The sequence below is a fragment of the Lactuca virosa genome, chromosome 4, assembly GCF_052849685.1.
Source record: "Lactuca virosa cultivar CGN04683 chromosome 4, Lactuca_virosa_CGN04683_v6, whole genome shotgun sequence".
Classification (NCBI taxonomy): domain Eukaryota; kingdom Viridiplantae; phylum Streptophyta; class Magnoliopsida; order Asterales; family Asteraceae; genus Lactuca; species Lactuca virosa.
The window spans coordinates 451285522-451357610 of NC_136429.1; positions in this window are offsets into that span (position 1 = coordinate 451285522).

Below are 72089 nucleotides of genomic sequence, written 5' to 3' on the forward strand. Positions count from 1 at the left end.
GCCCTGCCTGGCGCTCCCTTGCCAGCCTTGCTGGGAACTCCCTTGCCAGCCCTGCTGGGGACTCTCCTGCCGGCCCGGCCAGGCGCTCCCTCACCTGGCGCTCCTCTGCCATCCTTTCCTGGTGCGTGCCCGCTAGCCTTGCCTGGGGCGCGCCCACCAGCCCCGCCCGGCGCCTCCGGGCGGCCTTGCCCAGCTTCTTGCTATTTGGGCCTGAATTGGGCTGGCCCAAGGCCTGACCTAATTGTCCCATATATAATGAATTGTATCTCCTCTATGGAGAGGGATCTTCTTCCCCTTGGCTCAGCCGCCGCCCTATACTCCGGCCGGGTGGCTCAGCCGCCACCCGCCGCCGTCAACCACCATACACCACCACTAGCACCAAGATGGTTCTCTCCAGCTATGGAGGACCATCTCAGATCTTCTAGCTGATCTAACTTGACCGTCGGAGTCCGCTCCCGGGGCACAGTCCCTGGGGCGGCTCTAACGACTTTGCACTGTGATGTCAGATCTCCGCCGCAGCAGAAGACCAGAAGCATCGTCGGAGGTCGATGTCTCATCAGTTACAGGTAGGTGTGGAAGGTTGTATTGGGCCCGTATTACTGGAAGCATAGGACTTGTACCTGAGACAAGAGTAGACCTGACAACTCTAAGGAGGCCTTTGTGTTTGTAATGTTTCCCTCAGGTCATATCTGATTGTTGTTATGTTGTATTTCAGTTTGAGGATGGTGATGATTACTCGTGGAGCTTCAGGTTCGGGTTCTAGTTCGGGCTCAGTTCAGGTGCTGAACCAATTGATGAGAGGATGTGCAAGTTTATATCGACTGAGGTTACTCGTGGTATTTTGGATGCTACCCCTGTACTGTTCGGTACCATCAAGGAGGGGATTATGGATTTGATGGAAAAGAGACTCAGGAGTTTCCGAGCTGAGATTGTTGCGGGTCATATTGGAGCTCGAACTCCCTCATTTCAAGAGTTCAAGGCTTGCGGGGATCCTGAGTTATTTGGGGTTAAGGACCCCATCGCTAGCTGTCACTGGATCACTGGCATGGAGAATGCTCAGCGTACGAGCTTTTGCTCTGAGGGGGCAAAGGTGGGATTTGCGTCCTGCCTACTAAAGGACAGAGCGCGGGACTGGTGGGAGGAGGTTACCCGAGCTATAGGGACGACATCGATGGCAGTGATGACATGGGAGGACTTTGTTTAGAGGTTTTAGAAGGAGTTTGCACCAGCTATCGAGGTGCAGCAGCTGGCGAGGGAGTTCCAGGACCTTTGCCAGACTATAGAGAGTGTGGCGGAGATTACTGCCAAATTCAGGGAGAGGGCATTGTTGGTTCTGCAGTACGGTGCGGATGAGGAGATAAGGAAGACGATATATCACGCCATGTTGAGGGAGGATATCTGGGAATTCGTGATCTTTTTGGGGCGCAAGACCCTAAATGATATGATCAAGAAGGCCCTCAAGTGGGAAATTGAGTTGGAGCTCCGGACGAAGCGGAAGCCAGAGCAGATTCAGACAACAATGTACCAGACTAAGAGGCCCAAGACCTCTGATGCTCACACCAGAGGCCAACAGGGTTGGGTCCTTTGTGCCAAGTGTGGCAAGCCGCACAGCGGAGCTTGTCGATCAGCAGGTTAAGGATGTTTTAGTTGTAGCCAGTTAGGCCACATGAGCATGGATTTCTCCAAGAGGGCTCTTATTTACTTTCATTGCAATCAGACAAGCCATAAAAAGGCCGATTACCCGAGGTTGTCTGGGGGAGCAGTGGCGGCGCTTACGCTAGCCACCTTGAGGATTACTGACGGCTTCCAGGGCTTTTCAGCTAACCACCGATGAGGTCCGTGAAGTGTCGGGTGTGGGTAGTGGTATGTGTTTTATCTCTATCTTTTATTTCCTTCTTTTTTTATGCTTATGCTTATTGTGATCTTCTATAGGGACCTTTTTAGTCAATGGTTTGTCTGCTCATGTTCTATTTGATTCGTAGGCTACCCGATCCTTCGTATCTCTTGCGCTCAGTAAGAAGTTTCGAAATGCTCCGGGGACCTTGGATTCCCCTATAGAGGTGGAGATTGCGGATGATCGTACCGTGAGTGCTTTGAGGATTTTCCGTGGGTGTGTCCTAAACATGTGTAGCGAAAGATTCTCTATTGATTTCGTGTCGATCCCCAATGGGGATGTGATCGATTGCGAGAGGAAGTTGGTAAGAGTTCAAAGCCCAAGTGGGGGAGAACTGACTATATCTGGTGATAAAGTTTAGCATGGGCCAGTTCTCTATCCGGCTGCGAGGGCCAGGAGATATTTGCAGCAGGGTTGTTTTGGGTTCCTAGCCTATGTTTATGACACATGGGTTGAGGGCACGACTGAGTTGAGAAGGGTACCCATTGTGTGGGATTTCCCTTATGTTTTCCCCAAGGATTTACTAGGAGTGCCTCCCGAGAGGCAGGTTGAGTTTCGAATTGAATTGGTACCCGATGCACCTCCGATAGCCAAGGCGCTGTATCGCCTGGAACCACTTGAGATGTAGGATTTCTGTACACAGCTACAGGAGCTCCAGACAAGGGTTTTATTCACCAAAGTAGTTATCCATAGGGAGCACCGATTCTATTTGTGAAGAAGAAAGACGGTTCGCACAGAATGTGCATGACTATCGGGAGTTGAATAAGTTAATGGTGAAGAACCGTTATCCACTTCCGAGGATTGACAATTTGTTTGATCAGCTTCAGGGTGTATCTTGTTTTTTCAAGATTGATTTGCGATCGGGGTACCACCAGATGAGGGTCAGGGATGAGTATGTGCAGAAGACATCCTTCAATACTCCTTATGGTCATTACGAGTTCGTGGTGATGCCATTTGGGCTCACCAATGCACCAGCAGCGTTCATGGACCTCATGAACCGGGTATGCAGGCCGATGTTGGATCGTTCTGTGATTTTATTCATCGATGATATTCTGGTATACAACAAGACCAATGAGCACCATTATCAGCATTTACGAGAGGTGTTGGAGACCCTGAGGAGGGAAAGGATTTATGTCAAATTCTACAAATGCGAGTTTTGGTTGAGCGGGGTGCGGTTTCTGGGGCACATCATCAACTAGAAGGGAATCTTGGTTGACCCGACCAAGATTAGTTGTGATGAGTTGGGAGGTTCCGATGACCGCATCTGAGATTCATGGTTTCTTAGGTCTTGCGGGGTATTATCGAAGATTTATTGTAACATCCCGAGATTGTGCAGGTATTTCCGAATCCTCTATTTTATTATTATTTTGTCAATTGTTGTCTTTGGGGTTGGAAGAGTGAAGCCATTAGAAGACTAAGGGATAAAGTTGCAACTTTGAGATCAAGAGAGTACGCTAAGTGTACATAAGGTACAATGAGCGTACTAGGCGCACCCTAGTACGCTAGGCGTACACTTGTGTATGCTGAGCGTACTCACATTAGGTGAAACCCTAATATTTAGGGTTTGAGTGCTATATAAACGTCCTTATGAGCTCAAAACCATTCATCACCTCAGCCTCCATATATTTGAACCATTTCCCCAAACCCTAACCTCTTTCTTGAGTGTGTGAGCTAAAAGAGTGTGCTTTGAGTAGTTGGGGAAGAAGGTGTTACATCAAGAAGTTGGAGAAGGAGGACAAGCTTGTAGATCTGAAGTTTCTTTGTGCTCTAGAAGCTCCAAAAGGTAAAAAGCTCCAACCTTTATGTATGTATGATGTAGATCTAGCCTTAGTAGCTTTATGAAACAATTTCTTATCCCAAAAGTCCCAAGTTGGTGCTTGTTATGGTTTGAACGTAATAAGTTGTCCTTTCAGACCCTAGAAAGGGTCCTAAGTGATAAAAATGATGTCCCAGTGGCTTAAAATGTCCCATAAATATAGTAGGAAGGTCTTAATAGGTTAAGACCATGTATTAAGAACTTTCTGGATGACCAAAGTCTTAAAGTTCGAGACTTTATGGTTCGAAGACACATTTGGTTGATGGATCTGAAATTTGGGCTTAAGTGCTTAAGCTATTAAGCACTTATAAGAGTTTTGGTGAAACTCGCGTACGCCCCGCATAATTTCTGTACGCCCAGCGTACTGAGTCAACCACCCTGATGGTGGTCAACGCAAAACGAAAGTACACCCCGCATACCAGAGAAGTACGCCCCGCGTACGCCCTCTGTTGGGCTTTTGACAAATTGGGCTTCGGGATTGGGCCGCCTTTGGACTATTTGGACTTGGGCCTAGCTGGACGTTCTGAATAATTGGGTTTTGGGCCAGTTTTGATAATGGATCCTAGGTTAAGGCCCAATTATGGAGTTGGGCCCAATTGGGAAAATTAGGCCATTAATGGGCTTTGGATATATGGACTTTTAAGATCATGGATTTGGCATTGGGCCTTAGCCCAAATTAGAGAAAAGGCAATAGTTGACAATTACTCTATGAGGACCCTTAGTTAAGACGGATACCCCATGTGTTGACCTAGTAATTGTTATATTGGATAGTTCGGGATTTTCGGTGAGACAGCGATCGAAGACTTTCAGTCCGGTTCGGCACTACTTGTGAGGTGAGTTATCCTCACTATACTAAGGGGTCTAAGGCACCAAGGCCGGCACATTGGATTGATATCCTAGTATTTGTTGATATGCTGAGTATGAGTTAGATATGCATGTTAGTTTGATATATGCTAGTATGGTAGATTTGTAGGACTACTTGTGATACTATATGATTATCTGTATGAACATTATTTGTAACATGTCGACATGTTAAGTGGGTAGGGTTGAGGTTGCACTGCTCCGTGCGGTGACCAACAAACCCTGGATTATGCAAGATATGATCTGAGGGCCAGGGAGGGCATGCCAGACTCATACTGAGGACTCCTAAGCATTCTAGATGCGGGCTGAGGGCCAGGAGAGCATACCAGACTCGCACTAAATGCTAATCATTTTGTTACAGTCCAAGGACTGAGGGAGCAAGCCAGATATGAGTTGTGGGCCTGTAAGGCAAGCCAGACTCATACTGTGGGCTCAGGGGTAATCGAGTCTGTAGAGCTGTGGACCCATTACATCCTGTTATTATATGTAATATTTGTTATGTATCGGTATTTTGGGGGAAATCAATAAGCATCGGGCTTACAGTTTCAGTTTTGGTTTCAGGTACTTCGGATGATTGCGGGAAGGCGAAGGCATGATCGTACAGCTCCTCACAATTTATGTTTTTGATTTTTGTGATACTCTGACATGAAACTATTTTGAAAATACTTTGTAATAAATAATGGTTTTTAATTGGTTGAAAAAGTTTTAAATTGGCTTGAATTTTATGGATGTTACAAGTTGGTATCAGAGCCTTGGTTTGAGTGAATTGGAGGAACACTCATGTGAATCCAGTCTCAAACCACGGAAAAGATTTTCAAAATAACTAAAGGAGGATGCAGAGTGTACGATCAGCTGGAGCCAGTAAGTAGACCCCAAAATACCATGCAGTTATTTTATATTGAGATATGTTAGAACAACATGCTAGTACTAGGCTAGGGATCTTCAGGAATTGCATGATAGAATTGTCTGATTATATGATGCCTGATAGCCTAGGGTTTTTCTTATATGAAATTGACATCGTTACTGTAGTTGCTCTGTGTATGCATCATAGGTTGTACATAATTAAGATCTTATAGCCTGAGAATATTTGGTTTGACTTTATTTCCTGTTCCTTGTCTGGTTGTGGGCTTAGACTAGGACCGAGTATTCTAATGTCTGTAGAGTCCAGCGTTATGTATCGCTATCATACACTAGTGCTGCAGGGTTGGTGGAAGTTTCATGGATGGTTGAGTAATGCGGGGTCAGTATACCAGTTATGAGATAGTTAGCTTTCCTCTAGGAGTGAGGGTTGAGCGATCACCATGCATATGTATATTGTTAGGGCGTTGTGATGATACTTGAGACAAATATGGGTAGGTGTGGAAGGTAGTATGGGCCAGTACTACTGAAAGCACAAGACCCATACGCGTAGCAAGAAAGTCACAACCCCTAGGGTTTAGTTGGGAGTTGGTTCCCTGTTATTTATGCGGATTATCTGATATCTTCCTGGTGTATTTTCAGTATGGTGGTTACGAGGCGTTTTGTGACTGGATCTGGATCGGGATCAGGGCAGGGCGATCAGGACGCCCTGACAGCGCCCGAGACTATCGGCCAGGGTGGGCCAGTATTGACAGAGGATCATGTCAGGGAGATAATCCGCGAGGAGGTGGTCGAGATTGTCCGGGCACAGATACCCGGAGATGTTTGGGTCGATTAAGACCACCATGATGGAATATTTTGATGACAGATATGTTGGGTTTTAAGCATTCTAACACTCCTAAGTGTACATGCAACCCTAAATACCTTGGATCTATGTTTTCTCTATTATACATGCAAATATGATTATCCAAGGTATTATCCTAACTAGCATACCAAAACATTGATACTAGGATAATAAAATAGATAGAATACATACCTTGTTGTTGTTGCTTGACTCCATGAAGCTTGAGAGCCTAGTGCCCCAAGTGTGACACCTCAAATGGTTCACACAACATCATAAACTCTTGGAATAACCATGAGAAGAAGACATATATGTTCAAATCGGCTAGCCCTCAAAATATGTATCACTAGTGCCCATTTCTTGAACTAAAGGGGTTCTTATATAGTGTGGCTATTAGGGTTACACCATGTAACTCATGACTTTACCCATTCCTTATGCTCCATGGGTTTTAACCTCCACGGAGTATCCATGGATCACCACATGGGTTAAACCCAACATAAAGGAATCTTGGATCATAAGCCCACATATATAAGAATGAATGATTTACACAATCAATCCCCATATATTTAATTAGTCTCTTTTTGATCACTAAATTAAGTCCAAATTAATTCTTGATCAATACTAATTAAATAATATGATTTCATATTAATATATTAGAACTTATAATATATTAATATGTCACAAAATGTCTTTTCCTCATAAACGGTCTATCCAAATGTTCCGATGCCATGCAACCCAAATGGACCATGCCGAGTCGGGTCAAGTACATACCAATTATAGTTATGGACTTAGACACTAATCCAACAGTCTCCCACTTGGATAAGTCTAAAACTATTATTGCGTATGACTTCAGGAACCAACTGGCAATCGTAGCTCTCAAAAGCCGCTGTCGAACTCTGACCTTGTAGATGAACTCTGACCTTTGTCAATGACTTGTCCATTAGATAAGGGATCATATATTCCTCCATTCTAGATATCATATGGACTGAGACATGGATTATAATCATTCTCTCTGTCCATTTGTTGTTTCCCGATTTCCGATTTATGACGATTGACTAATTGAACAAATCAAATCAGTCCAGGCCCGGCCGAGCACTTACATTTGTCATCACCAAATCATCGAGAGGCCCACAGATATCGCTTTTATCCTGAAGGTAAAAGGAATGGATAAACTTCGACTCATATGGCTTGTTCTACTACTTGTTGAATCATACACAAAGGCACGTTTTATAACACCGAGTTACCGAATGCGTTTTCATGCAATCAATGTACAACCAACTCATAGTAACAACTCATATCTCTAGGTTTGAAGAATATAAGATATTATCGTCTCATGATCACTCGTGATAAAATCCATGAAGTGATTCCAATGAGCGCGGGTTGAATCCAATACTCAGAACTTATGAGCACTCATGAGTGTTGTAGCCCCTTGTCCAACATCTTAGACCTCTACAAGCCAACCCATGACAGTCTTGATTCATATCTACTTCCAACATATGACCGACTGTGGATAGTTTGAATAACTTAGTCAATCAGGAAGAACGACCTAGTTATTCTGGAAGTCAAAACATGCAAAATGAAACACAATAATAATAGAATCTAATATGGTATCAAAACCTATGAACATAAATAAAACACCTTTTATTTATCACCATATGATTACACATTATTCATTGTATACTGTTTCAGCTATCAACTTTATTCTTGAATTTAAAACAATAGTTGTCCCATGCTCCAAGCATGTACACTATGTTTTCTAAACACTAGTCATGCCATACACCAAGTATGCATACTATGTTTATCTATGATCTTCACTTTGTGAATTAGATCAATTGAACATAACTCCAATGATCCTCTTTCACAGTCCCAAATCCTTACTGCAAATGCAAGAATTCCAAATTCATGCCATTTACTGAAATCTGTTAGATTCTAAACTTATATGCATTGATCCTCCTGTAATGATTATGCACAGAGTCAGAAAGACTTGACAACAACCATTACAGAGCATTCCAAAGGAGATCAGCTCCTTGGAAATATCCTTCTTGCATTAAGTTTCCTAATCTTACACAGATTGAATAATTTCCAACTTTGAAACATTTTCATATTCCATTTTGACTATCACTTCTGAACAAGAGTTGCCTCCTTACAGATTATGTCAATATGGTCCTTCCAGAATTATCACTATACTTCCAACTGTCCTTGAGCAACCAATCTTTGGTAAACCTTAGATTGTCCTCGACAATTGCTTAATCCTTTTAGTCATATCCAGTTCTAGACCTTTTCCCTTCTTAATGCCCCAGGCATTTGGAAAATTTTAGAAAGGATAAATATAGCACATGTAATCGATCCTATATCCGAAGCATATGGGACTCGAGTCATGATGTCTCACATAAAGACTAAACCAGTATTTTGCTATAACATTTCCATTTCTATTTGCCAAGTTCTCATAATTCAGATTATGAAAAGGGATGCCGTAATCATAATCGAATTTTAGAACGCAAATAATGGACCCATATATAGAATTTCCTTATGTTGAGTCATTCCAACATGAAATTCATATATATATCCTTGACTAAATACGACTTAAAACCTCAATCTAAGCTTTTAGAATTGAAATGAAGTATAATTTTCTCTCCCTTAATTATAGCAAAACAACTTTTTCAACCCCTGCAGCCTCACGAATTGAAACTTTTGTTTTCTTTAATTAACATTGCTAACTTGCAACGTTTATCATAATTATCATGCTCCCACTAACATGATGATTATTAGCATAACACTTATGCTCCCACTAGCTTTGACATGTAATCAGAAATCAGCTGGACTTCTAGAAATCAATACTTTATTGACTTTCTTACCAAAGTTCAGATTTCTGATACTAGATTGCTTTGATAAAACTTTATCAATATCATACACCTTATCTTAGATAGCTCACAGGTGTGTCTAAACAATTTTAAGAACTATGAAAAGGGATGCCGTAATCATAGTCTCGATTGTTTAGACCTTTACCACTTCTCACAAGTCCATGTTAGTGTGCTGGTTAACCACACACGCTCCACTAACGACTTTGAGAATGCAAATATCACAATTGCTATCTAGCTAAAATCTACTTAGTGAAAGTGTTTCCTCACCATCATTTTCATGAATCGGAGAGAAACCTTATGACACTTAGATTTTATGGTGTATGAGTTCCTATCCATGTGAATTTTCAAAACCATAGTCACAAGACAAGGATAATGACAAATTCAAACTCATATAGACTGACTCAATCTTAATTTCTTGCCATGTGGCAGCTCAAGGGCCTGCCATTGCTTCCAAGTAGCTGTGCAACCAATTGAGAACTCTCAGAACTCCTATGCAAAGCCAACTTGAATAGGCACAGACATGTCGACACGATAGGTTATAAACCTCAAGTCGTGTGCTAGTGAAGAACTTCAGGTTTTATTCTTGATTAGTTCTTGAGACTTTCAAGACCTTTAAGACTCCCACTGTCCTCTTGACATATAAGACTCTCTTGTCAAATATTTAAGAGATAGTGTGGATTCTAATCAAGACAAACACTTCACACAATTGGCCTTAGTTGGTCTTTGTTTTATCCAAAAACATCACAACTTACCAATTTCAAATGTACAAGAGTAGAAAACTTTTACTCTTACATTTGACAAGTGTTTTAAACCTTCTTTAAGACATGTCACCCAAGTTACAATCTTAGAGTATAACTCTAAGAATTGTTTTTGGAACGAAGTATAAATCATCTTCTTGATTTAACCACTTCAACAATTCATAGCTCCTCTTCTTAGCTACCAGAATGCACTTAGAGGATGAATTGTGATAAGGTCTCTTAATCATTAAGATGATTATATAACATGATACTAAAGTACTCTCCCATCTTTTCAGATTTGAGAAACTTTTATCTTTCTGCCTAAGTTGATTCTTCTTATTCGCTCTGCCATACATTGAAACCTTTTCCAATGTCTCAGAATTACACTTAAGCTTGTAAGTATAACCATATTTACTGAATTTTAGTAAATAATGACGAATAGTCTTAACGATTATTTGTGGTGGGCTTGATCAGTGCACAAGAATGTGTACTCGATCCTTTACTTGACTCACACATCCATGTGAACAAGTAGTTAGTCTTAATTTTTCCAATGCTTGAAAGTTCTTATTCATCATGCTATACAACTTGCATGATTCCAAGTTTCTATCCAACTGAAACTTAGGTGATGAGAATCTTTCCTTATTTGGTAAATTTAGACACTACCACAAATGAAAGAATCAAATTCATATTTCCACTCTTGCTCTTAATGGAATCTTATAAGCAACAAAAGTTTTCACAAATGCCATTGTAAGGATATTTTAAAATAAATAAAATCAAAAAAAAAATTCTTTTATTTTAAAACTTTGCGGAAAAACTATCCTTACAATGCAAAAGCACATGAAAACTTTGTTGTTATTTATTCCTAAGCAATATATCATAACTCTTAAGAAGTAGCTCAAGAATCCGATCTTCAAACTATGCAATAGAAATCCATCTATGCCATCAGATTCAGCATATTCTTTCTTTAAGTTTCTTCACTTTTTCTTTGATTCTTAAAACATCAACATGTGACCCAGTCACATCATGTATCAAGAATCTAAGAATAGAAACTTAGCAGAGTTAGATAGTGGACTTTACCCGAAGTAGAGTCAAACTTATTGACTTTAATATCCTTAGGTAAATTTGGCAGCTTCGCAACCAATGCCCCTTTCTTTGGCAATAGACCCTTGATAATGGGACTATCTCAGACTTAGCCGTTCTCTTTACCATTTGGTCAACCGAGTTGACTATGGCCGATCCCTTTCCATTGGGAAGAGAGAGCTTTACTGGATATCCAATGTCATCATTGTCAATGTCCATAAAGTTTTAGGAAGTTGATCTTAGCAAATAGATAAGATCATTAAGGGTCTTGTCATAGTCTGTTTCATAGGAGTCCCAAAGGAACTCACTATGTAACTTAGAAAATAGTTGAGTCACCAACTTTCTCAAGACTTTGACACCCAACTCTCCCGGCTTGTCAATATCTGACTACATCTCCAAGATGTGATCACATATAGACCTTTGCTTGAGTGACCTTAAACTTTTCAGGAACTTGTGTGTTAGGGAGAATAATTGGAGGAGGTGAAAGAAGTATGATTTCCATGGGACATCATCTTCATTTAGGAAAGCTTGTTTCAAGAGATTTGGGAAGATCATCTTTTGGGAGATATTCAAGAGAGTTGATTTAAAGTCCTTAATATAACACCCAATATGAAATATTAAGGCTAGGACCCAACAACCTATTTATAACTGGAAGAGGGATGCCGTAATCCAAGTTATAAAATAGTTGAAGGTAGGTCAATGACGATTTACCAATTTCCACCATGAAAAACGAAATATAATTAAGTTTTAATTGGATTTGAAACTCCTAGATCTTTTGAGATACATTGAACTTTCAATGGCATGTTTGAATCTCGATTGTGCCCTCTCAAGTTTGTGACTGGGATGCCGAGGATCACAAACAAGGTGTGAATAACCATGCAAATTGACTTGGTACCCTTAACTTTATCACCTAATCGATGTGCCGGTTAACCACACACGCTCCACCGATCTATAATAGAGTCAAGTTACCCTTTGCCACTCTTACTAGTCCTTATTAGTGTGTCGGTTAACCACACACGCTCCACTAATGACTTGGTAAGGTACAAAGTGTAATTTCATGGGTTAGCACCTTTTCACATTTCCTAAGTAACTAAGATTGGGAATGTATAAGTATTTAGTTACTTAGTATTTATCATTAATACTTTTAATGAAGGGAGAATTATAGTCCTTTCCTACCCGTTCGGCTAACGACCCTCCACTAGTCAAGGAAGCGGTGGGTGAGAGTGGACACCCATTAAACTGCCATTTTATAGGCAGTAACCTTATACCCCCCTTATAGACCGGCTTCGTGAATGAGGCCTACTAACGGTAAGATTGACTTTATCTTATACATATCTATATAATTAAAATTATAATAATAGTATAAGGGTTTGAATTTTAACTTTTAAAATTCTAAGGGCTAACTTGGAATTAAAGTATTCATAAGTGAAACTTTTCAAATTCCAAAACTTGAGGGCAAGTTTTGAAACTATTCAAAACTAATTAATTCCATAACTTATGTGTTTAAATTAGTTTTAATTAAAAAACTCTTCAAGTTCCATAACTTGAGGACAAGTTATGGAAGACTTTAAACTAATAAAAGAATGTAACTTTTCTTTATTTTGTAACTTATGGAATTAATTAAGGTTACACATTTTATTACTTAATGAAGTGACTCTTGAACCTCCATAACTTGAGGACAAGACTCTTCATTTTTGTAACCATTGCCAACTTTTATGAGTTTTATGAAACTTAAATGTGACTTTTCATATAACTTGATGACAAGTTACAAAAACACATTTTAGAATCAAATCTTAGATTAAAATGGATTGAAAACACATAATCAATTAACTATTCTATTAATCTAAGCAACTCATAAGAACAAGATAATTCAAATCAAACTTTTTCAGGTAATTAGCCTAATCACTAAACTAATACAAAACATGAATCTATTGACAATTATCTTTGAAATTGGATTAGTATGAACATTACTACATCAAAAACAAGTTTATAAGTTCAAAAACATCTTAGGGTAATGTTTCTAGTCCATTTCTAGCCAAAAAACTCGAAAATATGCTGTCTGGGGCTCCTACTCGTCGAGTGTATCAACCTACTCGCCGAGTAGGATGATTTTCTTCATGGACTCAGCGAGTTCATCAGTGGACTCGGCGAGTCCAATGCCCAGAATGCCCGAAATTCGACTTTTTCAGCATTTTTCAGCAATTTGCATCAAGTATAATTGAAAACAAGCCTAGGCTCTGACACCACTGTTGGGTTTTGAGCATTCTAACACTCCTAAGTGTACATGCAACCCTAAATACCTTGGATCTATGTTTTCTCTATTATACATGCAAATATGATTATCCAAGGTATTATCCTAACTAGCATACCAAAACATTGATACTAGGATAATAAAATAGATAGAATACATACCTTGTTGTTGTTGCTTGACTCCATGAAGCTTGAGAGCCTAGTGCCCCAAGTGTGACACCTCAAATGGTTCACACAACATCATGAACTCTTGGAATAACCATGAGAAGAAGACATATATGTTCAAATCGGCTAGCCCTCAAAATATGTATCACTAGTGCCCATTTCTTGAACTAAAGGGGTTCTTATATAGTGTGGCTATTAGGGTTACACCATGTAACTCATGACTTTACCCATTCCTTATGCTCCATGGGTTTTAACCTCCATGGAGTATCCATGGATCACCACATGGGTTAAACCCAACATAAAGGAATCTTGGATCATAAGCCCACATATATAAGAATGAATGATTTACACAATCAATCCCCATATATTTAATTAGTCTCTTTTTGATCACTAAATTAAGTCCAAATTAATTCTTGATCAATACTAATTAAATAATATGATTTCATATTAATATATTAGAACTTATAATATATTAATATGTCACAAAATGTCTTTTCCTCATAAACGGTCTATCCAAATGTTCCGATGCCATGCAACCCAAATGGACCATGCCGAGTCGGGTCAAGTACATACCAATTATAGTTATGGACTTAGACACTAATCCAACAAGATATGCAGCACTAGCAGAGACGGCTGCCGCAACAGCTACAACAGTTTTAACAGCGGCAGGGGAGGAGCCATTCAGGGCTTTCAATGTCGGGACTTCGATAACACGAAGCCCCCGAATTTCGATGGGACTCAGGATCCGATCATAGCCATAAGGTGGCTGTCTGACGGGGAGGGATGTTTCTTCACGTGCTCATGTCTTGCTGACCAGAAGGTCAGATGTGCCCTAAACTTGCTGAGGTACGGGGCAAAGGACTAGTGGAGGTTGATGACTGGGTCGTATACGGATGATCAGTGAGCTACAGTTACTTGGGAGCAGTTCAGGGATATGTTCCGCACTCGCTACATTCCACGGGTTGAGCGCGAGTGGCTGTCGCAGAAGTTTTTGGATATGAGACAGGGCACAGAGACGGTGACGGAGATTACCCACATGTTCACTGAGAGGGCGATGTTTTGCCTGGATTTTGCTTCTAAGCAGGCTCAGATAACATGTTATCTGAGCATGCTCAAGGCTGACATCCGTCAGTTTGTTGCTACCCAACGATGTGATACACTGCTGGAGTTATAGGAGGCCGCTAGGGGGCGTGAGCTGGAGATTGAGTTACAGTTATGGGAGCAGAGACCGCTGATTCTAGGACTGGAGGTCAGTGTGGCCACACTTGTGGAAAGTGCAGAAAGAGTCATTTTGGGGTTTGTTGATCAGGTAGAAGGTGCCACAAGTTTAGCAAGGAGGGGCATTATGTGATGGATTGTCAACCAGCCAGCCCCGGTTTCGAGTGTGAGGATATGTTACCACCGTGATCATATTGGCCATTTGAAGGCCAACTGTCCGTTGCTCGCCGCCAAGCCGGCACAGGCTCCCACGCCAGCTACAATGAGGATTACTGACGGGAGTCAGGGTAGAGCAGAGCCTCCGAAGGCTCGGGGACGCGCCTTCCAGCTTACAACCGAGGAGGCCTGGACAGCACCGGACGTGGTTGCTGGTATGTTTCTATCTTTTATCTTGTTAATTATATTGTTTTATGCTTATATGTTTGTACCTGTGAGTAGGTACGTTCTTAGTGAACTCCTTACCTGCTTTGGTATTATTTGACTCGGGGCCGAGTCGGTCGTTTGTCTCTCAGTCTTTTAGTAGGGAGTTTGTTTTAGTGTCCGTTGTGAGTCCCTATCGCCAACGAACATAGGGTTTCTGCCTCTTCAGTTTATCAGGGATGCGTGTTGGAGATCTTCGTCGTATCTTTTCCGGTAGACTTAATTCCGATTCCCATGGGGGATGTGTGTGTGATCGTGGGTATGGACTGGATTAGTCGCTTCGGTGCCATGATCGACTGTGAGGGTCAGCGAGTGGTAGTTCGAACCCCAAGTGGGGGAGAACTGGTTATCTTCGGCGAGGGCACCAGATTGGGTTCAGGTTTCTGCTCAAACGCCAGGGCTCAACAGTATATTCAGCACTGGTGTGCGGGTTATCTAGAGTACGTGGTGGATACGCACGTCAGGGATTAGGTTTCAGCATCATAGGTTCCAGTGGTCAGGGAGTTTGCTGACGTGTTCCCAGAGGAGTTACCCGGAGTTCCTCCGGAGAGGCAGGTCAAGTTTAGGATCAACCTAGTGCCAGGTGCGTCCCCTATCGGAAGGGCTTCGTACCTGTTGGCACCACCCGAGATGCAGGAGCTGTCGTCACAGCTGCAGGAACTATTGGGCAAGTATTTCAATCGTCCGAGCAGTTCTCTGTGGGAAGCGCCAATTCTCTTCGTTAGGAAGAAGGATGGTTCACACCGGATGTGCATCGACTACTGGGAGTTGAACAAGTTGACGGTGAAGAACCGTTATCCACTCCCGAGGATAGATGATCTTTTCGATCAGTTGCAGGGAGCATCTTGGTTCAGCAAGATAGACCTCAGGTCCGGGTACCATCAGGTCAGCGTTAGGGAGGAGGATGTGGAGAAGACCACGTTCCGGACTCGTTACGGGCATTACGAGTTCTGCGTGATGCCGTTTAGGCTCACCAACGTGCCAATAGTATTTATGGACATGATGAATCAGGTCTGTAGACCGATGCTCGATCGCTCGGTCATTGTATTCATAGACGATATCTTGGTGTACTCTAAGACCCGAGAGTAGCATGAGGAGCATCTACGGGAGCTATTGGGAGTTTTGAGACGAGAACGGCTTTATGCCAAGTTCTCGAAGTGCGAGTTTTGGTTACGAGAGGTTCAGTTCGTTGGACACCTCGTTAACCGGGAGGGGATTTTTTGGTCGATCCGGCCAAAATCGAGGCGGTTATGAAGTGGGAAGTTCGGAAATCTCCCTCGGATATTAGGAGCTTCTTGGGATTGGCAGGGTACTATCAGAGATTCATACAGGATATCTCCAAGATTGCAGTACCCCTCACTCATCTGAAGAGGAAGGTGGTGGATTTCTAGTGGGGCCCCGAGCAGCAGAGGGCGTTTGAGATCCTCAGACAGCGACTATGCGAGGCTCCGGTCTTGACTCTCCCGGAGGGAGTTGAGGATTTTGTAGTGTTATGTGCTGCATCCATCACGAAACTGGGGGGGCTCCTCATGCAGAGAGGACATGTTATAGCCTACGCGTTGCGGCAGCTGAAGCCGCACGAGACGAGATACCCTACTCATGATTTGGAGTTGGGAGCGGTGGTGTTCGCTCTCAAGATTTGGAGACATTACCTCTATGGGGCCGTTGTACCATATACACGGATCACAATATCCTAAGACACATCATGGATAAGCCGAACCTGAACATGAGACATCACAAGTGGCTGGATGTAGTCAAGGACTACGACTGTGAGATCCTTTACCACCAGGTAAAGCGAACGTGGTTGTGGACGCTATGAGCCGCAAGTCAGCTGGGTCTTCTACCCAGTGACATGCATGAGGATATCAATGGATTCTCCACTAGTGAGTTTGATCAGGGAAGCTCAAGTCGAGGGTATGCGACAGGAGAATTGGAAGCTTGAGAGGATTAGGGATGAGAACAGCCGGTTTGTGTAGGATAATCAGTGACTGTTGACCTGCTTCGGTCAGGTCTGGGGTCCGATGTCTGGTGGGGTCAGACAGATTGTTCTTGAGGAGGCTCATAACTCTCGCTTCTCTATTCACCCGGGCGCCACCAAGATGTACCGGGATTTGCGTTTGAGCTACTGGTGGCCATGCATGAAGAGGGAGATTATATGGTACGTTGAGAGGTGCTTGACCTTCCGGATGGTCAAGGCCGATCATCAGAGGCTGCATGGCCAGTTGCAGCCTCTGGAGATTCCCATGTAGAAATGGGAGCAGATAACGATGGATTTTATCACCAAGCTGACGAGGACAACGAAGGGCTTCGACGCTATTTGGGTCATCGTGGATCGATTGACCAAGAGCGCCCACTTCTTAGCGATACGAGAGAGTTCATCGGCCAAGAAGCTGGGCGACGTGTATATCCGCGAGATCATTGTTCGCCATGGGGTGCCGGTCTCTATTGTCTCAGATCAAGACATTCGGTTCGCCTCCCATTTCTGGCAGAAGTTCCATGAGGAACTGGGCACACGTCTGCACTTCAGCACAACCTATCATCCGCAGACAGACGGCCAGAGTGAGTGGACCATACAGACTCTCAAGGATGTGCTGAGAGCCTGCGTTATTGACTTCGGTGGGAGATGGGACTCCTACCTACCCCTTGTAGAGCTCTCCTACAACAACAGCTTTCATTCCAGTATTGGTGCTCCACCATATGAGCTGTTGTATAGAAAGAGATGTCACACCCCAGTTTGTTGGGGTGAGATCGGTCACAGGGTGATGGGACGGACGGAGGTAGCTTTGCAGACTACCGAGAGGATTCAGCAGATCAAGCAGCGACTGCAGACCGCTCAGAGTCAGCAGAGGAGTTCCATTGACAGGCGCCGATCTGAGCCGGAGTTTCAGGTGGGTGACATGGTACTCCTGAAGGTCTCACCCTGGAAGGGTGTGATTCGCTTCAGGAAGAGGGGGAAGTTGGGTCCCCGATACATTGAACCATTTCGGATTATTGCCAGGGTTGGCAAGGTGGCATATAGACTAGATCTTCCGGAGGAGCTCCGTCAGATTCATAGCACTTTCCACGTTTAGCAGTTGCGGAAGTGCGTATCGGACGAGGATACGGTAGTGTCGTTGGATGATATTCAGGTTGACGAGCCCCTGAACTATGTGGAGCAGTCGGTGGCTATTTTGGAGAGGAAGGTAAAGGTTCTGCGCAACATGGAGATACCTCTGGTAAAGGTGTAGTGGCGGCATCGGAAGGGATCTGAGTGGACTTGAGAGTCAGAGTCCGAGATGCGGGAGCATTACCCGGACCTATTTGCTACAACAGACTTCGAGGATGAAGTCCAGGTCAAGTGGGGGAGAGTTGTAACATCCCGATATTTTGTAGGTATTTCCGAATCCTCTCTCTTATTATTATTTTGTCATTTGTTGTCCCTGGGGTTGGAAGAGTGAAGCCATTAGAATACTGAGGGCTAAAGTTGCAATATTGGGATGAAGAGACTACGCTAAGCGTACATAAGTTATGATGAGCGTACTAGGCGTGCCCTAGTACGATAGGCGTACACTTGTGTACGTTGAGCGTACTCACGTCTGGTGGAAACCCTAATATTTAGGGTTTGAGTGCTATATAAACGTCCTTATGAGCTCAAAACCCTCCATCACCTCAGCCTCCATAGATTGGAACCATTTTCCCCAAACCCTAACCTATTTCTTGAGTGTGTGAGCTAAAAGAGTGTGCTTTGAGTAGTTAGAGAATAAGGTGTTGCATCAACAAGTTTGAGAAGGAGGACAACCTTGTAGATCTGAAGTTTCTTTGTGCTCTAGAAGCTCCAGAAGGTAAAATGCTCCAACCTTTATGTGTGTATGATGTAGATCTAGCCTTAGTAGCTTTATGAAACCATTTCTTGTCCCAAAAGTCCCAAGTTGGTGCTTGTTATGGTTTGAACGTAATAAGTTGTCCTTTCAGACCCTAGAAAGGGTCCTAAGTGATAAAAATGATGTCCCAATGGCTTAAAATGTCCCATGCATATAATAGGAAGGTCATAATGGGTTAAGACCATGTATTAAGAACTTTATGGACGACCAAAGTCTTAAAGTTTGAGACTTTATGGTTCAAAGACATATTTGGTCGATGGATCTGGAATATGGGCTGAAGTGTTTAAGCCATTAAGCACTTATTAGAGTTTTGGTAAAACTCGCATACGTCCCGCGTAATTTATGTACGCTTAGCGTACTGAGTCAACCACCCCGATGGTGGTCAACGCAAAATGGAAGTACGCCCTGCGTACTAGAGGATTACACCCTGTGAACGCCCTCTATTGGGTTTTAACAAATTGGGCTTCGGAATTGGGCCGCATTTGGACTAGTTGGAATTGGGCCTAGTTGGACATTCTAAATAATTAGGTTTTGGGCCAGTTTTGATAATGGATCCTAGGATATGGCCTAATTAGGGAGTTGGGCCCAATTGGGAAAATTGGGCCATTAATGGGCTTTGGATATATGGACTTTTAAGATCATGGATTTGGCATTGGGCCTTAGCCTAAATTAGAGAAAAGGCAATAGTGGACAATTACTCTATGAGGACCCTTATTCAAGATTGATACCCCATGTGTTGACCTAGTAATTGTTATTTTGGATAGTTCGGGATTTTCGGTGAGACAACGATCAGAGACTTTCAGTCCAGTTCGACACTACTTGCGAGGTGAGTTATCCTCACTATACTATGGGGTATAAGGCACCAAGGCCGGCCCATTGGATTGATATCCTAGTAGTTATTGATATGTTGAGTATGAGTTAGATATGCATGTAGTTTGATATGCTAGTCTGGTAGATTTGTAGGACTACTTGTGATACTATATGATTATTGTTGGATTAGTGTCTAAGTCCATAACTTTATTTGGTATGTACTTGACCCGATTGGCATGGTCCATTTGGGTTACATGGCATCATGCATTTGGATAGACTAAAATGAGAGAAATAACACTTAAGGTTTACTAATATATTATAAGGTCTAATTGTTGGATAAGGTGTCTAAGTCCATAACTTATTTGGTATATACTTGACCCGACCCGGCATGGTCCATTTGGGTTGCACTTCACCCAAACTATTTATATGGATAACATTATGAGAAGAGTATATTTGCGGCCTATTAATATATTATAAATTATAATATATTAATATGAAATTGTATTATTTAATTAGTATTCATGTTAAATTAATTATGAATTAATTTAGTGATCATAAGGTAACTAATTAAATAATGGGCTATTGTACTTATATAGTGTGGGCTAACACTCATTAGGAAATGGGCTAAGCTTGAATGGGAGTCCAAGGATGATCCATGGAGCTTTTAACCCATGGATCCTTGGAATAGGAAAAGACATGGGTTATTAGGGTTTGCATGGTTCATAACCCTAATCATCTACACTATATAAAGAGGCTTATGGTGCTTGAAAAGAGACTATGTGTGTGTGAATAAGGTGTGGCCGATTTCTAGAGTATTAGAGTGCTCTCTCATAAGTTTTTCAAGTTTGTGGTGATTTGTGATTTCCATTTGAGGCATTCACATTATTGGTGCTTGGCTCTCAAACTCCCAAGGAATCAACTCACTAACAAAGGTATGTAATTCTTCTAGTATCTTTTATGTTTAAAAGTACCCCATGTATGCTAGATAGGTTATGAACCTTGGAAAATTATTTTGCATGTATTTTAGACAAACATAGATCCAAGGTTTCTAGGGTTGCATGAACACCTTAGGAGTGTTAGTTTGCTCAAAACCCAACGGTGGTGTCAGAGCCTAGGCTTGTTTGTTTGATACTTGATGCAAACATGTTGAAAAAAGCTCAAGTTTTCTGCATTCTGCAGCATGAACTCGCCGAGTCCATGGGGGGACTCGTCGAGTCCATGAGTAAATTCATCCTACTCGTCGAGTAGGTTCGTGCACTCGACGAGTAGAAGCCTCAGAATGCAGATTTTCGAGTTTTGCTGCTGGAAATGGACTAGAAACATTACCCTAAACTGTTTTGGTGTTATAAAACCTGTTTTAGATGGTGTAATGTTTATGCTAATCCATTTACAATGGCTTATATCAAAATTGCATGATGATATGTGTTCATATGTTCTTGGAATTTTTGATATGATGTTCATGTTCTTCTGAATTATTGATAGATCATTGGAATTATTTGCTAAATTGTTTACTGATAATTCTTGATCATTTATGTGTTTTAATGGAGAAAGGTCACTTTCATTTATGCACACTTAAAACACATAAGTTACATGAAAATGAAGAGTCTTCATTTTATGAACCTTTAATTCATAAGTTATGAAATGAAAAGTTTTGAATAGTTTCAAAACTTGTCCTTAAGTTTTGGAATTTGTAAAGTTACACACACTTTAATATACTTTAATTCCAAACCCTTAGAGTTTTAAAAGTTAAAATTCAACCCTTATACTATTTATAACATTAATGGTTAATTATTATATATATGTATAAGATTAAGTCGTTTTACCGTTAGTAGGCCTCATTCACGAAGCCGGTCTATAAGGGGGGTATAAGGTTGTTGCCTATAAAATGGCAAATTAATGGGTGTCCATTCTCACCCACCGCTTCCTTGATCGGTGGAGGGTCGTTAGCCGAACGGGTAGGACAATGACTTTAAATTCTCATTAAAAGTATAATGAATATTATAAAGTAACTAAACCTTTAATAAATTCCCAATCTTAGTTACTTTAGGAAAATGTGAATATGGTGCTAACCCATGAAATTCACACTTTGTACCTTACCAAGTCGTTGGTGGAGCGTGTGTGGTTAACCGACACACTAACTTGGACTAGTAAGGATCACGAAGGGTGACTTAATGTTTATCATAGATCGGTGGAGCGTGTGTGGTTAACCGGCACATTGATTAGGTGATAATATTAAGGGTACCAAGTGAATTTGCATGGTTATTCACACCTTGTTTTGTGATCCTCGGCATCCCAGTCACAAAACTTGAAGGGCACAATCGAGATTGAAACATGCCATTGAAAAGTTCAATGAATCTCAAAAGAATCTAGGAATTTCAAAACCAATTAAACCTAATAATTCATTTCGTTTTCATGGTGGAAATTGGTGAATCGTCATTCACCTACCTTCAAATATGTTATAGCTTAGATTACGGCATCCCTCTTCTAAGTTATAATATATTGTGTTGGATCCTAGCCTTAATATTACATTTGGGTGTATTATTAAGGATTCGATATATCTAATCTAAACATGTTTTCTTCTTTTCAGATGTCTTCCAACAACAATGCTTCGGGCTCTAACCCTACTGGCTCCTTTTCCCTCATGAACCTTTGTGGGAGGGTCATCTTTGATGGTTCCAACTTCATGGATTGGATCTGGAACATCAGGATGGTCACTCGTTACGAGGACAAGGAATATGTCCTCGATAAGGAGCTAAAGGAGCTTGATGAGTCCACTGCTACTCCTGAGGAGGTCGCTGAGTATCAGGCACATGAAAGAGATGCCACCAAGGTGGCATGCATCATGATGGCCACCATGACAGCTGAACTCCAAAAGTCCTATGAGGACTATTACCCTTTTGAGATGCATCAGGATCTGATGGAAAGATACCACCAGAGTGCTCGTCAAGAGCGGTATGAAATAATCTCCTCCATGATCACTACCCGTATGAAGGATAGCAAACCAATCACAAGCCACATGCAGAAAATGCAAAGGTATGTGGACCGTCTAATGAAACTGAATGTGAACTTCCCTGAGGAGTTGGCAATTGATATCATTTTGCACTCCTTGCCCTCGTGGTATGATCAATTTCGTATGACATACCACATGAACAAGGAGGAAGTCACACTCAGTAAGCTTCATGGACTTCTGAAGACTGCCGAAAGTGGTCTTAAGAGTAAGTCGGTTGCTACTCCTACTCCTACTACTACCCCTGTTTTGGCTATCGGGCAAGGCAAAGGGAAGAAGAGGAAGCACCCTTCGAAGGGTACCAAGGGAAAGTCCCTTGAAGGCTCCTCATCTGGAACCAAAGGTGGTTCTATCACTCCTTCTGCCATCCCTAAGGATGCTGAATGCTTCTACTGTCAAAATAAAGGGCACTGGAAGCGAAACTGCCCAAAGTACTTGCAGGATGTCAAGGATGGGAAAGTGAAACCATCCCATGCAAGTATTTACACTATATTGTCTAATAACTCACCATATTCTAATTCTTGGGTTCTTGATACAGGTTGTGGTATTCACATCTGTTGTGACTTGCAGGGCCTAAGAAGAAGTGAGGATGTGGAGCACGGAAAGATAAACTTAATCATGGGGAACAAGAAGGTTACACCTGTTGCCAATATTAGAGTTTATACTTTGTTGCTAGATAGTGGGTTAAAGTTAGATTTGAATAAATGTGTGTACTCGTCTGAAATGGCAAGGAATATTATTTCCTTTCATGCTTTGTACAAACAAGGTTTTACCTTTTCTTTTGATAATGAAGTTGGTAGTATTAATGCTTTCTTTAATAATGTTCTTTATTTTAAAGCATTACCTTGTGATGGTGTGTATGAAGCTGTATCGGTTGTAGATAATTTAGGAAATAATGTATTATGTATTGATTCTTCTACTAGCTTGGATAAAGCATCTTTGTGGCATTGTCGTCTTGGACATGTAAGCAAGAAACGCATAGGCCAGCTCCAAAAGGATGGAGTTTTGGAGTCGTTCGACCTCAAGTCGGATGATAGTTGTGAGTCTTGTCTACTTGGAAAAATGACAAAATCACCCTTCATTGGTACTTGTGCAAGGGGTGAGGGTTTGTTGGACCTTATACATACTGATGTATGTGGACCATTCAAAACCGCCACAAGGGATGCTAATCGCTATTATGTGACTTTTATTGATGATTTTAGTAGATATGGTTATGTCCACTTAATCAAACATAAGTCAGAAACTTTTGAAAGGTTTAAAGAGTTTAAACAGGAAGTAGAAAATCAATTGGGCAGGAACATTAAGATGCTTCGATCCGATCGAGGTGGTGAGTATCTTAGTACTGAGTTCCTCGACTATCTTAAGGAGTGTGGGATTGTCTCACAATTGACACCTCCCATGACACCACAGTTGAATGGTGTAGCTGAGAGGCGTAATCGAACTTTGTTGGACATGGTTCGCTCTATGATGATTCGAGCTTCGCTACCAATCTCTTTTTGGGGGTATGCCTTAGAGACTGCCGCCCACATCCTTAATCTAGTCCCTACAAAGAAGGTTGCTAAAACACCTCATGAAATGTGGACTGGGAAAGTTCCCAATTTGGACCATATCAAGATTTGGGGTTGCGAGGCTTTGGTGAGGCGCGAGACTCATGACAAGCTCGAACCTCGAAGTGAAAGGTGTATTTTCATCGGCTACCCACAAAAATCCTTTGGTTACCTCTTCTACAGACCCAATGAGAATGTGGTCTTTGTGGCTAGGAGAGGGGTCTTTCGAGAGAGAGAATTTATAAACCAAGGAAACAGTGGGAGGCAAATTGACCTTGAAGAAATTCAAGACTCAATTGGTGAAGGAACCTCAGACACTAGCAATCAACCTGAGGAGGAAAATCCTGTTGATCCAGCTGACGAGTCTATACTTCCGAGGCGTTCCACAAGGGTTAGGAACACACCTGAGTTTTATTATGGATTTCATATTACTACGGAAGGTGATACATTTATCAGTGACAGTACACTGGTAAATCTGGATGAACCTAATAGTGTTAAGGAAGACATGGCAGGCCCAGAGTCTGCTAAATGGAAGGAGGCTATGGACAGCGAGATACAGTCCATGTATGACAATCAAGTTTGGAACTTGGTTGACAATGTACCAGGCCGTAAGACAGTCAGGTGCAAATGGATCTTCAAGAAGAAGACCGACGTGGATGGGAAGGTGCACACTTATAAGGCTCGACTGGTTGCGAAGGGTTTTACTCAGACTCAGGGTATTGATTATGATGAAACCTTTTCACCAGTAGCAAAGATTAAGTCTGTTATGGTTATGCTAGCCATTGCTGCATTTCATGATTATGAAATATGGCAAATGGATGTCAAAACCGCTTTCCTTAACGGAAAGTTGGCTGAAGATGTTTACATGAATCAGCCAGAGCGTTTTGTCAGTGCAGAGTACCCCAATAGAGTGTGCAAGCTTGAGAAATCCATTTATGGATTGAAACAAGCATCTCGAAGTTGGAATCTTTGTTTCGATGAGAAGGTCAAAGAGTTTGGTTTCTCAAGAAGTGAAGATGAGTCCTGCGTGTATGTCAGAGCTAGTGGGAGTATAGTTAGCTTTTTGGCACTGTATGTGGATGACATACGACTCATAGGAAATGACATCCCAACCTTGCAGGAGGTTAAGTCTGGCTTGGGAAGTGCTTTGCTATGAAGGACCTTGGAGAAGCTGCCTATATCCTAGGGATAAGGATATTAATAGAAATGAGTAAAAGACTAATTGGACTTAATCAGAGTATCTACTTGGATAAGGTGTTGAAAAGGTTCAACATGCAGAATTCCATGAAAGGAGAATTACCGATCCAAAGCAATGCCAAACTGAGCAAGGCTCAGAGCCCGAGTACAAAAGATGAGATAGCTGAGATGAGTCGATTACTTTATGCTTCCGTTGTTGGCTCGATCATGTATGCTATGACTTGTACCCGTCCTGATGTGGCCTTCGCTTTGAGCATGGTCAGCAGATATCAGGGGAACCCTGGCAAGGCTCATTGGACTGCGGTAAAGAATATTCTCAAGTACCTGCGGAGAACTAAGGATTGGATCCTTACCCTTGGTGGGAGTGATGACTTGAGAGTAGTAGGGTATAGTGATGCTAGCTTTCAGACTGATAGGGATAACTTCCGCTCTCAGTCGGGCTGGGTCTTTACCTTAAATGGAGGGGCAATCACTTGGAAGAGTTCCAAACAGGAGACTGTAGCTTATTCGACTGATGAATCAGAGTACATAGCAGCGAGTGAAGCGGCAAAGGAGGCGATATGGCTGAGGAACTTCATCGGAGACCTTGGAGTTGTACCAGCTATTAAGGAGCCTATGCAGATTTTCTGTGACAGCAATAGTGCGGTTGCCTTAGCCAAGGAACCAAGAGATCATGGCAGATCCCGACACATTGACAGAAAATATCACTTCATAAGACACAAGATAGAAGAGGCACTCCTCGTGGCAAAGAGGGTATCGTCAGATGAGAACCCTGCGGATCCCCTTACGAAGGGACTGACGAGGGTGAAGCATTTGCAGCATGCGAGACGCATCGGGCTGAGGGACGATATTAGTTTTACAGATTAGATAGTTATTACTGAAACTTGTAAAATGTAATCGACGTTTGATGATGAATAAAAGTTGTGATTTATTTATGAGTAAGGTGTTGCTATCATTGTCAATTATTTACTATTGTTTCAGTTTTGCATGTTTTGACTTCCAAAAATAATAAGTTTATTCAAACTCTCCACAGTCGGTCATATGTCGGAAGTAGGTATGAATCAAGACTGTCATGAATTGGGATTGTAGATGACTAAAGGTTTTTAGCCATAGCAATGGTTGCTACAACATTCATGAGTACTCATAAGTTATGAGTATTGGAATAAACCCACGCTCACTTGTATCACTTCATGGAATTTATCTCGAGTGATCGTGAGACGGTAATATCATATAAGTCTTCAAACCTAGAGATATGAGTTGTTACCTATGAGTTGGTTGTGTATTGATTGCACGTAAATGCATCAGTAACTTGATGTTATAAAACGTGCCTTTGTGTGCAATTCAATAAGTAGTAGAACAAGCATATGAGTCGAAGTTTATCTGTTCCTTCTAGAAATAGAAGCGATATCTGGGCCCCTCGATGATTTTGTTTTGACCTATGTACCGGGCCTGGTCAGAACTAAATTGATGTGTTCGATTAAGTTCTTTGTCAAACAAATCGGAAATCGGGAAACAAACTGCTAGACAATAAGTAAGACATTGTTCCATGTATTTGTCCAGCTGATATCATGAGAGCAGAGGATTATATGATCACTTATCTAAAATGGCGCTTCATAGTTCAACAGAGTTTTCGAGAGCTACGATTGCCGGTTGGTTCCTGAAGCTATATAGGCAAATACAATTATCAGACTTATCCAAGTGGGAGACTGTTGGATAAGGTGTCTAAGTCCATAACTTATTTGGTATATACTTGACCCGACCTGGCATGGTCCATTTGGGTTGCACTTCATCCGAACTATTTATATGGATAACATTATGAGAAGAGTATATTTGCGGCCTATTAATATATGATAAGTTATAATATATTAATATGAAATTGTATTATTTAATTAGTATTGATCTTAAGTTAATTATGAATTAATTTAGTGATCATAAGGTGACTAATTAAATAATGGGCTATTGTACTTATATAGTGTGGGCTAACAATCATTAGGAAATGAGCTAAGCTTGAATGGGAGTCCATGGATGATCCATGGAGCTTTTAACCCATGGATCCTTGGAATAGGAAAAGACATGGGTTATTAGGGTTTGCATGGTTCATAACCCTAATCATCTACACTATATAAAGAGGCTTATGGTGCTTGAAAAGAGACTATGTGTGTGTGCATAAGGTGTGGCCGATTTCTAGAGTATTAGAGTGCTCTCTCATAAGTTTTCCAAGTTTGTGGTGATTTGTGATTTTCATTTGAGGCATTCACATTATTGGTGCTTGGCTCTCAAACTCCCAAGGAATCAACTCACTAACAAAGGTATGTAATTCTTCTAGTATCTTTTATGTTTAAAAGTACCCCATGTATGCTAGATAGGTTATGAACCTTGGAAAATTATTTTGCATGTATTTTAGACAAACATAGATCCAAGGTTTCTAGGGTTGCATGAACACCTTAGGAGTGTTAGTTTGCTCAAAACCCAACACTAATATATTAATAAGATTATTTCATTAGTATTGATCAAGAATTAATTTGGAATTAATTAAGTGATCAAAAGGAGACTAATTAAATATATAGGTTGATTGTGTAAATCATCCATACTTGTATAGTGGGCTAATGCTCCATGGATTATCAAGTTGGGCTAAAACCCATTGGATGCTCCATGGATGCTCCATGTGTTTTTGTACCCATGGATCATGGAAATGAAAGGCCATGACAATTAGGGTTTACATGGTGTAACCCTATATGTGACACACCATATAAGCATCTTATTCTTCCCAAAATCGACCACCATGAGGCCATTATGATGGAATAAGTTATTCTAAGTGTATTTGGTGTTGTGTGAACCATTTGAGGTGTCACACTTGGGGCACTAGGCTCTTAAGCTCCATAAAATCAAGCTACATCAAAAGGTATGTCTTCTAACTTATATTATTCCATATGAATCAAGGTTTTGTATGCTAGTTAGGATAATACCTTGGAATATTCATATTTGCATGTATAATAGAGAAAACATAGATCCAAGGTATTTAGGATTGCATGTACACTTAGGAGTGTTAGAATGCTCAAAAGCCAACAGTGGTATCAGAGCCTAGGCTTGTTTTCTTGTTATACTTGCAAAATTGGCTGAAAAATCGAAATTTGTTGTTGTCTGTTCAGCAGACTCGCGGAGTCCATGAAGGGACACGATGAGTCCAAGGCTAAATTCATCCAACTCGCCGAGTTGGTTCATGCACTCGACGAGTTGGACCCCCAGACAGCATATCTTCGACTGTTTTGGCTGGAATTGGACTAGGAACATTACCCTAAGCTATTTTTCAACTTATAAATCTGTTTTTGATGTGGTAATGTTCATGCTAATCTAATTTCAAAGATAATTGTCAATAGATTCATGTTTTGTATTAGTTTAATGGTTAGCCTAATTACATGAAAAAGTTTGATTGAATTAACTTGTTCTTATGACTTGCTTAGATTAATAGAAAAGTTATGTGAAATTGTTGTTTTCAATCCAAATTAATCTAAGAGTTGGTTCTAAAATGTGTTTTTGTAACTTGTCCTCAAGTTATATGAAAAGTCACATTTAAGATTCATAAAACTCATAAATATTTCCATAGGTTATAAATAAAGAAAAGTCATATTCTTTTAATACTTTAAAGTCTTCCATAACTTGTCCTCAAGTCATGGAACTTGAAGATTTTTTTGAATTAAAACTACTTTAAACACATAAGTTATGGAATTGAATAGTTTTGAATAGTTTCAAAAAACTTGCTCCCAAGTTTTGGAATTTGTAAAGTTTTTCCTTATGAATACTTTAATTCCAAATTAAGCCCTTAGAATTTTAAAAGTTAAAATTCAACCCTTATACTTTATAGTATTATAAGTTAATAATATATATATGTATAATACCAAGTCAATCTTACCGTTAGTAGGCCTCATTCACGAAGCCGGTCTATAAGGGGGGTATAAGGTTACTGCCTATAAAATGGCAGTTTAATGGGTGTCCACTCTCACCCACCGCTTCCTTGACTGGTGGAGGGTCGTTAGCCGAACGGGTAGGACAAGGACTAGAATTCTCCCTTCATTAAAAGTATTAATGATAAATATAAAGTAACTAAAACATTTATAAATTCCCAATCTTAGTTACTTTAGGAAAATGTGAATTTGGTGCTAACCCATGAAATTACACTTTGCACTTTGCTTAAGTCGGTTAGTGGAGCGCGCGTGGTTAACCGGCACACTAGCTTGATTTAACAAGGTAGGCAAAGGGTAACTTAATGTTTATCGTAGTATCGATGGAGCGCATGTGGTTAACCGGCACATCGGTTGAGGGGTCAATATTAAGGGTACCAAGTATATTTGCATGGTTATTCACACCTTGTTTTGTGATCCTCGGCATCCCAGTCACAAAACCTGAGAGGGCACAATCGAGAATGAAAAATGCCATTGAAAAGTTCAATGAATCTCAAAAGATCTAGGAGTTTCAAATCCTATTAAAACCTAATATATTATTTCATTTTTCATGGTGGAAATTGGTGAATCGTCATTCGCCTACCTTCAAATATTCTATAGCTTGGATTACGGCATCCCTCTTCCAAGTTATAAAATATTGTGTTGGGTCCTAACCTTAATATTTCATATTGGGTGTTATATTAAGGACTTTAAATCAACTATCTTGAATATCTCCCAAAACATGTCTAGTTCAGACATCTATGATCTTCCCAAATATCTTGGAACTTTACTTCCTCCACCTCCTCCAATCATTCTCCCTAACCCACAAGTTCAAGGTCACTCAAGTCCTATTGGCAAGCAAGGTCTATGTGTGATCGCATCTTGGAGATGAAGTCACATATTGACAAGCCGGGAGAGTTGGGTGTCAAAGTCTTAAGAAAGTTGGATGTTCAATCACTTTCTAAGTCACATAGTGAGTTCTTTATGGACTATTATGTAAAAGACTATGACATAACCCTTAATGTTCTTATCTATTTGCTTTGTGCTGTTGAATCAACAATGATTTGGAGCACTGGTAGAGCAAATTTGATTAGAAGATCAACTTCCCAAACTTCCATGGACTTTGAAAATGGTAACATTGGATATCCTGAAAAGCTTTCTCTTCCTAATGAAAAGGGATTGGCCATAGTCAACTCGGTTGACCAAATGGTAAAGAGAAAGGCAAGTCTGAGATAGTCCAGTGCACCATTCCCAAAGAGTCCATATGTTTCTCTTGCCAAAGGAAGGGGCGTTGGTTGCGAAGCTACCTTAACTACCTCAAAGATCATAAGGTTGATCAAGTCAAGAAGTTTGACTCTACTTCAGGTAAAGTCCACTATATAACTCTGTTAAGATTCTATTCTGAGATTCTTATTACATGATGTGACCGGGTCACATGTTGATGTTTAAGAATCAAAGAAAAGTGAAGAAACTTAAAGGAAGTATATGTTGATTCTGATCGCGAAGATGGACTTCGATCGCATGGTTCGGTGATCAGAATTTTGAGTTGTTGCTTAGGAGTTATGATAGATTGCTAGGAAATATGTAATAGCATAGTTTCCATTTAAAGTTGCATTGTAAGGAAAGTTTTTCCGCATTTGATAAATAAATAAAATTTTGTTTTATTTTATATGTCCTTGCAATGGCACTTATGGAAAATTGATGTTTGTATATTTCTAGCAATAATGGAAATTTGAATTTGATTCTTTCAGTTGTGGTAGTGTCTAAATTTACCAAATAAGGAAAGATTCTCATCACCTAAGGTTTCAGTTGGATAGAAACTTGGAAATCATGCAAGTTGTATAGTATGATGAATGAAAATTTTCATCTTTGGAAAATTAAGATTAATTCCTTGTTCACATGTATATGTGAGTCAAGTGAAGGACTAAGGGATCGAGTACACATTCTGGTGCACTGATCAAGTCCACCACAAAAGATCGATAAGAATATTCGTCATGATTTACTAAAGCCTAGTAAATATGGTTATACTTACAAGTTTAAGTATAATTCTGAAACATTGGAAAAGTTTCGATGTATGGCAGAACGAATGAGAAGAATCAAATTTGACAGAAAGATAAAAGTTTCTCAAATCTGAAAAGATGGGAGATTACTTTAGTATCAGGTTTTGTGATCATCTTAATGATTTCGAAATCATATCACCATTAGTCCTCTAAGGAAATCTTAGTGCATTCCTATGGCTAAGAAGAGGAATCAAGAATTGCTGAAATAGTTAAATCAAGAAGATGAGTCATACTTCGTTCCAAATACAAATCTTAGAGTTATACTCCAAGACTATAAGTTGAGTGACATATCTTAAAGAAAGGTTTATAACACTTGTCAAATGTAAGAGTAAAAGTGTCCTACTCTTGTACATTTGAAATTGGTAGGTTGTAATGTTTTGGATAAAACAAAGACCAACTAAGGCCAATTGTGTGAAGTGTTGGTCTTGATAAAGAATCTGCACTATCTCCTGAATATTTGGCAAGAGAGTCTTATATGTCAAGAGGACAGTGGGAGTCTAAAAGATCCTGAAAGAATTTCAAGATCTAACCAAGAATAAAACCTGTAGTTTCTCACTAGCTCACGACTTGAGGTTTATAACCTATCATGTTGACATATTCCTACTTTTGTGCCCATTCTAGTGAAAGATGGATTTGCATATGAGTTCTGAGAGTTCTCAATTAGTTGCATAACAACTTGGAAGCAATGGCGGGCCCTTGTGCTACCAGGTGGCAAGAAGTTAAGACTGCACAAGTTCAATCCATATGAGTTTAGATTTGTCACTAACCTTGTCTTGAGATTATGGTTTTGACAAATTCACATGGATAGGAACACATACACCATAAAATCTAAGTTTCATAAGGTTTCTCTCCGATTCATGAAAATGATGGTGAGGAAACACTTTCACTAAGTAGATTTTAGGTAGATAGCAATTGTGAGAAATGGTACTAAGTAGATTTGCATTCTCAAAGTCGTCAGTGGAGCGTGTGTGGTTAACCGGCACACTAACATGGACTTGTGAGAAATGGTAAAGGTCTAAACAATTGAGACTATGATTACGGCATCCATTTTCATAGTTCTGAAATTGTTTAGACACACATGTGTGCTATCTAAGGAAAAGGTGTATGATCCTGATATAGTTTTACCAAAGCATCTCGTATCATAAGTCTGCACTTTGGTAAGAAAGTCAATAAAGTATTGCCTTCTAGAAGTCCAGCTGATTTCTGAGTACATGTCAAAGCTAGTGGGAGCATAAGTGTTATGCTAATAATCATCATGTTAGTGGGAGCATGATAATTATGATAAGTGTTGCAAGTTAGCAATATTAATTATAGAAAACAAAATTTTCAATTGGGAAAAATTGTTTTGCTATAATTAAGGGAGAGGAAATTATACTTCATTTCAGTTCTAAAAGTTTAGATTGAGGTCTTAATCATCTTTAGTCAAGGATATATATATATATATATATATATATATATATATATATATATATATATATATATATATATATATATATATATATGAATTTTATGTTGGAATGGCTCAACATAAGGAAATTCTATATATGGGTCCATTATTTGCGCTCTAAAATTCGACTATGATTACGGCATCCCTTTTCATAATCTGAATTATGAGAACTTGGCAAATAGAAATATTATAGCAAAAGGACTGGTCTAGTATCATGTCTTTATGTGAGACATCATGAATCGTGTCCCATATGCTTCGGATATAGGATCGATTGCATGTGCTATAATATTCATCCTTTCTAAATTTTTCCAAATGCATGGGGCATTAAGAATGGAAAAGGTCTAGAATTGGATATGACTAAAATGATTAAGCAATTGTCGAGGACAATCTAAGGTTTGCCAAAGATTGGTTGCTCAGGGACAGTTGGAAGTATGGTGTAAATTTTGGAGAGGACCATATTGACATATTCTGAAAAGAGGCAACTCTTGTTCAGAAGTGATAGTCAAAATGGGAATATGGAAATGTTTCCATAGGTGGAAGTTATTTAATTTGTGTAAGATTAGAAAAACTTAATGCAAGAAGGATGTTTCCATGGAGTTGATCTCCATGTAATGTCTGTTGACAAGTCTTTGTGACTTTGTGCATAATCATTACAAGAGGATCAGTGCATATAAGTTTAGAATCTAACAGATTTAGGCAAATGGCAGGAATTTGGAGTTCTTGCATTTGCGGTAAGGATTTGGGATTGTGAAATGAGAATCATCGGAATTATGTTCAATCGATCTATTTCATAAAGTAAAGATCATAGACAAACTTAGTATGCATACTCGGTGTATGGCATAACTAATTTTTAGACAAACATAGTGTGCATACTTGGTGTATGGCATGACTAGTGTTTAGAAAAAACATAGTGTACATGTTTGGAGCATGGGACAACTATTGTTTTAATTCAAGTATAAAGTTGATAGGTTGAAACAGTATGCAATGAATGATGGGTAATCAATATGGTGATAAATAAAAGGTGTGTATATTTATATTCATAAGTTATGAGACCATATTGGATTCGATTATTCTTGTGTTTCACTTTGCATGTTTTGAATTCCAGAATAACTAGGTTGTTCTTCCTGAATAACTAAGTTATTCAAACCATCCACAATCGGTCATATGTTGGAAGTAGATATGAATCAAGACTGTCATGAAGCTGGTTTGTAGATGTCCAAGGTAGTGGACATAGCAAGAGCTGCTGCAACATTCATGAGTGCTCATAAGTTCAGAGTATTGGATTCAACCCACGCTCATTTGACTCAGTTCATAGATTTTATCACGAGTGATCATGAGACGATAATATCTTATATTCTTCAAACCTAGAGATATGAGTTGTTACTATGAGTTGGTTATACATTGATTGCACGAAAACACATTGGTAAGTCGATGTTATAAAATGTGCCTTTGTGTATGATTCAACAAGTAGTAGAACAAGCCATATGAGTCGAAGTTAATCCATTCCTTTTACCCTTAAAGGGATAAAAGCGATATATGTGGGCCCCTCGATGATTTAGTGATGACACCCCGAAGTGCTTGGCCAAGCCAGGACTAATGTGATTTGTTCAATTAGTCGGTCGTCATAAATCGGAAATCGGGAAACAACAAATGGACAGATAGAATGATTATAATCCATGTCTCAGTCCATACGATATCTAGAATGGAGGAATATATGATCCCTTATCTGATGGACGCGTCATTAATTTGTTCAGAGTTCGACGGCAACAGCTTTTAAGAGCTACGATTGCTAGTCGGGTTTTGAAGTCATACGAAATAATAGTTTTAGACTTATCCAAGTGGGAGACTATTGGATAAGTGTCTAAGTCCATAACTATATTTGGTATGTACTTGACCCAATTGGCATGGTCCATTTGGGTTGCATGGCATCATGCATTTGGATAGACTAAAATGAGAGAAATAACACTTAAGGTTTACTAATATATTATAAGTTCTAATATATTAATAAGATTATTTAATTAGTATTGATCAAGAATTAATTTGGAATTAATTAAGTGATCAAAAGAGACTAATTAAATATATGGGTTGATTGTGTAAATCATCCATACTTGTATAGTGGGCTAATGCTCCATGGATTATCAATTTAGGCTAAAACCCATAGGATGCTCCATGTGGTTTTGTACCCATGGATCATGGAAATGAAAGGCCATGACAATTAGGGTTTACATGGTGTAACCCTAATTGTGACACACTATATAAGCATCTTATTCTTCCCTAAATCGACCACCATGAGGCCACTATGATGGAATGGTGAGGGCTAGCCGATTTCATGAAGTGGCACATTTCTCTCAAGTTATTCTAAGTGTATTTGGTGTTGTGTGAACCATTTGAGGTGTCACACTTGGGGCACTAGGCTCTTAAGCTCCATGGAATCAAGCTACATCAAAAGGTATGTCTTCTAACTTATATTATTCCATATGAATCAATGTTTTGTATGCTAGTTAGGATAATACCTTGGAATATTCATATTTGCATGTATAATAGAGAAAACATAGATCCAAGGTATTTAGGGTTGCATGTACACTTAGGAGTGTTAGAATGCTCAAAAACCAACAATTATTTGTATGAACATTATCTGTTACACGTCAACATGTTAAGTGGGTAGGGTTGAGGTTGCACTGCTCCGTGCGGTGACCAACAAACCCTGGAGTATACCAGATATGAGCTGAGCGCCAGGGAGGGCATGCCAGACTCATACTGAGGACTCCTAAGCATTCCAGATGCGGGCTAAGGGCCAGGAGAGCATACCAGACTCGCACTGAAGGCTAATCATTTCGTTACAGTCCAAGGACTGAGGGAGCAAGCCAGATATAAGTTGTGGGCCTGTAAGGCAAGCCAGACTCATACTGTGGGCTCAGGGGTAATCCAGTCTGTAGAGCTTTGGACCCATTACATGCTGTTGTTATGTGTAATATTTGTTATGTATCGATATTTTGGGGGAAATCACTAAGCTTCGGGCTTATAGTTTCAGTTTTGGTTTCAGGTACTTCGGATGATCGCGAGAAGGTGAAGGCGTGATCGTACATCTCCTCACAATTTATAATTTTGATTTCTAGGATACTCTGACATGAAACTATTTTGAAAATACTTTGCAATAATTAATGGTTTTTAATTGGTTGAAAAAGTTTTAAATTGGCTTTAATTTTATGGATGTTACAAGTTGGTATCAGAGCCTTGGTTTGAGTGAATTAGAGGAACACTCATGTGAATCCAGTATCAAACCAAGGAAAAGATTTTCAAAATAATTTTCAAATGGTTTTCAAAATAACTAAAGGAGGATGCAGAGTGTACGATCAGCCGGAGCCAGTAAGTAGACCCCAACTACTCTGAGGATCACTAATAGACGAGAGGGTAGGGCAGGAGCCGCAACACAGAGGAGTCGGGCATTATAGTGTCAGACAGGTGAGATCAGGACTCCATCAAGCGACATTGCGGGTATGTTATCTTTGGTCTTTTTTGGTTTTATCTGTATTTTTCTTGTTGGAATCTTGCATTGGTTTGGATATGTGTATCTTTGGTTTGATTATCTGTTTATGGTTGGGTTATCTTTTCAAGACTTTTATATGTCATTTGCATGCCATGAATCGTTTATGGGTTAGTCAGGGGTTGTATATTATGTAGTGGATTCCAAGTGCTCGGTTGTATTCTAGTTTTTGGTTAAGACCGGTTCAGGGGCATGGTGTGGAAGGTTTATGGTTAGGAGTCAGCTGGTTAGTGCTCCAGTATCGTCAGGATTTGGTGGTTCTAGCAATGGTTCTTGGTTGGCTCTTGGGGGTGCCAAGGGATGTGGTTTATTGTTGAGGTTTTGGTCTGAGCTATAGCTTCTGGGATTATCAGTTAGGATTCAGAGTATTCATCTTGGTCTTCAAGGGTTGTTCGGTCTTTTGGGTTTGGCTAGTAATGGATCAATAGCATTGGTAAGAGCAAGTTGTCAACAGTTCGATTATTGGAGGGTGAGACGGAGTGGGAATCCTTCAAATTTTGTTTGTTGTAAGAGCTTAGTCGAATGAAAGTGTGGGAAATCGTTCAGGTATTCAGGAACAAAAGCAGGTGTGAAACTAGGATGAGTTTCACATAACCATCGGGGAGGAAGGCGGCCCAAGTGGTCATGTGGATTGAGGATTGTGTTAGTTGGGAGTTCGGGAAACTTCCCAAGATTTGGTTTGCGCCTTCTTGGTGTCAGATACCTGGCCTTGGTGGACCCAGGTTGGGGTTCCAGTCATGAACTGATTTTAGCTTGGTTGTTTGGTCGAGTGAATGCTCGACTCTAGATGTGTTCGGATTGATAGATTAGCGGTAAGACCATGGGTGGTGGTCGTGGCAATGTGGAAGTGTTTTAAGATTGTGGGGTGGCCCGTAGCATTCACTAGTGGGCAGATAGTGTGGGAGTGCTGAAAGACTGCGGGGTAGCCCATAGCATTCACCGGTCCCTGTGCAGCGGTTAGATTGTGGCAAATCTATGATTTGGTCACTGATTCTTCAGATCATTTAGACCAGGGTGGGTCTATTCGCAAGGCTATGGGAGGGCCACAACATGTTTGGAATCAGGAAATGGTAGGTCATGAAAAACTTTGTATGATGTAATACTACAGTTGGTCTTGTAGCGTTCAATTTAGCATTGGGTTTGGTGTCGAGATAGTTCGGGTGATTATTTCTAGTTGAGGCTTTCTTTCAGAAGTCGCATGGGGAGACTGTGTGAGTGTCTTTTGGCTCAGTAACCGGGCAGGAATTCGGTATCTCAGTTAGTTTGTAGACAAGTTGGGACCAGGGAGGTCTCGGCTGCTTTTGGGAAACAGCTAGGAGGTAGCGTGATGTTTCGGGCAGTATCGGTGATTTAGGATTCGTGTGTGTGGAGCAGCTTGGTTTTTGGGAATTGCTAAGTCACTTGCAGTTGAATTAAATAATCTCAAAGTAAGTGATTTGACCCTATTGCGCAGCTCTTGTTTGAGTCTAACCATTTCGGGGATGAATCTTCTACTCGAAGGATTATCTGAGCCTTCTGTCAAGCATAAGTGCTCTGCAGCTGTTTATGGTCAGTGAATTTGTTCTATTGGTAGCATCAAGATGATCAGGGCTGGAAGTGTTATGTTTGGTCTGTTATTCGCTAAGAAATGGGTATGGTAATGTTTCAGCATGGGCGGTCTGTCGAGGAGACTGATCACGGTAGATTTCAGGTTTCGGAAAGGTAGAAGCAGTTTCTACAGAGGTTAAGATTTTGTTCTTCTTCAGATTGGAAGTTTCTTTTTATGTTGGGATCAGTTGTATTGGGAAGGTCGGTCTATGCTCAGGATTTTTGGTTGCGTTCCCCGGGTTGTTGGTGTGATCTGGGTGTTAGTAAGGAGCGATTTTCAGGACGAAATCTAATTTAAGTGGGGGAGAGTTGTAACACTCGGTTTGGGATTTGCTTCATTATTCAGGGTTACGGCCTAATCATGTGTGTCATGAGGCCTAGGGCCTCGGGGAAGAAAGGATTTGGCTCTTCATGGATGTGGGTGTTATGTTTTAAGTGATCCAAGTGTTCGATGGTACCTTCAGAGGCCAAGGGTATAATTGTAATTTGATAACTCGGTCTTTTATGAATGTTGGGTTTTGTTCAGGAAGTTTTAAGGCTACTGTGTGTTGTTAGAAGTGTGGGGCTTCTCGCCACCTTTCCGTAGATATAAGGTTTGTTGGAAACGAGCCTAAGATGACGATGTTATGGCAATTTGAAGATATAGGTAGAAATGGCCCTTAGTGGAAAAGGCTTGCAATTCAGTCTCATGCGTACATGGTTGAGGCACGTGCCTGGGTGAGTACACCCAAAGTAAGTTGGGTGTACGCCCATCGTAATAAGCAGAGTGTCAAACCCTAATTTTTAGGGTTTCAGCACTATTTAAACATCTTTATGAGCTCAATGCTCATTCATTTCTCATCCTCCACTGATCTTAAAGCCTCATTTCGAACCCTAATTCCATTGGTGGTGCATACTTGAGCTTGGAAATGATTTTGAAGGGTTCTTAATGTTATTTCAAGGAAGTGGATCTTGGTGTTCAAGCTTGGTGTACCCTCGGGGTTACAGATCCAGAATCTTCACACTCTTGGGAAGCTTCAGGAGGTAAAAAGTTCTTATCGTGACTTCTTCTTATGCTAGTTTGAGATTAGGGAATGATTAAGGGATTCTATGGTGTATTAAGTTCTTCTTGTGATTTTGAGTCACTTAAGGAGCTTAGATTGATAGATTTTGCCTCTTCGAATGGTATTAGTTCATAAAAATGCTTGCTTGATGTTTAACAATGGTCTGTGCATGTTCTAGTTGGATTAGAATGGGTCTTAATGGATTAAGATAGTTGCTGGCTCCCAATAAGTCATGAAAATGCATAAAGGTATCGTCTTTATGCATTAAGAGCTTTATTTTGAGGTTCTCTGAAGTTTAGGTGCAAAGGTCTTAAGTGGTTAAGCCCTAAAGTCAGTTTTGGAATAAGTTAGGTTACGCCCCGCATAATTGATGGTACGCCCAGCGTACCAAGTTGAAGTCGCGATCTAGATTCTCCGAGTACGCCCAGCTTACTGAGCGTACGCCCCGCATACAGCGTTCTCCTGGGAGTTGGGTATGACGTGTTTTTGGGCTTCGTATCTTGGGCCACTTCTTTGGACTAGTTGCTTTGGGCCTTTTGGGCCATCTGAGATCAACTTTTGGGCTAAGTGAATTATTGGGCTTAAGATAAGGCCATATGAGGGTTGGGCCCAATTTGGAAAATTGGGCCATTAGTGGGACTTTGTGGATCTTTTGGTTTTGGACTTTTTGGTTGTTGGACTTGGGCCACAGTCTTGGTTCAGGTTGGGCTAGGGGTAAAATGGTCATTTTACCCCAAGTATGGATTGTAGACCATGATTGGAACCCAATTACTAATTGGGTGTTATTTTGTTCTAATAGCTCAGGGAGTCATCCGGGCAACAGCTAGGGATTTCTTTCTGTGAGCTTCAACATTCGAGGTGAGTCTCATCACTGTTCTATGGGTCGAAGGCACCAATCTCGGCCCATTTGGTTTATGTATTATAGGTGACCCTTGGCACTTTTTATGAAAGACGAGGAGGCGGCTCCTGGCAATCTGTATGCAAGACCAGAGTCTGAACTCTGGCAGTTAATTGGTTATGTAGTTGTAGGTTGTATGCTAGTTGTCTTTGTGATTTTTGCATGGAAGACCAGGAGGTGGCTCCTGGAACTTGTCTGTAAGACCTAGGGTTTTGTCCCCCGGCCTGGCAAGGAAGACCATGATATGGCTCGTGGCATAATGGCAAGACTATGGTTGGCACATAGCACTTTTTATTGATTATTGGATATGTATGATGTGTATGGTACGCGGTATTTGGGGAACTCACTAAACTTTGTGCTTACATTTTGTTGTTTATGGTTTCAGGTAATTGTGGTTCGAAAGGGAAGGGCCCGACTTGATCGCAGCGTATAAACCTGAGTTTTTCCGCAACTCATGATTTTGGGAGTTAGTCAGATTATTGTCTTATTCTGGAATACTTTAAATGTTTGAATAAATGATAATGTATGTTTGAATTTATATATAAAAATGAAATTTTTACCCATGATTTTCGGGATGTTATAAGTTGGTATCAGAGCCTTGGTTTGAGGGATTTGGGCATACTCTCGGGTCTGCCTGAACTCAAACTGAGGGTTTGGTGAAATTTTTATATAGAATAAACACTTAATTAAAAAGAAAATTATTAATCAAAGAAAGAGGTGTGATGCGTGCAATCGGCTGGGCTCAAGTAAGTGGTTCCCAGAATACCAATACATGTTTATTATGATCTATGATATGAATATGAGAATTGCATGCTAGATTAGGGCTAAGGATTTGCTCAGTATTATATGATAGGAGAGATGCCTTTATATACCTGATTGTATGAGTTTTAGAACTACATGCTAGTATGGATTCCAGATAAGTGGGTATAATGGCTTGATTAGTCTATGTTGGTTAGATTTTATGTGCCTGAATGCTGCTTGCTTTGTGCTTTGTGGGACTTTTAGTGATGTGAATTGAGTGCTAAGTGAATATGCTAAGTCACATGTGGCACAAGTTAAATAATATTAGAGTGATGGATTTGACCCTATTATGCAGCTCTTGTTTGAGTCCAACCATTCTAGGTTTGAGTATTTTACTCAAAGGATTATCTAATCTCTCTTGCATGTGACTATATTCATGAGGAAGCTAGTTGACATTGGTGGAAGTTCTTCAGCAGCTGAGGGCTGGGTGAGGTCGGGAACCTAGGAGAGCCTAGGATATGCTTCAGCGGGTTTAGTGGTGCTGTTTAGAGAGTTTTGGTGCATTGGTTTGAGAAGGTGACTTAAAGAATTCGAGATGATCGTTGAGGAAGGTATGGATAGGTGTGGAAGGTAGTATTGGAACCGTACTACTGAAAGCACAGGATCCATACTTGAATCAGGGAGAGTCTTGGATAATCAAAGAAGCTTATGGGAGGAGGATTATTGGGTATGTTTTGATCTTTGGCATGTTGTATTTGAGTTTGGAGATGAGCAATCAGGGAGGTGATTCTGGTTCGGGTTCCGGATCAGGTGCAGGTGTTGAGCCGACTAACGAGCAGATGCAGCACCTGTGGGAGTTCATCTCATTAAATATTTCTCGCGGTATTTCGGATACCTTGCATGAGCGTGTGGGTGCGTTCCGTGTTGAGCTTATGGTTATCACCGGAGCTCGCACTCTTTCTTTCCTTGAGTTCCATGTGTACGGAGCTCCTACATTCCATGGGGAAAAGGATCCCATTGCCAATAGGAAGTGGTTAGCAAATATGGCTAACGCGTTCAGGACAATTTTCTATTTCGATAAGGCTAAGGATAGATATGCTTCCTGCCTATTAAAGGACAAGGCACGATATTGGTGTGTAACACCAGTCAAAATAGGTCAATTACAATCACATGTGATTATACCAATCATGTAATGTGATTTTGTTAAACTAGTAATGTGATAAACTTACTATGTAATTCATGTTAAAGTATGAACTTTCATACATAATTTATGATACAACTCAAATTATACGTCCATACGATTCCAAAAATATAGAGAATGTCTAAATCTGGCTTCGCGTGAAGAAGTTATGATAAACCCTAACACTATAAATCTCTATAATAAGATGAATTTAAAATAGACTTAGAATTAGTTATTGGAGTCTAAAAGATAGTTGTAGTACTCGTAAATACCTACGCGTGGATATAAAGAACGTGAAAAACGGAGTTCGTATGCAAAAGTTATGGCCTTCCGAAGTTACAGCTGTCTGAGAGCATGACACGTGTCAGAAACCCTAATCTGACTGGACTCACGATGTTAGCTTGACTTCTCATGATGTGAGGAGTCAAAACACCATATTTCGAAGCTAGACTTCTATGGAACGATAACTCAAAAGCGCAAGACGTGAGCAAGGATTTCTCACGACGTGAGGAGTCAAACGGACACTAATCGAGCCTAGAAAACACCTAGGAAGACTACAAGATGACTCTTGCCATGGCTCACGACGTGCGTATTGATTCTCATGACGTGAGAGAGCCAAAATCAGCCTATAAATCAGCCATTTCTCATCCCGAGCTCGATGATCACGAACTGCTGACCATTTCTAGTTAGATTCCATGAAATCACGCCACCAGGGTGAGTTTCACGGCCCCACTTTCTAATGTTTTCGGGGGAAAACACATGCTAAATATTGTATTTAAGTTAATATTAACTGGGATATAGTTGTTTTGAATCTGATATTTTGAAAACATACAACTATCGTAAACTTGTTAGCATGATATTATACTAATGTAGACCCTAAGTTATACTTGGGAGTTCTATATATATATGTTGTGTGCGGTATTGTTCCGAAGTTATACTCGTAAGTTCTATATACTAATTACTAAGTATGTTGCTATTGTTGGTTTTATGTCAAGATAAAACCTATTATGTTATTAATATAACCCTGAAGGTATATTCAGGAGTTCTATATATACTTGTTAAGTATGTTGCTATTGTTGGTTTTATGTCAAGATAAAACCTGGTTTTAACTCAAATTATAACTGTTGTACTGCCTAAGTATTATAACTATTAGGAGTAATGCTTAAAGCATAGTCTAATAACCTAGGGGTTTAGACACGAATATGTTTTTACTACTAGAACTAACGGAACTCGACAAGTCTATATGAGTTATTGTATTCATCAACTAAGATTGGAAATCTTAGGGAAAATCCTCTAACCTGTAACCGCTAATCCCGTGCGAGCGAGGAAGTCGTGTATGAATAAGATACAGGTTGACAATCCCACTCGTGGTTGCTAGCTACAACCAAACTTAAGCGAGTGATGAACTATCATTTTATTTGTTTATTGTTCCGACGTTGATGAAGCGTGTGGAACTTATCTTAAGATGTGAAACTTGTAGCATCAAGTAGAGGTTTGAAACTAGTCATACAGCCGCGGTTACGGACTCAAGGTAGCAAATTGTTAGAAGCGTTATACTTTGCCGTTATACAAGTATTAATGCTAAGTATAAGTTTCCCAAAAACTTATACTCTAAGTACAAGGAACTTGTAGGTATACTACTTAGTGATTCAGTAGACAACTATACCTATACTACATACTCGTATAGAATTGAAATAAGATTTATACGTAGCCGTTTTTACTCGTATAGAATTGAAATAAGATTTATACATAGTAACCTACGTTTGTATGGAATTACAAACACTTATATTCATAGTATATGAGACTTTTAGGTATACTACTTATTTGGTAGGTAAACCATTATACCTAGGATATATATGCTATATGTTAGAAACAAGTATGAGTCAAAATGATATCTTCAAACTGTATTATATACTTTTCCAACTTGGGAAAAAGTATTATCTTTACTCAGAGTCAAAACCTGTGAACTCACCAACTTTATGTTGACGTATTTTCAAAACGCATGTGTTTTCAGGAACTTGATAAGCTGGAATAATATAACTTTCTATTATTAATAAAGGTACGTAGTTTATAATAATTCTTTTGTACTGTTCAATATATATTTGATAACTATGATACAAGGAATGACGTTACACCGCCCGGTGTTTCCGCCGACGGTTGGGGGTGTGACATGGTGGGAAGTGGTTGGTAGTGAGATGGGTGATGATGTTGTCGATGCTATGTCATGGGATGACTTCTTGACCAGGTTCTGAGCTGAGTTTGCACTGGTAATTAAGGTGCAGCATTTGGCGCAAGAGTTTCTAGATCTCCGCTAGACTACTGAGACTGTGGCAGAGATCACTGCCAAGTTCCGGGAGAGGGCTTTATTGGTTCCACAGTATGCAGCAGCTGAGGATATGAAGAAGGTGAGGTATCATGACATGTTGCGGGATGATATCCGGGAGTTTGTGAGTATTTCAGGGTGCGAGACCCTGAATGATATGATTTCTAGAGCCCAAGAGAGGAAGATCGATTTGGAGCACCATGGGAAGAGGGGAGCAGATCAGGTGCATATAGTGGAGGGTCTCGGGAAGAGACCAAAGACTTCTAATCAGTGTTCTAGGGGCCAGCAGGGCTGGAGTCAGTACAACACGTGCGGGAAACTATATGATGGAGTTTTTCGTTCCAGGGGTAAGGACTGCTACAAGTGTGACAGGATTTGTCATGTCCACACAGATTGTCTTCGGGGGCAAGCCCGTTATGTTTTCACTATGATCACGTGGGCCACAAGCAGGCCGACTGTCCGATGTTGAGGGGAGGATCAGTGAGCGCACCTGATCCAACTACTTTGAGGATCACTAATGGACGAGAGGGTAGGGCAGGAGCCCCATCACAGAAGAGTCGGACATTACAGTATCAGACAGGGGAGATCAAGACTCCAACAGGTGACATTACAGGTATGTTATCTTTTGTCTTATTTTCGGTTGTATCTGTATTTATGTTGTTGGAATCTTGCATCGGTTTGGGTAAGTGTATCTTTGGTTTGATTCTATGTTTATGGTTGGGTTATCTTTTCAAGAATTGTTATATGTCATTTGCATGCCATGAATCGTTTATGGGTTAGTCAGGGGTTGTATCTTGTGTAGCGGATTCCAAGTGCTCGGTTGTATTCTAGTTTTTGGTCGAGACCGGTTCGGAGGCATGGTGTGGAAGGTTAATGGTTAGGATTCAGCGGGTTAGTGCTCCAGTATCATAAGGATTTGGTGGTTCTAACAATGGTGCTTGGTTGGCTCTTGGGGGTGCCAAAGGGAGTGGTTTATTGTTGAGGTTTTGGTCTGAGCTATAGCTTATGGGGTTATCAGTTCTGCTAGGATTCAGAGTGTTCATCTTGGTCCTCAAGAGTTGTTCGGTCTTTTGGGTTTGGCTAGTACTAGATCAATAGCATTGGTAAGAGCAGGTTGTCAGCAGTTCGATTATCAGAGGGTGAGAGGGATTGGGAATCCTTCAAATTTTGTGTGTTGTAAGAGCTTAGTCAAATCAAAGTAGAGGAGAATCATTCAGGTATTCAGGAACAGAAGCAGGTGTGAAACTAGGATGAGTTCCGCATAACCATCGGGGATGAAGGCGGCCCAAGTGGTCATCTAGATTGAGTATTGTGTGAGTTTGGAGTTCGAGAAACTTCCCAACATTTGGTTCGTGCCTTCTTGGTGTCAGATAGCAGGCCTTGGTGGACCCAAGTTGGGGTTCCAGTCATTACCTGAGTTCAGCTTGGGGTGTTTGGTCGAGTGCATGCTCGACTCTAAATGTGTTCGGATTGATAGATTAGCGGTAAGACCATAGGCGGTGGCCGTGGAAAAGTGTAAGTGTTGTAAGACTGCGGGGTGGTCCTTAGCATTCACTAGTTGGCAGTTAGTGTGGGAGTGTTGTAAGACTGCGGGGTGGCCCGTAGCATTCACCGGTCCCTGTATAGCGGAGAGATTGTGGCAAATCTATGATTTGCTCACTGATTCTTCAGATGATTTAGACTAGGGCGGGTCTGTTCGCAAGGCTGTGGGAAAAAGCAACAACATGTTTGGAATCAGGAAATGGTAGGTCGTGGGAGATGGTTCGGGTGATTATTGCCAGTTGAGGCTTTCTTTCAGAAGTCTCATAGGGAGACTGTGTGAGTGTCTTTTGGCTCAACAACTTGGTAGGAATCCGGTATCTCAGTTATTTGGTAGACAAGTTGGGACCAGGGAGGTCTCGACTGCTTTTGGGAAGCAGCTAGGAGGTAGCGTGATGTTTCGGGCAGTATTGGTGATTTAGGATTCGTGTTTGTGGAGCAGCTTGTTGTTCGGGAAATGCTAAGTCAATTGCAGTTGGATTAAATAATCTCATAGTATGTGATTTGACCATGTTGTGCAGCTCTCGTTTAAGTCTAACCGTTGCGGGGATGAATCTTCTACTCGAAGGATTATCTAAGCCTTCTGTCAAGCATAGGTGCTCTGCAGCTGTTTATGGTCAGTGATTTTGTTCTGTTGATAAGATGATCAGGGTTGGAAGTGTTATGTTTGGTCTGTTATTTGCTAAGGAATGGGTATGGTAATGTTTCAGCATGGACGGTCTGTCCGGGAGTCAGACCACGGTAGATTTTAGGTTTCGGAAAGGTAGAAGCAGTTTCTGCAGGGGTTAAGATTTTGTTCTTCTTCGGATTGGAATTTTCTTTTTGGGTTGGGATCGAATGTATTGGGAAGGTCGTTCTATGCTCAGGATTTTCGGTTGCGTTCCCCGGGTTGTTGGTGTGATCTGGATGTTAGTAAGGAGCGATTACGAGGGCAAAATCTAATTTAAGTGGGGGAGAGTTGTAACACTCGGTTTTGGATTTGCTTCATTATTCAGGGTTGCGGCCCAACGATCTGTGTAATGAGGCTTAGGGCATTGGGGAAGAAAGGATTTGGCTCTTCTCGGATGTGGGTGTTATGGTTTAAGTGATCCAAGTGTTTGATGGTGCCTTCGGAGGCCAAGGGTATAATCGTAATTTGATAACTCGGTCTTTTATGAATGTTGGGTTTTGTTTGGGAAGTTTTAAGGCTATGGTGTGTTGTTAGAAGCATGGGGCTTCTCGCCACCTTTCCGTGGATATAAGGTTCATTGGAAATGAACATAAGATGAGGAAGTTATGGCAATTTGAAGATATTGGCAGAAACGGCCCTTAATGGAAAAGGCTTGCAGTTCAGTCTCATGTGTGCATGGTTGAGGCACGTGCCTTGGTGAGTACACCCAAAGTAAGCTGAGGGTATGCCCATCGTAATGAGCAGAGTGTCAAACCCTAATTTTTAGGGTTTGGGCACTATTTAAACATCTTTATGAGCTGAATGCTCTTTCATTTCTCAGCCTCCACTGATCTTAGAGCCTCATTTCGAACCTTAATTCCCTTGGTGGTGCATGCTTGAACTTGGAGGTAATTTTGAAGGGTTCTTACTGTTATTTCAAGGAAGTGGATCTTGGTGTTCAAGCTTGGTGTAGCATCGGGGTTATAAATCCAGAATCTTCACACTCTTTAGAAGCTTCATGAGGTAAAAAGTTCTTATCTTGACCTCTTCTTATGCTAGTTTGAGTTTAGGGAAAGATTAAGAGCTTTTATGGTGTATTAAGTTCTTCCTGTGAGTTTGAGTCACTCCAGGAGCTTGGAGTGATGGATCTTGCCTCTTCTAATGTTATTAGTTCATAAAAATGCTTGCTTGATGTTTAAGAATGGTCCATGCATGTTCTAGTTGGATTAGAATGGGCATTAATGGATTATGATGGTTGTTGGGTCCCAATAAGTCATGTAAATGCATAAAGGTGCCAACTTTATGCATTAAGATCTTTATTTTGAGGTTCTCTGAACTTTGGGTGCAAAGGGCTTAAGTGGTTAAGCCATAAAGTCAGTTTTGGAATAAGCTAGGTTACGACCCGCGTAAATGATGGTACGCCCAGCGTACCAAGTTGAAGTCGCGATCTAGATTCTGCGAGTACGCCCAGCGTACTACGCGTACGCCCCGTGTACAACGTTATGTTGGGATTTGAGCATTGACGTGTTTTTAGGCTTCGCATCTTGGGCCACTTCTTTGGACTAGTTGCCTTGGGCCTTTTGGGCCATCTGAGATCAACTTTTGGGCTAAGTGAATTATTGGGCTTAGGATAAGGCCATATGAGGGTTGGGCCCAATTTGGAAAATTGGGCCATTAGTGGGCCTTTGTGGATCTTTTGGTTTTGGGCTTTTTGGTTGTTGGATTTGGGCCACAGTTTTGGTTCAGGTTGGGCCAGGGGTAAAATGGTTATTTTACCCCAAGTATGGATTGTGGACCGTGATTGGAACCCAATTGCTAATTGGGTGTAATTTTGTTCTAATAGCTTGGGGTGTCGTTCGGGCAGCAGCTAGGGATTTCTTTCTCTGAGCTTCAGCATTCGATATGAGTCTCCTCACTGTTCTATGGGTCGAAGGCACCAATGTCGGCCCATTTGGTTTATGTATTATAGGTGACCCTTGGCACTTTGTATGAAAGACCAGGAGGCGGCTCCTTGCAATCTGTATGCAAGACCAGAGTCTGAACTCTGGCAGTTAATTGGTTATGTAGTTGTAGATTGTATGCTAGTTCTCTTTGTGATGCTTGCATGAAAGACCAGGAGGTGGCTCCTGGAACTTGTGTATAAGACCCAGGGCTTTGGCCCCTGGCCTGGCAAAGAAGACAATGATACGGTTCGTTGCATAATGGAAAGACTATGGTTGGAACATAGCACTTTTTCTTGATTACCGGATATGTATGATGTGTATGGCTCATTGATATGTGTGGTATGTGTTATTTGGGGAGCTCACTAAGCTTTGTGCTTACATTTTGTGGTTTATGGTTTCAGGTACGTTCGGTTCGAAAGGGAAGGTCCCGGCTTGATCGCAGCGCATACACCTGAGTTTTTCCGCAACTCATGATTTTGGGATTTAATCTGATAATTGTTTTATTTTGGAATACTTTAAATGTTTGAATAAATGATAATGGATGTTTGAATTTATATATAAAAATGAAATTTTTACCCATGATTTTCAGGATGTTACAATTGTTGTGCCTTTGACCCGTTTAACAAAGAAGAATGTGACCTTTCGATAAGGGCCTGATCAGCAGTTGGCTTTTGAGACTCTGAGGTAGAGATTGTGTGAGTTTTCGATTCTCTTGCTCCCTGATGGTTTGGATGATTTTCTGGTTTACTGTGACGCCTCTATTTCGGGTTTGGGAGTTGCTCTTATGAAAAGGGGTCACATGATAGCTTACGCTTCGAGGCAGCTAAAGCCTCATGAGGCGAACTACCCACCCATTATTTGGAATTGGGGGCCATGGTTTTTGCCCTAAAGATCTGGAGGCACTATCTGTTTGGGTTTCAGTGTACTATCTACACTGACCACAAGAGTTTGAGGTATTTGATGGACCAGTCGAATCTGAATATGCGGCAGCGCAGGTAGCTGGATGTGGTAAAGAATTATGATTACGAGATCCTGTACCACCCTGGGAAGGCCAATGTTGTGGCCGATTCTTTAAGCCGCAAGGAGGCGAGTTCTTCTATCAGAGATGTATGCTTGAGGATGGTTGTAACCTCGCCTTTGTTGGATTTGATCAAGGAAGCTCGGGTTGAGGGTTTGAAAAGGAAAATTGGATGGCGAGCGGATCAGGGGACAGATTCCCTTGTTTTTTAGGGACAGCCAAGGACTATTGACTCAGTGCGATAGGGTTTGGGTCCCGGCATCAAGTGGGGTGAGACAGACGGTTCTGGAAGAGGCGTATAAGTCAAAGTTTTCTATCCATCCGGGGGCCACGAAGATGTATAGGGATTTGAGGTTAAGTTATTGATGGCGCTGTATGAAGAGGGAGATATCTTGGTTTGTTAAGCAATGCTTAACTTGCAGGAAAGTCAAAGGCGAGCATCAGAGACCCTACAACAAGATGCAACCTTTATCCATTCCCACGTGGAAGTGGGAAGAGATCACTATGGATTTCATCACAAAATTGCCAAGGACGACAGATGGTTTTGATTATATTTAGGTTAATGTGGACAGACTAACTAAGAGTGTGCTTTTTATACCGATTGTCGAGAGCATATCCACAGAGAAGTTAGCTGGTATTTATGTTCGGGAGATGGTAGTTCGGCACGGGGTGCTAGTTTCGGTGGTCTCAGACTGGATGTCCGTTTCACCTCTTGGTTTTGGAGGAAGTTCCATTAAGATTTGGGTACTTAGTTGCATTTTAGTACAACATACCACCCTCATACCGATGGACAAAGCGAGAGGACCATTCAGACGCTCAAGGATATGCTTCGGGCTTGTGTGTTGGATTTTGGAGGAAGTTGGGACACTTACCTCCACTAACCGAGTTCTCCTACAACAACAGTTATCATGCCAGTATTGACTAACCGCCATTTGAGATGTTGTATGGGAGAAGGTGCACGACCCCGGTTTGATGGGGGGTCGGGCACCGAGTCATAGGGAGTACAGAAGTTGTACTCAAGACTACGGAGTTGATTCAGTAGGTGCATGACATATTGCGAGTCGCGCAAAGCCGACAGAAGAATTATGTCGATCGGCGGCGTTCGAACCTTGAGTTCCAAGTAGGATATTTGGTGCTTCTGAAGGTGTCACCTTGAAAAGGTGTTATCCGCTTTCGGAAGCGGTGCGAGCTGAGCCCCAGATTTATCGGACCTTTCATAATTTCGGCCCGAGTGGTCATGGTAGCATATTGGCTAGATTTCCCTGATGAGCTCAGTCAGAGATGTAACACCTTCCATGTGTCATAGCTTCAAAAGTGTGTAGCCGACGAGACCGCAGTTGTTCCTCTAGACGATATTTAGATCGATGATCGCCTGAATTATGTGAAGAGGCCGGTGACGATCTTAGACCGAAAGACAAAAGTTTTGAGTAACAAGGACGTGTCATTGGTGAAGGTACAATGGCAGCACCGGAAGGGTTCCGAATGGACCTGGGAAACCGAGGTGGAGATGTGAGAGCACTACCCAGATTTGTTCGCGGTAGCAGACTTTGAGGACGAAGTCTAGTTCAAGTGGGGGAGAGTTGTAACATCTATTCTTCTTCAGGTTTGCTTTTGGACCCTTGAGTTTTGATTTGTAGTAAGAATGGTCCTCGATGTCAAAATTCATGAATTTTGGTGTTGCTCGAGTACGTGGGGCGTACACCTTGGTACGCTGAGTGTACTATGTCCCATGCCAGTATGCCACGCGTACTCCGGTAGCCGGGCGTACATGGTTCAAACCAAAACCCTAATAATTAAGGTTTGTGCGCTATTTAAACACCATTATGGCCCCAAGACCTTCCCCTTTATTTTCCTCCATCCCAAGATCGACCCTCTTTGCAAACCCTTGTTCATTTTGAGCATTTTGAGCTTTTTGGAGTGATTGAGTGCTTCCTTGGTTATGAAGAAGGACTTCAAGGAGAAAGCTTTGCTCTCAAGACTTTGGATCCAACATCTCCTCTTCATTGTGCACCATTTGGAGGTATAAAGCTCCAAACTTGGCTTATGTTCCTTTAGATCTTAGTTAAGCCTTGCCTTCTTCCTTTTTGTCCCCACAGTTTAGGGCTTGATGAGTATGAGGTACTCCTAATCCTATAGGGTGTCCTTTCAGACGTTTTTAAGCATCTCAAGTCATAAATATGTAAGCGTGGACCTTAATTTGTCCCCATCCAAGAGTTAAAGTGTAGAAAATGGGTGAAATAAGCTAGGTTTTTGGTGTTGGGCTTTTTGTAGCCCTGCAAAGGCATAAAGTTTGCAACTTTATAGCGTTAGGGGTCTTAGTGGGTTCAAATCTAAGTTCTGGTCACAGGGTCTTAAGGCATTAAGACTTTGTGCATGAGTTTGCATGATGGGTGCATATGTCGGGCGTAACTCCCTGTACGTCGCGCGTACTGCATCCCAGTCGCAATCTACCCACTTTGAACGAGTACGATGCGCATACCAGTTGGTACGTCGAGCGTACAGCCCAGTCCAGCTTGGGACGATTTTTAGGTCTTAGTCATTGGGCTTGCTTGTTGGGTTGGACCATGGACTTTCTTATTGTTGGGCCACTTCTGATGGTAGGCCCATATTCGACCTTGGATGATCCTTGGGCTTGGGCCTAGGATTTTATCGGGCTTTGAAGGCTAGCTTGGCCATTTTTACCTTGGACATTAGACAAGTGTTGTAGGTTTGTAGTTTTGGGTTATGTCTCAATTATTAATTGGGACCCTATTGTTTAGTTAGCACGGGGATTTCTCTAGTCCAGTAGCCCGAGCGTTTATCTGGGATTTTTATCAGTTGAGGTGAGTTTCATCACTATATTCATGGGTCGAAGGCACCAATGTCGTCCCATTGTTCGTTGTGTAGAATTTTGGATGTTATGTGATGATTATATGGAAGACCAGGATCCGGCCCCTGGCATTTGCGTGAAAAACAAAGATCTGGCCCCTGACAGTTATATGAAAGACCAGGATGTGGCCCCTGGAATTTGTATGAAAGACCATGATTTGGTCCTCGACACTGAATGAAAAGACTAAGATTTGGCCCATATCATTTATCTTCCTTCATGTGTAGTGTTTGGTACTTGGGGAACTCACTAAGCATTATGCTTACAGTTTGTGTTTATGGTTTTAGGTATTTCCAGTTCCAAAGGGAAGGGCCCAGCTAGATGGCATAACATCCTCCCCTCACGGTTTCCACATTTGAAATAATTTGTACTCTGATGATTTAATACTATGACTTGTATGGGTTTTGAACAACTAATAAATGTTTTGAGTGACTTTTAAATGAAAAAATATTGCTATTTTGGGATACTACACTTGTTAATATTGCTTACGGTATAACGAACATCAAGACTCATGTCTCCCTCATTCTTGATCTCGAATGCTTAAACTTTGAAGCATGGCGAGAACTCTTCAAAGCACGATATGTGGTCTTCAATGTCCTTCACCACATCAAAACACCTCATTTCCCATTCATATGGGTTCAGAATGGAAGAAACTGGATTCGCTTGCAGAGCTCTAGATATAAGGAACCCATTCTCAAAAACTCCTTCAAATGGTTCTAAAAAAATTCAATAGACAAGTTTGGATTAGAAAATGACTTACAAAACACAAACATTTTAATAATCATTAACAAGTAAAAGTTAGAAAATGGTGGTGAACTAGACATTTTTAAAACAAAAATTAAACAACTATTAATTTTGATTTTCTTTAAACAATATTAATTTAAAACACAAACTTTTTATATTAATACTTTACTTACAAAAAAATGACCTAAAAGTTTTTATATTAGCTCTAAGTGTTCCATTTGGATCCTTATTTAGATTTGAAACTTTTAATTTCAAGCTCATTAGTTGAGTCCATATTATTTAAGTGATCCATTATAGGCTAAACCTATTATTCACAAAGTCAAAATTAGATGTCCGCTCCTTCTTCGCTTCCAGGCAACGACTTCATCTCCCAAGAAAGCTAGGTGGTCGGTGAAGCTCCAATCACACCCACCCTCTCTCACTTCTCTTTTCTCTCCTCTCGCTAACCCACCAACGAATCTTCCTTGGTGAGGCCTCTTGGCACACGGGGGTAGGGGTGGTGTTCAGTGAGCTTGGTGCGTCCAGTGAGCCTTCTTGGCATCTCCTTGGCGTGTTTCACTCCTCGTAGTCTTACCTGAATATCCTCTGTTGGGTCGATTTGACCTGGCTACATGCTTCTGTTGTTGTTGGTTTCATCTGTTTCACAAAGTTGTGGCATGAACCGAAGGATCTAAATGTTGCTAAAAAGGAGAAACGAATTGTATCGGTCTATATTTTATGTCAGAGCAAAATATATCATTAAATGTGTCAAGTAATATATTTGTAAAATACACCAAAAAAATTATGTACAATAAAATTTTAATTGTCATTACAATCAACGAAAACGTAGATAAGATAAATAAATATGTAGTCGACTAAATATTTATTGTTCAATGTATAATAAAAGGTTATACTTTTAACAACCAAAATAAAAAGATTCCTTTTAGCTTAGCTTTTTATCTGCATAACAAATATTCATATATTTCATAGGGTTTAAGTCATTTTTGGTCACTTAACTTTGAATTTTGTGCTCATTTGGTCACTTAACTTATTTTAAGTTTTAAAATGTTACCAAACTTTTGGCTTTATGCTCATTTAGTCACCTAACTTTTGGTTTGGTTACTTAACTTTTGGCTTTGTTTTCATTTAGTCACCTAAGTTTTAAAATTTTGTGTTAATTTAGTCACCTAACTTGTAAAATTGTGTTCATTTTTATAACTTTATTTTAAAAGTTTAATGATTAAATAAACACAATTTTAAAAGTTAAGTGACTAAATGAGCACAAAGCTAAAAGTTCGGTGACCCTTTAAAACTTAAACTGAGTTAAGTGACCAAATAAACACAAATCTAAAACTTAAGTGACTAAAGATGACTTAAACCCCTATTTCATATTGAACTTTTGCGAGTTGCGATTTGCTAATTGCAAAATGGTACCTTTATATAATCTTTTAATTTTTTGGTTTCGAAAAGTATTCTATAACATGGTTCCGTAATTTGTAATTTCTTAATCGAAATGTTTTGACATAAATTTAACATGTTTCAAAATTTGAACATTTTTACAATTATACTAAATAACCAAGTATTTGTTAATTTCCTATGAAAATATTGAGCGACCAAGCTTAAGACACACAAGATATTTATATAGAGATAAGCAGCACCATGATCCAGTACCTGCACCAACGAGTGCAAGGAATTAAACTATAAACCGCCGAGAAGGCTAGATATGAATCTTTCATACGACCCTAGTCGTTTGAACTCCGAAAAATTGTTTGTCATAAGGACGACGATGAAGATAAAACTGATACCTTTTGTGAGCCCGCCTTCTTCTACGACACAGAACATGTCCAACACACTAACGGTGAAGACAAATATTATGATGAATAAGAAGATGGTGTTGAAAATCAAATTTTATCTGTAGAGATCGTCAACACGGGTTACATGACGACAATATCCATTATATTTGTTAGAAAAGTTTTTCTGATGGTTATAATTGGCCACTATGATTCCTCCTTCAATATATATATATATATATATATATATATATATATATATATATATATATATATATATATATAAAAGGTTGATCTTTATTTGAGATCAATCTATACTTGAGATCGGTATCTCTTAATCATTTTCGACATGTAATCATTTCTTTTCAATTTTTTCGGTTACGGTTCATTCTTCAATCATGTTGGAAAATATTTTTGTATGTTATCATCACTAAAATAAGATGAAATGCTTTTAACCAATGTAACAATTATTATAAAAAACTTTCATACCGGAAAAAAAAACCAAAAATATATGAAATTACGGAAAAATATGTGAAGTTTGTGTTGCTGATTTTCTTGGAAAGTATTATTCAAGAAGCAAAATCATTCATGAAATATTTTACAAGGATAAAAATGTCAAAGTCTATGAACAAAGCACCAAGTTTTTCATGAAAAAAAAACAAGGGATCAACATTGATATTTTGTAAAGACCGAACAATCAAAGGATCGAAATTGCAAATAAAACACAACTGAAGGACTAGAACTGGCAAGTAAAAAGTTAAATATTCTTTTATAACTTCTCATTGAGAGACATAAAGTTTCACCTGATGAGTTTCTGACAATAGGAAGTTTGAGCCAATGAGACTTAATCATGTTGTCGAGAACAAGAAGGTTTACCGGTAGACCTTATGCCTTCGATCACAAAGACGATATGTTCTATGAAGTGAGCCCAATTATAACCAACCTTCACACAAACGTAATAAGATTATGTTGGTGAACATCGGATCGCTTCCGTAAATAAGAAGGTTTTCTCGGTGATTCTTATATAAACGATCTACCATTATCGACAATAAGAAGTTTTCCTCCCATAATCAGATTGAAATTAGATCGCTTTCGGACATAAGAATGTTAAGCTCACAAAATCGGATGAAATGAATAAACCTTTAGTTCTCAACACAATTATAATTTTATAAATGTAGTTATAAGAAATCTCTATCTCGGTAAAACATATATTCAGTATAAATTATGCAATACATATGCAACTACATCAATTCTTAAGTTTCTGCTCTCACTAGTCCTTTACTCGCTAAGTGATAGATGGACTATCAAGAGTTTAAACATTTTTGGATGGTATGACAAAAGTAATCAAAACTCGAAATTGAACAAACAAAAACACAAATTAAATGAATTTATAAATAAAAATTCAAAATACAGAAAACATTCTTGTACGTTGATGTTTTGCAACAGAAATATAATCACGAAAATATGTAGATTGAGGCCCGCGAATTGCAGTGTCCTAAGACGGAAATTGTCCTGGTATTGGTATGTCTTAAGGATACATGTCACACCCCCAAACCGGAACGGCGGAAACGTTCGGTGGCGGAGGACGTCATATACAGTATCACAACAATTGTATAATAGTAATCAAAGCAACAACAACCATCGTATTAATAATATAAAGTTGACATTATGTTCAAAACATTTCATGATTTACATTAAAACTGTAGCAAAAGATAAGACGTAATGCTACTATGCTCCGTCTTCGCAACACCTGAGAGGGTACCTGTCTACTAACGTTCCTGAGAATAAAAGTGGTTTGAAAAAGTGTCAACATTAAAGTTGGTGAGTTCATAACTATTTTTGATATAAAAAGTATACTCTTTGTTCTTTAGAAAAGTTCGTATGTTCCTCCTGAAAATCCTATATTTTCTTAATGAGTAATATGATCGTACTTGTTCCTTCCACGATCATTTAGTGAATACAAATTATATATAATACAGATCGAATAGACAGTTGAATGTGTGAATCTGCCCTAAGCCCACAACCAAACAAGGAACAGGAAGTAAGGCGGAAGTCACACATTCCACTGCCCATCGGATCTTCATTATATATAACTCTAACTTATTCACCAAGTAATCCTAGAATTAACATTAATGATTCTTTTAGATATGATGAATGTGTTTCCTTCAGAAAATCCTATATTTTCTTTAGTAGAATGGTAACCACAATAGTTCCTTCTATAATCACTTAGTTTATACTAGCTATATATAATCTAATATCGAACGAACAGTTGAATGTGTGAATCTGCCCTAAGCCCACAGCCAAACAAGGAACAGGAAGTAAGGCGGAAGTCACACATTCCACTACCTATCGGATATTATTTATATATAACTCTGATGTATAAACTAAGGAATTATAGAATTAACCATTAAAGGTCCTTTATGTTATACTAGTTTGTAAATAAGTGTTGAACCTTTTGTAAATATGTTCCTAGTTCCACTTACTCTATTGTAAAACATTGTTTTCAGTAATAATTGTTATTGTTTTCAGAAAGTTAAATCGAAAACTGTTTACCTTTAAAATAACGATGTTTATCATAGAAAATCCTATATTTTCTATAAAACCTAATTGTAGTCTTAATCGTTCCAAGACCAAAAAGCACAAGTATAATTATCATACTTAGTTTAATGATACCTAGTTTTATTTATAAGAAAAACTAGTTGAAGATGTGTTTGCCCTGAAAACTCGATGTGACGATACTACCCTCCTATGATCACTTAGTACATACGAGTTGTATATAACTGAGATCGAACAGACAGTTGAATGGGTGAATCTGCCCTAAGCCCACAACCAAACAAGGAACAGGAAGTAAGGCGGAAATCACACATTCCACTGTCTACCGGACTTCAGTTTTATATAACCCTATTGTATATACTGAGTAATCACATAGTTAATATCCCTTGACACTGTTTAAGAAAAAGTATTTCTTTACGTAAATAATTAGTTAATACTTATTGTGAATATTCATTATAACCATACTAATACATAGTCAGTCTCGTATATATCTATACACAAACTCACACTTTCCCTCCAGGAGACTCTGGTTATAATTAGGATTTTAACGGGTACCATATTTGGTACATCAAGCGGTTCACAATCCTGTATTAACTAGTTTACATAAAGTGAAAAACCTTTTAGTAAATAACATGTAATTTTGTAAAAAGATCCCTTCGTTCCATAAACTATACCTATTATAGTTTATAAGTTTATTTCCATGTTTTAACCTGGACTTTGTTAAATAGTTCATATGATCCATAAACTATACCTAAATATAGTTTATAAATTTATTTTCATGTTTTAACAAATTTCACGTTTAAATACATATTGACGGTAAGAAAACAAAATAAGTAAAATTATATTTTTAAACACAAGATTTCTTGTGTTTTACTTGTATTCCCCCCCTAAAAACATTGAAAAAGTTTGGAAAAATATGAGGGTATGAACTCACCTTATGTGCAGTTTTGACTAGATATCGATATGAAGTGGTGACTTTCAGGTTATAATACGGGAAAGATGTCGTTTCCTAATAGATTTAAACACATAATAATATGTGTGAATGTGAGGAAACTACAATTTATGTGTTGAATAAACACCAAAATAATTGAAGAATACTCACCAACACTTAATTCTACTTTGAGATGAAGACCTCCTGGGACTTGAATTTAAAAGGATGAAAGAAAATGGGTTTGCTAATTTGAGAGAGAATCGTAACGTTTTTGTTCACTGGATGTGTAGAATGAAAGAAGGATCTTATATATGAAGTAACTTAAGTATGAAGGAACTCATGAGGCGGTTGCATGTAAGGTTTACGGTATAATCACATTGGGAAGTTAACTTTGGATAAGATTATGAAGATATTTGATGTTCACGGTTTGACTTTCACTACTAAATGGTGTTCACGGTTTGACTCCTTAAGAGGCTTCACGGTTTTGCTTTTATTCTAATTGGAGTTCACGGTTTGAATCTTCATATTCAAGAGATGTTCACGGTTTGGTCCCAACCGTGAACACCCTTCTTGTTTAATATATTGGACCGTGAACACATCTTCTAGATGTTCTTGAACCGTAAACTCATTGTTCTAGAAGTCTAAGGCCGTGAACTATATGCTAATCTATTCCTAGGCTGTAAACTCCATTGTGGTGGGTTATTTTATGGCTTAAACATTAGTCCTTTAACTTTTATTAACTTATACTTGCTTAACCCAAATTAGTTTCCAATCTATTCTTAGTTACTAGTTTATAAAGATGTCCTAATGGCCATAGGGGATACAATGCACCAAGGATTGAAATGTAATTTACACTAGTACTTGGTTAGGGTTTAGACCATACTAGGTCTAAAATTTTGAGTTGTGACAATACAACAATCAATTCAAAAACATATCTTGAATATGTCGAAAATCACCATGATCCCTTATGATATGAATATTTTTTTTTTTGAGAGAAAGTGTGTTTTTCATTATCCTTCAAATTTTGTCTGATTCAATGTATTTATAGGCTTCCAATTGTCGTTGTAAACCACCAACCGAAATTAACTGCTAAAAATGTCAAGCTGTTATGTCTCTAATTAACAGAATTTTACTAAATAAAAAAAGTAATTAATTAAAATTAATTTCGGGTTTATAATAATAAACATATATTAATTATCCAAGAGTCTCGAGGCCCTATCTTTGACCAAAGAGTAGTTTTTTATGCTTGCTACAAACACTTTTCACAATCTTTTGCTCCAAGTCACATCTATATAAGGAGTTATGATCATTACAACAAAAATTAGTTTGCCATGTGCCTTCTCTTTACTTTCGGTGAATTTTTACCTAACATAGTAAAAAAAACAAAACATTTCAAAATAACTTATAAAACTAATATCGATATGTTATAACTGAAAAGTAATTAGTCGATAAACTATTCACTACAAAAAGATATGCTATTTAGTGGCATTTTTCATTTGCCCCCAAGGAAAAAATATTTATGGCACATATTTTGTGACAGTAAATTCTCATTCGATTCTAAAAATCACGTTACTTGTAGTAACACATTATGTTAGCTATAATATAAAATATACAAAAATTAATTAAACTGTAGTCCATGGAAAATAATATAAATTTCATAGATTTTCATCAATTCTTTTAGATATTTTGAATCGAATGTCTAAAAAAATGCCAAATAAGTCAAAAGGTTAAACCAAGTACATCATAAACATAAAATAATAGCATCTTCTACTAAGAAATATATCTCTCTTAGCAAAATTGGGTTACAAGTGTAAGCACCACAAGTGATATTCTACATACCAAAAAACTTGATTGATCCTAACTACTAATTGGAACAAGAGCTTAAAAGATAGAGAATGATCATATTCTACTGTAACATATCTCAAAGAACAGACTAGAAAATAGTTTTACTTGAATTTTCAAATGCAAGAATCTTGTGTTTCTCATATGGCAGATCCATTAAGAGATTATTGACCTGACTAACTAAACTATCATATGAAACAAGCCACTTTTGCAAGTTCTATATAAGCTGCATGAAAAATAAAAGCATATATTAGTTCACGTTTATTTATTCCACATTACATGAAATTTAAAAAAATTGGCATGTTGCTTGAACACATAGTTATTTAGATGTTTGTTTTTTGGAAAAAAACCTCTTCAGAACTCTTATTGTTGCGTGGCGCAGCACACGCACAGCACTTGTCATCTTGCAGTTGTTTGTTTTTTAGAAGTCTTCGGAGTCCAAAACTTTTGCGCGTGCTCTGTTTGGCGCAACACTTGTACTGCCTCTTCCAACCTCTTCCAATCTCTTATTCTTCTTTTTTTCTTGCTGAAATTTTGATTATATGTTGTTGAAATTTTATTTCACTTTTTTTTTCGTTTTATTATTATTATTATTGTTGAATTTTTTTTTGTTTTTTTATATTCAATAATGATAATTTCTTGATGAAATATCATTATTTTTTACTAAAATATATTTATTTTTTGTTGAAATATCATTATTTTTTACTGAAATATCATTAATTCTTGCCGAAATGTTATACATTATTAAATTTTACGTATTAAAAAACTTTTTTCGGTTTATAAAATTAATTTATTTTAATTTTTTAATATCTGCAGCAGTATGCAGATGTTAAAAAACAAACACGCTTCTTATTACAGTCTGCAGCCGTTTGGTCCACCTCTTCTACTGCAGAGGGTTGCAGAGGTGGTCCGCAGACTTCATGAATTTTTGATTCAGAAAATCAAACAACACTTTAAAGAACAAGTATTATATTGAACACATTAGTAAACATAATATATAAATTTGTTATGCTTTTCACATTAACTAATTAAAATCATAAATCTACGTTGGTATATATTATGAGTACATCCAATCAACAATATTGAAACCCAAGAAAATATGAAGTTAAATAAAAATTAATAAATCGACTGTCGAGAGAAGCAACTATCAACATCAAAATATATATCTTCGTTTAAACCGAAAAAACAGGACATAGTCAAAATGGAATAATTTTTTTTATTCAATTGCATCATTACGTTTGAAGGTGAATGGAGTTATGAATTCAAGATAAAAATATAATGTAATTCATTAATTCCTATTTTGTAAGGGTGCATGAGAATTGAGAAACTGAAAGATAGGCGAAATTGTATTAGTTACCATCGCAATTTGGGGACCCAGATTGATTGTATTTGTTTAGAGATGGGGGTTTAATGGATGTCGACATGACATCCTTCTTCAACAAGCTGACTCTCAACCCTAAAATGCAATAATAAACAATCAAATTGAAGAAAAAGGAACAACCATGATCAGTATCGTATCACTGCGGATTTAAAACTCACCACAGATTTGTAACTTGATGTCCGATGACTGTTGGTTTCATGAACTCTGCTCCAAGCGTGACCAAGTCTTCATACGATTCATAGCCCTTGGTTTTCAAAGTAAAAAAGGAAATATGAGAGTGAGGAGGGTTTTTTGCCCTCTTTTTATAATTTGGGACCAAGATGGGGCTTTGAAAATTTAGGACATAAGGGCAGGTAAGAAAAAACAAAAAAATGATTATTAAAAGGGATAATGACTTAAAAGGGTAACATATTATTCGATTTGTACACATTTGGTCACTGAGTTTTTTTTTCGTCCACATTTACCCCTTAAACTTGTTAAACTGTACACATTCAGTTATTATGACCTGTTACTCCAGGTTAGCTGGGAAAAATGACTTGATAGGGTAATATATTTTTCATTTTGTACACATTTAGTCCTTAATATTTTTATACATATTTAGTCCTTAACATTTTTTTTGTTTCAAAATAAGTCCTTTTTTGTACTCATTCAGTACTTATGAATGATTTCTTTAGGTTTTTTTCACGACATCTTACGTGAGACAATCATTGATGAGGGGCTTGGGGTTGTTGATGTTTATATCCAATGCGATCTCGACTGCTTGGTTGCATAAGTCTTGTGGTTTGGCTTAGGTCTTGTATTTTGAACATCGTAACTTCTTCATACGATATCAGAGTTTAAGGATCTTTATCCACGTGTTCATTTTTTGAGTCTACAACAACTTTTATTAAGATTACTCCCGTTAAAATGTAATATATTTTTACTAACGATTTTATAAAAAAAACATACATACATGCATTCATAAAAAATGTATGGACAGGGGAAGACGCAGTAATACATAGTAGGTGTTGCCGAGATGAAGTAGGTGTTGCCGATACATGGACAATAGGTATAAACGTAAAAAATAAAGCGAAAAGTTTTCCACTGTGAACAGAAAAAACAGGTGTTGTCGGTGCAACACCGAAACTATACTAAATCCGCCACTGCGTATGGATATAAAAATCGTAAGTAAAAATATATTATTTTTTAATGGGAGTAATCTAAATGAAAGTTGTAGTAGACTAAAATACGAACGCATGGATATAAAGATCGTTAAAATCCGAGATCATATAAAGAAGTTATGACGTTCAGAACACATGACCCAAGCAACCAAGTAGTCGAGATCGCGATGGATATAAGCATCAAAAGCCCCATACACCTCATTAATGAATGTCCCACGTAAAATTTCGTGAGAAAAAACTAAAAAATCATTCATAAGTACTGAATGAGTACAAAAAATGACTTATTTTGCAAAAAAAAAAAAGGACTAAATGTGTACAAAAATATTAAGGACTAAATGTGTACAAAGTGAGAAATATATTACCCTATTAAGTCATTTTTACCGGGTAACCTGGAGTAGCCGGTCATAAGGACCGAATGTATACAGTTTAACAAGTTGAAGGTGTAAATGTGGACGAAAAAAAAACTCAGTGACCAAATGTGTATAAATCGAAAAATATATTACCCTTTTAAGTCATTATCCCTTATTAAAATAAACTAAAATTTACAGTGGCAGAAAAATATTTTTTAAATAATAATAAAACATTAAATGGTATATATCTAGGGTACGAAAGGTGCATGTTGTTGCGGTTAACCGAAATATAAATTAAATTTGAAAGTGGTGCATGTTTATCAGGGTTTCGAAAATGAAAGCGGTATTATTGTTTCTGCTGCTCATATTTAGTGGTGATGGTAGCGGTGATGGAGGGAGGTGGAGGTGGAGGTGGTAATGAAATAATTGTTGATAATTGTGGTGGAAGATGGGGTGGAGGTAATGGTAGTAACGGAGGTGGTGGTGAAGGAGGTAGTAGTGGTGGTGGTGGTGGATTGTTAACGATAATGATAGTTGTGATGGTAAAGGTAGTGGTGATGGTGACAGAGGGGTGAAGGTGGAGATGATGGTTGTTGTAGTAGTGGTGGTAAATTGCTAGTGGCGACGGTGGTGGCAATAGTATAGGTGGTGTCATGCTCTCAGACAGTTGTATCTTCGGAAATGTCATAACTTTTGCATACGACCTCCGTTTTTGACATTCTTTATATCCACACGTAGGTGGAGACGTACTCTACAACTTTCATTTAGATTACTAAGGCTCAAAAGTAATCTATCGTAAACTCACTTTTTACGATTCCCGGTGTCGTGCCAATTTTGTCGCGAAACTTCGACATGTCATAACTTTTTCGTTATAACTCGGATTTTGGTGTTCTTTATATCTCTGGAATCCTTGTCCCGGCCACTACAATTTTCTTCATAGATATTGGGTCTATCTACTATTTCGTTTTTATCCTTAACTTTTGAATATTTTGACTTTTATTGACTTCCTTTGATTTTCATTGACTTGAAATAACTTGTTGTTACATGGGTCTATTTCACCCGCGAGTCTATTTCAACTCATATGTCAGCCCAACGCCGTACCGGGTCTATTTCACCCCAGGTGTGTTTCACCTCCGAGTCTATCTCAACTCATATGTCAGCACAAGGCTGTACAGGGTCTATTTCACCCTACATACATATAGCAAACAGGCATACATGCATACAACATATACAACAGGAGTCAAAAAGAGTACAAGCATATATATAATCCCTAGTGTCCTACAGTATAGTGAGCAAACTCACTTCAGTCTGTTGTCACTCGAATAGATGCTCGGGATGCTAAACCAAAGAATCCCTGCACTCACCAACCAAATAAAACCCTAATTAATAATTGGGTCATAAACCATAATTGGGACTTTGATTAACTAATCTTGACTCCCAGGGTAAAAGACCATTTTACCCTTCCCTCAATTGGCCCAAAAATCGTGGCCTAAACTTAATGGCACAAAAGCCCAATAATGGCCCAATTCCTAAAGGACACTCAAATCCCAATATGGACCCAAATCGAAGAAGACCCAAGCTCTAACAATGGCCCATAATCATAAAAACTCGAGGCCCAACAAAGGCCCAAAACCCTAAAGTCCAAAGATAGCCCAAATCACAAAAGCCTATGACCAGGTCGCGAACGATAAGCATTCCAGAGGTACGCCCAACGTACTGGGTGGCTACGCCTGATCGGGGACTCAGACGTGTATGCCCGATGTACTCCCCCTGTTAATCCATTTTGCCATTAAGTCCTTATTGCTTAAAACCAAATGTCCAAATTTCATATCCAAGCCTTGGGGAACGTCTCAATCCATAAAGTCGCTAACTTGGAGCCTTTGCATGGCTTAAATAAACTCAAACCCTAGATTTAGCATCCTACTTTCACCAGGTGGACATATACTCATGCATGGTTGATCCTTAACCATCAAGATGCTAACTTTATGGACTATGGATCTCAGAAACATCAAGAGGAGCAAATCATAACTTCTGGAGTGGTAAAATTCCACTATATTTTATTCATGGGACCAAAAAGTGTCCAAAACTCCACAACAATTAGAACTAAGCATAGAATAAGCAAGGTCCAAGCTTTATACCTCAATGAAGCTGTAAATGATGAGTGAAATCTGGATCTACAGGCTCTTTCATGATCAAGGCCCCTTCTCTAAGCTTATTCTTCTTGGATTTACACCAAACACACACCAAAACACATACAAATGTCAACTCTCTCTTGAAATGAGCTAGGGTTTCGAAATAGGACTCAAAGGGGTAATGGAGGCTAGGAAATGAGAGAACCTTAGGACATAAGGTAGCTTAAATACAATCCAAACCCTAAAATTAGGGTTTGTCCCTTGATTACGTACACCCAATGTTCAGGAGGAACACCCAGCATACGCACCCTCCTCCCAAAAATTACAATAATGCCCCTAAAGACCAAAATTGCAAACTAATTACACACCAAGGGTCCAAAATGAAAAATACTTTGAATCGGGTGTTACAATTCTCCCCCACTTGAATTAGACTTTGTCCTCGAAGTCCGTTGCCACAAATAACTCTAGGTAATGCTCCCTCATCTCGTCCTCGGGCTCCCATGTCCACTCTGAACCCTTTTGGTGCTACCACTGCACCTTTACAAGATCCACCACCTTGTTTTGTAAAGTCTCCGTTCTCCTGGAAAGGACTGCTACTGGTCTCTCTATATAATTCAGGCGGTCATCAACATGAATGTCCTCCAATGGAACCACTGCAGAATCATCAAGCAAAGATTTATGTAGCTGAGAGACATGAAAAATGTTATGGATCTGACTTAGTTCCGCTGGCAGATACAAACGATACGCAACCCTACCCACCCGGGCTAACACCCTGAAAGCACTAATATACTTGGGGCCTAGCTTGCCCCGCTTCCTGAATCCGATGACACCTTTCCAAGGTGACACCTTTAGTAGCACCATGTCCCTAACCTAGAACTCCAAGTCTGACCAGCATCTATCTGCATAACTCTTATGTCGGCTCTGAGCTGTCTGAAGTCTCTTGCAAACTTGCTAAATCAATTTCGTCGTCTTGAGTACCACCTTGGTACTCCCCATGACCCAGTAACCGACCTCACCCCAACATATCGGGGTCCTACACTTCCTCTCGTAGAGCATCTCAAAAGGAGGTCGATCAATGTTGGCGTGATAACTATTGTTATACGAAAATTCTGCCAAAAGAAGATACGTACCCCAACTACCGCCAAAATCTAGAACACATGCCTGCAACATGTCCTCCAAAGTCTGGATAGTCCGCTCACTCTGACCATCAGTCTGTCACACCCCCAAACCGGAACGGCGGAATCGTTCGGGGGCGGAGAACGTCATGAATAGTATCACAACAATTGTATAATAGTAATCAAAGCAACAACAACCATTGTATTGAAAACATAGTTTTTACATTGTATCCAAAACATTTTTGATTTAACATTTAAAACTATAGCAAAAGTTAAGACGTAATATTATTATGCTCCGTCTTCGCAACGCCTGAGAGGATACCTGTCTACTAACTTTCCTGAGAATACAAGTGGTTTGAAAAAGTGTCAACATTAAAGTTTGTGCGTTCATAAGTATTTTGTTTGGAAAAGATGTGTTCTTTTTCATTAAAAATGTTAATATGTTTTTCCAGAAAATCCAATATTTTCTTAGTAATTAAATCGTAGTCTTAGTACTTTGAGACTAAAAAAGTATAAGTTTCTTATGTTAATAACCTGTGATTCGAGGTTCTGATTCATGTAATTGGTATGACCTTTACTGTTATCTCCTATGGTTACTTAATGTATACAAATTATATATAATCAAAATCGAACGGACTGTCGATTAGGTGATTCTGCCCTAAGCCCATAACCAAACAAGGAACAGGAAGAAAGGCGGAAATCACACATTCCACTGTCTATCGGATCTTTATTATAAATAATCATAACGTACATATTAAGTAATCATAGACTTAAATAAAAAGAATACTCGATATATGTTTTCTAATCTTCTGTCCGTACCATATTAGTTAATATATTATGTTTTGCTTTTCGTATAACTGTGTGTAAATCTAGAAATTTAGTACTTACAAATAATGTAATATGGTTTTATTATTTAAATAAAACCATTGAAAGTACATTTGCCATGAAATCCGTATGTAAGGTTAATAATCAAATAAAATTATTTGATAATAGATTATTCGTAAATATATCGTTGTTTTCTCTTTGTGAGTTATTGTAACCATACTAACCCAGTCGGCCTGATCGCAACGTTTTTCAGGCGTCGGAATGTTAACGACATTTGTCACCCCAGGCCTGCCGACCTGACTGTAGCTAACAGTCGGGATGTGGGATTGTCAGTCCCAAATAGATCTATACACAAATATCTCGATCTCCTTACAAGAGACTCTGGTTATAAAATCAGGATTTTTACCAGTACTTAGATAAGTACACGAAAACATCTCACAAATTGCTTCAACGTTTTTACGAATAATAACTAAAAACCCTTTTTCTAAAAACCCTTTTTGTTCATCTGTTATCTGAAATCCTTTTTGTTCATCTGTTATCTGAAAACCCTTTCTGTTCATCTGTTATCTGAAATCCCTTTCTGTTTATATGTTAACTTGTACTTTTCAAAATAGATTCTTTGTTCCATAAACTATAATTATTATAGTTTATAAGTTCGTTTTCGTGTTATGACCTAAATCTTGTAAAATAATATATTTGTTCCATAAACTATACCTATTATAGTTTATAAGTTCATTTTCGTGCTATGACCTGAATCATGTAAAATAGTATCTTTGTTCCTTAAACTATACCTATTATAGTTAATAAATTTTTTTCCGTGTTGGTGTGAAAACCGTTGCGTCTTAACGTGTTTTGTAAATCGTTTGTAAATTCAATAGTAACGATATTTTTCATATTTAGTAAATTTCACGTTTTAATTTCTTATTAACGGTAAGAAAACATAATCAGAATTTTATATTTTTAAACACAAGATTTTCTTGTGTTTTACTTGTATCTCCCCCCTAATACAATTTAAAAATCGTGAAAACATAGGAGTATGAACTCACCTTATCTGTAGTCTTTGTTTGATAACGAGATAGAAATGGTGAACTTTAGGCTAGAATACAGGAAAGTGATCGTATCCTACGAGTATTTTAACACACGATTGTGTTTGAATAAGATGTCTTAACAACACAAGTATTCTATAGACACTACATAATTGAATACTTACTAACTTAAGCTTGTATCTTGATTGGAAGAAAAACGATCTACTGGAGTTTAATTGCACTAGGATGAAGGAAAAAGGGTTTGATAGTTGAGAGAGAACGGATGTAGTTTTCATTTGCTGGAGAAGAAATGGCAAATGTTCCTAATATTATATCTTAAGTAGGAAGGAAATATGAGGCGGTTGCATTGGTAATTGAATCCTATCACATTGGTATGATGAATTAGGATAAGATATGAGATATTTAAGGTGTTTACGGCCACAAGAATGAGTTTACTCTCCACATGAAAGGGTTTACGGTACATATCTTTTGGGTTTACGCCCCAAATGGCCTTGGGTTGTGTTCACGGTCATACCTTGGTTGTAAACTCTATTTGATCATTAATTCAAACTGTGAACACCAATAGTTTAAACTTTAAGGCCGTGAACTAAAAGATCTTTGGATCTTTGGACCCTAAACTTCTTGTTCTAGAAGTCTAGGGTCGTAAACTACTTAACATTAAGTCCCTAAACCGTAAAAACCTTTGATATATTATTCTTTGGCCGTAAACTCAAAGTGGTAGGTTATTTTATGGTTTAAACATTAGTCTTTTAACTTACATTAACTTATACTTGCTTAATCCAACATAGTTTTCAATCTATCCTTAGTTACTAGTTTATAAACATGTCCTAATGGCCATAAGGGATACAATGCACCAAGGATTGAAATGTAGTATCACTTATGTTTGTTTAGGGTTTAGGCTTCACTGGGTACAAAATTTTGAGTTGTGACACAGTCTGTGGGTGGAAAGTTGTGTTGAAATACAGACGAGTACCCAACTCCTCATGGAATCTCTTCCAAAACCTGGAAGTAAACCGAACATCCCTATCAAAGACCATAAAAACCGGCACCCCATGACGTGCCACTACTTTACGAATGTAGATATCGACCAACTTCTCCGTCGAATTGCTCTCCTGAATTGGAATAAAATTCACGCTCTTGGTTAATACGTACACCCAATGTACAAATGGGTACGCCCAACATCCCAGGGAGCTACCCCGTCTCATGCATCCTTCGAAGTGCGTTCGGTGTACCTTATGTACGCCCAATGTACTAGGGTCCTTAAGCTAAAAATAAAAGAAATTTAGTAGCTAAGATTTTACCTGACATATCGATCGTTCCAATCTTTTCAAATAAATGTTTTAATTTTTTCTAAAATCTTTAGCCCTCGAAGTCGGATGTTACATGGACGTAGTGTAGAAATATAGGTCAACAAAACTCTATATACATCTAGGGATGGAAATGGGGCGGGTTTGGGGCGGGGTTGACCATCCCTGTCCTCATCCCCATCCCCGACGGATGCGGGGAATCAAATGCTCTCCCCTTTGTATTTTAGGCTTTTCCCCAGCCCATCCCCGACCCATCCCCAAACCATCCCCAATCTATCAACATAATAAACTCAACTTACACAAAAAAAAACCAAGTTTAATAAGCGATCAAAACCAGATGTCATAATCAGATTTTGTTTATATCAACCATAAAGTTTAACAAACATCAAAACGAAAAGTGACGATTTGGTATACAGATCGCCGAACGAAATGACGATTGACGAACTATTGGAATTGGGAACATAATTTGATATACGGACTCTATCTTTGATGGTCTAATATAGATCAATTCATTTTATTGGACTTAATTCAAATTCTATAAATGATATATATATATATATATATATATATATATATATATATATATATATATATATATATATACTATCTTATAAAAGAAATCTCACTATTTCTATAAATAGATTGAATATAATAATATTTTTTTTAAGACGTCGAAACCTTTAAGCTAATAGTACAAGTAACTGCTAATAAAATAATTAAAATTTGAAAATCCTATGTCTTTTAAATTTTTGACCCAATCTTTTTTATTCTACCTCCTCAGTTTGACAAATATCGACTAAACCAACCCTTTAATCCGGAGTCTATGTTGAATCCTGAGATCTCGGCAAAGTTATCTACATTCTCCATTCTGGCTCGACATTCTCTATATCTCTCTTCAACTTATTTCAAGAATTACAACCCTCATTATCTTCGTCGTCTCTCTTCAGTCATACTAAGCAGTCAGTAGCACTAAAGTATTTCAAGAATTGGAAGCGTCGTCGAGCATATGTAGATCCCTCGATTCCATATCACCATCGTTGCCTCTTCAATTCCGATGCTCCTTTCACACAACCATTCAATCTTGATATCAATTCCAAGCCATCTTTTTTCCTTCATCACAAACACCGCGTGATAGCCCTTCTAAAAACTCTATCCCCACTCTTCTCATTGTCGCCATCACCAACCATCAACCCCAGTGGCGGAGCCAAGGTCAAAGTAAAGGGGTATCCCAAACCGATGCGTTCGGTTTCTCGGCTCTTCAAACTCGGTTTCGGGTATAAACCCAAACCCATTCGAAAGTTTAACTGGTTGAGAATTGAGAAGCTTGTGTTGCTTATATAACAGATGTATAGGAATTATGTTTCATTTATGGCCTATGTGAGACAATTTTAGAATTTTAAAAAACAAGTTGAAAAAATGATAAACAAAATTAAGTAAACCCATATAAGGGCAAAGATTCGAAATTAGGACCTCAAACTTTAAAGTTGAGCACTTTACCACTTGGACAACTCTATATTTGTGTTTAATTTTTACAACATCATAATATAATAGTTATAATCCGTATAAAGCTATATAAAATGAGCTGAGAAAATAAAAGAAGATAAATGTTTAAAAAAAGATTTGAACTTGCAACCACCAATAGCATTCCCTAACGCCTTAACCATCTGAACCAACTACAACTTGTGTTATTAGCTCGCTAAACATATGAATATTATGTATAAATACACTCCATAAAACGAAATTTTTCTAAAAAAAATTTAGTACCGAAATTTTTTTGAGGGATCTATTATAGATCCGCCCATGATCAACCCTGTTTAGTGTCGCCACCGCCAACCATCAATCATGGTGGTCAAACCGCTAACCACCACTTGGTACACCTCACATATATCCACCATCACCGTTGTTAACTATCCATCGTCACCACGTCTATCGAACCATCAACTGTTTGTTGCATTCCTTCTCGCCATTCAAGATAGCTCCAAAATGTTGTAAACGACGATGGAAAATTATGGGTTCCTTTAAAGCTAGACTTGGTTCCTTGTAGTTTTTCTCATTTTCCGTTATCGATACAACCTCTAATTTTGATTCTGTACAATAATCTCGGTTATGTTGTTTCTGATTGGTTTTTATTGTTGGAAAAGTTTCTAAAATTCTTCACCTATAACGGGGGATTTTGGATTTCAGAATCATCTAACTTTTGAAGATCAGTAAATATATCTAAAACCGTTGGATTTGCTCCCCTTAATCCATTCAGGTTCTTTCTATCTCTACCTCACACTCAATTTTAGTTGTTCGATAATTTTGATTATGTACACTACATTTATTACGTAGAATCCTAATTTCTAACATATGATGATTTAAATCACTTTAGTTACTGTTCTCTTTGTGCAGATATGAGATAAATACGAAGGAGAGAAAGAAACACGAGGAAGAAGGTCATTTTCTTTATTCATGTACGATACATTGCCTCGGTTGTCTTCCACACCATTTCATCCTCCTGTTTTGCAGTTTTATAAGATTTTTGTTAATATGTTTCATCTTTTTCATCAATTTCCTGCATCATTTTATGTTTCTAATTTTTATCGGTTTTGCTCTCTTGTACAAATCTTAAGTTCAAATTACATGAATGTAGGAAAAAGGGTAGGTTGGTTTTCATGTTCGTTTAAATCCTTTTCTTTTTTCTGATTACATGAATGTATGAGCAAGTCTCTTGGATACATCTAGGATTTGAAGGTC